This window comes from Phoenix dactylifera, chromosome 2 (assembly GCF_051530095.1).
Source record: "Phoenix dactylifera cultivar Ajwa chromosome 2, Ajwa_hap1_PhDact_Kaust_v1.1, whole genome shotgun sequence".
NCBI lineage: Eukaryota > Viridiplantae > Streptophyta > Magnoliopsida > Arecales > Arecaceae > Phoenix > Phoenix dactylifera.
Window position 1 is genome coordinate 4,978,505 of NC_143191.1, and position 71,865 is coordinate 5,050,369.

General features: G+C 39.0%; 5 protein-coding genes across 12 annotated transcripts in view; 1 reads left to right on the top strand and 4 right to left on the bottom strand.

The window, feature by feature from the left end:
• Positions 1–3,955: 3,955 nt before the first annotated feature.
• LOC113461849 (UPF0481 protein At3g47200-like) lies at positions 3,956–9,347 on the bottom strand. 6 transcript variants are annotated; one of them, XM_089928691.1, is made up of 3 exons: positions 9,259–9,347; positions 7,047–7,130; positions 3,956–5,934 (listed from the first exon to the last, which is right to left on the bottom strand). In XM_089928691.1, the coding sequence occupies exon 3, from the start codon at positions 5,928–5,930 to the stop codon at positions 4,221–4,223; it is 1,710 nt and encodes a 569-aa protein (XP_089784817.1). In that variant the 5' UTR covers positions 5,931–5,934; positions 7,047–7,130; positions 9,259–9,347; the 3' UTR covers positions 3,956–4,220. The 6 variants fall into 6 exon arrangements, with proteins under 6 accessions (XP_089784817.1, XP_089784813.1, XP_089784814.1 ...); XM_089928687.1 differs by having other exon boundaries at positions 3,956–5,950; XM_089928688.1 differs by having other exon boundaries at positions 3,956–5,950; positions 9,185–9,343.
• Positions 9,348–25,073: 15,726 nt separating this feature from the next.
• Positions 25,074–36,358, bottom strand: LOC120112878 (UPF0481 protein At3g47200-like). Its single transcript, XM_089928682.1, has 6 exons — positions 36,216–36,358; positions 32,974–33,173; positions 32,012–32,146; positions 29,990–30,070; positions 27,948–28,076; positions 25,074–26,914 (listed from the first exon to the last, which is right to left on the bottom strand). The coding sequence occupies exons 2-6, from the start codon at positions 33,155–33,157 to the stop codon at positions 25,353–25,355; spliced, it is 2,091 nt and encodes a 696-aa protein (XP_089784808.1). The 5' UTR covers positions 33,158–33,173; positions 36,216–36,358; the 3' UTR covers positions 25,074–25,352.
• A 21,275-nt stretch (positions 36,359–57,633) lies between these two features.
• Positions 57,634–60,990, bottom strand: LOC103721809 (UPF0481 protein At3g47200-like). 3 transcript variants are annotated; one of them, XM_088715081.2, is made up of 3 exons: positions 60,950–60,990; positions 60,669–60,809; positions 57,634–59,530 (listed from the first exon to the last, which is right to left on the bottom strand). In XM_088715081.2, the coding sequence occupies exons 1-3, from the start codon at positions 60,951–60,953 to the stop codon at positions 57,921–57,923; spliced, it is 1,755 nt and encodes a 584-aa protein (XP_088571207.2). In that variant the 5' UTR covers positions 60,954–60,990; the 3' UTR covers positions 57,634–57,920. The 3 variants fall into 3 exon arrangements, with proteins under 3 accessions (XP_088571207.2, XP_088571206.2, XP_088571205.2); XM_088715080.2 differs by lacking the exon at positions 60,950–60,990 and having other exon boundaries at positions 57,634–59,512; positions 60,669–60,941; XM_088715079.2 differs by lacking the exon at positions 60,950–60,990 and having other exon boundaries at positions 60,669–60,941.
• A 7,097-nt stretch (positions 60,991–68,087) lies between these two features.
• LOC148714515 (chlorophyllide a oxygenase, chloroplastic-like) lies at positions 68,088–71,517 on the top strand. The gene is made up of 6 exons (XM_089929325.1): positions 68,088–68,096; positions 68,328–68,462; positions 68,569–68,631; positions 69,537–69,716; positions 69,922–70,034; positions 71,352–71,517. Exons 1-6 carry the CDS (start codon positions 68,088–68,090, stop codon positions 71,515–71,517), a joined length of 666 nt encoding a protein of 221 aa, XP_089785451.1.
• LOC113462447 (uncharacterized) overlaps positions 69,355–71,865 on the bottom strand; it is a 3,778-nt gene continuing 1,267 nt past the window's right edge. The window contains 4 exon segments of the mRNA XM_088715078.2: positions 69,355–69,693; positions 69,903–70,061; positions 70,498–70,592; positions 70,686–70,781. The gene's annotated coding sequence lies outside the window, so the exon portion shown is untranslated.

The window sequence follows — 71,865 nt, forward strand, 5'->3', positions numbered from 1 at the left end:
AATAAAGTTTTTTTTGATGAACAACATGAAAAGCTAGGTTGCCCTTGGTATCATTGTCACTTTTTTTTTTTAAAAAAAATCTATGAACAGAAATTCAATTTCTATTTTTTTTAGATTTCTAACAACAAAAACCATGTTTGGTTCTCTCTCTTTTTTTTTTTACAATGAGGGTCGGCAATTAGATAGATGGAGGGGGGATGGGGTTGGTAACATAGTCACGGATAAGGGAGAGCTTGACATTAGGTGGAGACGCAGTCGAGGGAGAGATAGAGGAAACGGAAGTGGTGATGGGGCCAACGATGTGACCAAGGATGAGGGATAACTTAGCATTAGGCGAAGAGTTGGCCGGCAAGATCCGAGAAGCTAGTGTGGTTGGGTGGGGCGACGGGGCTGAGGATGAGATTGTGTGGAAAAAAAGAGTGGTTGAGAGGAGAAGAGAGAAAACTCCCTTTAAAAAAAAAAATGCAGGTGAAAATTTTTCATTTTCACTTTTTGCAGAAATAATGAAAGTTGTTTTAAAAAATAAAAACGTAAAAACCAAATATATTTTCTATATTGATTTTATTTTTTTATTTTTTAAAAAGAAATAGAAAAAAATAGTACCAAATAGGGACAACTCGTTTAATATGTTGAACAAGGATAATAAATAGAGAAAAATAGTACAGATTGCCGGCTAAATGATCACTCAGATCTAGTCTCTTATATTTAGGACAATAATTGGCAGAGCAATGCAAAGAGTAAAGTGACACAACATATCCCAAATACCGCATATGCCTAGGAAAATAAAGAAACATAGAAAAATAGATCACTATGCATTTAGTCAGGACCAAATGGGGTCTAAAATTGGATCTAATCCAAGATAAAGAAAACCAGAAAAACTATTGGTCATTATAAATTAGAAAGTAAAGTAATAGTGACATGAATTATAATAGTATAGATTAATGATAGCATTAGTGTGAATATTATTGTATTTAGGAAAAAGGCGTAGAGTTATTTCGGTTTTTTGAAGAAAATATGACACCCAAAATTTGAGGTATCAAAATTAAGTCAATACATGTTAAGGATTTGGCATTCAAATAAGATGTTATAAGAAAAACAATCTTAGATTTATCATCATTTAGTGGAGCTAGGATTAAACATGAGGAAGGGTATAGGCAAGAATCTCATGAGGGTGGATACACAGCGAGAGAAGAGTACCGTAGAAAACTAATTAATTAGTTGGGATGTTGAGATAGAGACCTCATGGCATGCCACTTAGAAGTGGTACCAAGGAGAAAGAGATAAACCAAAACAGACCATAAAACTCACAGTTGCGTCCTAATCTAATGCAATGGTCACAGTTTTTTTTGGATACAATCAGCAAGTGTATTCTCTAATATCCATCTATCTTTTTCAAAACAGAGCATTGGTGTCGTTACAAAACTGAAAGAAATAGCTGCATTCTTCAGGTATTAGCAGAGTTGGGAGCTGTCCTCGCAGCAGGCTATTTTGAAATTAAATACATCTAAACAAAGCTTCAATCATTTTGATTTATTCCTGTAAGATAAATCCAAGAACCTGCATTCTTTCTCATGAACATTCAATTCTTGCACTAGGCAAAACATTTCAAAGATTTGCGGTCACAGAGCTTGATAAAGAAAAGGTTTATATGACATAAATTCGTAAGTAGGTCAACATTGCCGAGGAGTTTTTCAGCCTTGGTCTTGGAACACTTGCTTATTACTTTACTCAATGAAGTGCTCCTCCTTTCATTAATTATGTTGTGACAACCATGTCCAAAACTTGTTCAACACAATTTTTTAAAGGAAATGTAAAAATCCAACAATACTACAATTTCCAAAAACCTAAGTTTCTAAATATTAGAGGAAGAAATGAGGCAAAACCATAGGTGCTGTGCACAATGCCCATTAAACAAATATAGTATCAACAAGTGTTCTTGAGTAAAATGTGTTTAAAATATCTCGATGAAACTTAACTATATGCAGGGTAACCAAGAACAGAATTTAATTTCAATTCCATGCACTGAAACCTCGACACAACCTATAAGGGCCAATTTTAAAATGGGCTTGGGCCGGACTGGGAGTGGCATGGGCTGGCCATTTGGGCCACTCAATGTGTGCCCGGCATGCGAGTCAGGGGAGGAAGACTCCTGATGGGAGTCTTCTTCCTCCCCGAGTCCAGCAAGAAAATCGGGACTCGAATGGTGTTGGACTCCAATGAGGACTAGGAGATTTCATCTACAAAGGGGCTTTTTCTCCTCCGTTGAACCATCACAAATCCCTTGGAACAAGCCGTCGATCCCTTTTTTTTCGTCCAAGTTTCTCCTTTGATTTTCGCAGGGAAGAGTCGCCGGATCTTTGTCGGTTGAGGTGGGACCAAATCCATTCCTCTTCTCTTCTTTTTCAGTCTTTTATTCGTGATTCACTTCGATTTGAGCTGATGAATCGCCGAAAAATTGTCCGAAACGGGGGTGCCACCGGCCGCCGGGTTTGGCTAGGGTTGTGGCCACCTGTGGCTGCCGTCGAGTGGGGGCTGGGCCTCCATGGCCGTTACCCCCTTGGATCTACGGTAAGAAGGGGGGAAAGAAAAAAGAGAAGGGAAAGATGACTTCCCCATTCATGAAGAGAGAGAAGAGAGAGGTTTTAATCTTCTTCGCTCTTTCTCTCTCCTCTCTAGATTTCTCTCTCTAGTCTCTCTTTCTTCCTTCTTTCTCTTTTTCTCTCTCATGGTGTCTCTCTCTAGTTGACCCAGGTAAGTGGTAGTAGGGACTCGAGGGACCTCATGATGGACCCTTGGTGGATGTTAGCAGACAGTCTAGATTACTAGTTTCTTGTTTGATTTTTTTTTTGATAAATGAGTTTGAATCTGTAAAGAAAAAGTCATTTACACCAGAAGATTTTGATTGGGATACTACTGTACCCCAACTTGTAGATTGTTGTGTTTAGTCAATCAGAGGTAAGAAGTCTTGTACACAATCACCTTTATAAATAATATATATTTTGTAATACGTGTTGATGATTTTAAGATTTGCATTGTTTTTTGTATAACTGCTTAATGATTTTTGATATCCATATATTTTGTTAATATATGGAGATATCAAATATCAGTGATTATGACTGCTTAGATTATGGAATTGGTTGTTGGGATATGGTGCTAATTATTTTGAAATTTGGTCATGAAATATAATATAACATTATATTTTTCTTGGTATGGATGAAATTGAATATTTTGATTGATGAACAAAAGAATTTGGACTAGACATATTATGGATTGCCCATCAAGGGCCGAATCGTGATGCATTGGTTTGCTACTGCAGGCCCAAGTGTAGATATTCTGATTTGCCACTGCAAGCAAAGCACAGTTATCTTGGATTGCTATTGGGCCGAAGCGCGGAGTTTTGGTTTGCCAGTCATACGCCGAAACGTGACCTTGAGTAGTCCAAATCAAAAGGATAAGTTTAAAAAAAATCTAGATAAAAATAGAAGATTAAAAGTATAAAACCACTACATGATAATATCTTAACTGGTTTCTGGAACATGTTATATGTTTGACGTTCATTTATGGATGCAGATTTATATAAATTTTATTGAGCTATGTTGCATAATCGGTATAAGGCTTTATGATATTGTCTGCATTTTAATGAGATTTATAGTTGATATTTATTTTAAATTTACTATATTTATAATGGTGTGATTGTGTGAGATTTTTACTGAGCTGTAAAGCTCATACCACGTCTTTTCTTATTCTTTCAGAATTGCAGAATACATAGTTTGAGATGGGTTAGGCGTGGAGCCCGAGCATTAGAGTTATGAGTTATGAGTTAGTTTGTTTATTTTCTGGTACCAAAGAACATTTGAAGATTTTATAACTGAACCTGTTGGATCGCTCCAAGGCTCATGCGGGTGTGTTATGTGCTCAGACCTGGATGTTTGATTTGGGGCGTGACACAACCACATTAGATCCAATAGCTTACTTCGAAGAAAATTACAAACCAACCATGATACATCGCAGCAAATTATTTTTAGGAGATCAACAGCATAGCCAACCTTATTTATCTATACTACCTAACAACCACAGTCAACCGTCTAAATTCTATTCTCCCCCGATAAACGAAAAATTCTCCAGTATCCATGTTTGGAGGGATTCTTTCTTATCCACTCACCCTTCCATTATATCTATCTTCTGATCCCTGTTTGCATAGGCAAGCAGGTTAATAACACCTATGAAGGGTGAACATAGGACAATGCTGAAAATACTGCCTGCTCGACGGTTAGCAAGAGAAGAAAGACCGCTGCCAACACTGAAATTGTAGCCCATGGGTTGCCAAGATAGTCTCGCCTCAAAGCAGCAAGCCATTTGTGCCATTTGAAGTCATAAAACCTGTTTATTTCCTCAATCTGATTTGCAAGGTAGTTCTTTTCCCGGACATAGTGTATCTGACTGCCCAACTGATTGAAGAGGTCTGCCACTTCTTGATCATTGCTTAACTTATGTTCCAGTATGCCTCCCAATTGGAGCAACCGCACGTCCTCAGCCTGGTCGATGATGCAGTCCATAAACAGTGCATATATCGTAAAGTACATCTCAGTGTCGAAATAGCACTGTTCGAAGGCTATGAGGTTTCGGAAGAGAGAACCAGTATAGTCATGGATTTGCAGTGGTGGTATCTCCATCCGCCCACTTCTAAACATTAAATACAACTTCCAGAGGCATAGCAGTGGCGCGAGATTCATCTTCCTTTTCTGGAATTTTATGTTCAAGAAGCTGTCTGCCTGTTCCTTCCTCTCGAACTTCACCCCAGCCCTGTGGAGCTCCGTCGCACTAGGAATCCACTTGGGTGCAGATGTCGGAGACCCTTGTGAAGGAGCATCAACTTCTGCTTTCTTCCACTTGCACTTCATGGGTTCAGGAATACATCCTGATGCAGATGGAGACTCTGCTGGTATTTCTGAAGGGATTCGAGATGAATAAAATAGATGGAGCAGATGATGGTATTCTCCGGGGGCCTTCTTGAATGATTTGGATTTCTCGGGATGGATGCCCTTGAAAAGCTCGAGAGCAAGGTCAACAAGATCAATCGGCCCATCCTCGCATGGTTTGAGATGATCAAATAGCAATTGGATGATGAAGAAAGGAATTTGGTTCTCAAGCTTCAATAGATCATAAACCACTAAACTCAGAGTGAACAGCCCTCCCTCAGTTGGGCCCTCAAGCTGTTCATCCTTCTCCTCGATATTTAAAACAACCTCCTTGGTTGCCTCGGCTTCCAACTTTTCTACCTCTTCCTCCCCTATCTCCCTTGCAAACCCCTTTCCCTTTTTATCCTTCTCCTCAAACTTTAAAACAACCTCCTCTCCCCTCGTCTCAACAATACACTCTCTCCTCTTCTTGCCCTCATCCTCCTCAGTTGCCTCGCCTTCCAACTTTCCTTCCTTTTCCTCCTTTATCTCCTTTGCAATTCCCTTCTCCTTTTTTCTCTCCTTGATCAATGATTTCTTCCTAAGACACATTTTTAGCATGAGATAAATGATGAAGCACCCATCAAGCAACATGATCAATGCCATATCTTGGGCATCCAGTTCGGAGAATTCCTCAGAGTAGCAGCTTCGGACCTTCTCATCCTGTTTCTTCAACTCCAACAAGCACTCGTTCAACAATTGACTTGCATGCTCCCGACTTCGATGATGCGATAGAAGGTGCCGGACACACCGCCACTTGTGGTCCTTCATGGAGGAACTCCCCCAGTTGACGTGAAAAGGTCCAAGGAATGCAATGACTGGTCCGTAGGCATTCCAATTCGACTGTTTGATGTGCTCGGGGACCCTGAAGATGGTGCAAGGTCTCTTGGGATGGTCCGTAGGCTGTGCTAAATTTATATTATTCCTCACTTCATTGATCCACGCCTCGTCGGTTTTGCCGGGGGGGCGCATTCCTCTGTTTGTAGAAGGCGCTATAGAGTACGTGACCAAGTAAGTTACTATAACTTCTAAGAGAAATTATCTAACAGATATTTAGTTCAAAAATTAAAATAATTAATTTTCCATGCAAAAATTTCTCAGTTGTTGCGAGAAAGCTACTTTGATTATACAATATCATGAGCATGGGCCCAACAAATTTGGCAGGATGCCTTTTGTATTTAAATTATGCAAGTGACGGTATGCAAGTAATCTTTAGGATTTAATTATTTCTCATGCAAAAACAAGCAAAAATTTCAAAATTAAGGGATCTAGACATCTGCTAGGAATAAGGATTTCCTGTGGTTCGTTCAAAACTATATCGCATCCATGATCCAAGAACTCCAAGAGAAAGCAACCATTTAAAAACAAGAAAGTTGAAAATATTTGACCACAATTTGAAAGAGATAAATGACAGATAAATCCTGAAACCTAGAAAGTAAAATGAAATAAGTAAGAATAGAGAAATAAAATTTGAATTATCTCTCATGCAGAAAATAAAAATTAAATAGAACGTACAGAATTTACATCATATCATCAAGAGTGATAACTTCTAATTAGTAAAACACAATATTTAAGAATTACGTTGAGAATATGATAATATTTATGATAGTCATGAAATTATGATTATTTGAGGTTTCCTATTTTTTTAAATTTATGAGATCTTTATTTTATTGGAGAAACAAAAGGCCACCCAGCTTCACATGCCAATAAATTAAATATAAAACCGAAAGCTATGTGCCCCAAAAAGCACTTGTCAATTCGAGAAAAAATTCCAACCACAACAAATTTCAGTCATTGCTATGTATTTACATATATATATATATATATATATATATATATATATAGAGAGAGAGAGAGAGAGAGAGAGAGAGAGAGAGAGAGAGAGAGAAAGGGAGTTATAAAAGGATTCAAATAACGTATTTGATAGTTGTTGTTTATACCACATTTTAATCTATAGTGGAGGTCTAAATATGGATTAGATGAGAGATAATTCATCCTCGAAGATTTTATAATTGGTGGTTAATACGTTGGGGAAGATTTTTGCTTTCAGTGGCAGGAACCAGCCAACGGTGGGAGAGGTAGACGCACCAAAGCTTGGACCACTTTCCCGGAATGGTGCGGCTGTCTTAGCACACTCCATTGATGATGTGGGGCCAGGATCCCTGCGAGGACCTGATGTTGTACAGGGAGACATCGATAAAGAACGAGCAACATTGATATAACTTCTAGAAAAGAAATGATTTAGAAATAAAAGAGACATTTATAATTCAAAAATAAAATAACTTATTTGCAAGGATAATTTTTTTAGTTCCTGCAAGAAAGTTGCTTTTGTTATATTTCTTGAGTATGAGCCAAGCAAATTAACAAATACCTTAGAATATTTTGAAAAATATTTTTTATTAAAAAACGAGATCTAGAGCAAGCAAAGATTATCACCACTCTGAGGAATCTCTTTTCTAGTCTTGCCTCGTCACTTCCCATTCTCTTTATTTCTGATTCGAGATTTATCGGTAATATATATAAATATATCTTGGCACCTGTTTGGGCTTGACTTTTTGAATCTTTAAATCTCAGTTACATATATCTAGGGGCTCGCCTTTCACTAAATTAAGGCTTCAAATATTTAATATTTTTTAAAAAATAAGAATCTTAAGTTATAGGGTGGATTTGGATAAGTCAGAACAATTAGGGTCGGATACTCCTTCCATTTTGGAGAATCTCAAATGTGCTCAGCACTGGCATGAGACAAAAATTTAAGTTATTAATTATTATTTGGGCATTGGTTGGCACCTCATTCTAAGAGCTCGCCTTTTACTAAATTAAGGCTTCAAAAATTGAATATTTTTAAAAAAATAAGAATCTTAAGTTAAACTTGGATAAGTCAACACAATTAGAATCAGATTCCTCTTCCATACCGGAGAATCTCAAATGTAGCACTGACATGAGACAAAAATTTAAATTAGTAATTATCATTTGGGCATGAGGATATCAAATCAAGTCTAATCTTCTCTTATTTTTTCATTAGTAATCTGATTGGTTCCTAATATAAAAATTATGACCGACATAATCCAAATTTCAAAGAAACTTAACCAAATGATAGATGATGCCATATGTAAGAAGACTAGAGTGTCACAAAATTGTGATATGTTTTAAAAATTATTAAACTTTATATATATCTAGAATTGATTCTTATTTTATATTTAAAATTTATCATATCGCTCGACGACATGCTATCCAGGGATTCTTCGTTTATGTTACAACCTGGCTTATAAAGTGCTTGCCCGAGTAAATTACTATAACTTCTAAGAGAAATTACTATAATAATTATGTAGGCCAAGCATTTATATCAGGTATGATACTTTTTGCATTTCTATCAGGTATTTATATCATAGTGGATTTCACTAAAATATCCCATATAAATATTGATTTTGCGAGGAAAGTCATATATATATTTTTGGATAAAACCATATATATTCAGATGTTACTAGATGTTGCTATACCAAGTCTGGATTGGGCGCGCATGATGGGCCGAGCCAACCCTCGTTTTTCAAATTTGAATAAAAAAAAGGAGAAAACTCTCTTCTTATGTGCAGATTCAACAGGAATCTCTTTTCTTCATTCCACAGTTCAAAATACATAGAAAATGATTTGTTAAGAGATTTTCTATGCACAAAACGATTCACCATCATTGCTTTGGTGAAGCATGGCATTTGAGCGGTGAAAAGGTGTGATTCTACACACGACCAGCTGGCTTGGTGGTGATGAATTTACACACATTAAATGATCCGAAGGACTTGGATTATTTCTATTTTAGTCTCAATAAGATAAGTTTGTCTAACTTTATACTTATCGAATTTTTTGTTCTACAATAAATAACTTTTTTATGGATTGTGAGAGCGGGCAATAATCTAAGCAAATATATATTTTATATTCAAAATCTATATATATATATATATTGGACATTAAATAAATATTTATGGAGCATTCACTAATGTGTATTGCTTACTCCATACCTAGATCCACAAGTAAAAATATCAAGAAACCTTTTAAATATATATAAATATCATTATACAAAGAAGGTAAATCTAATTTTTACCGAAAATCAATAATTAAGTAAGTTTTTTTGTACGATTCAGAAGATCATAAATAAGAACTCAGCTGAAGTTGAAGAAAAGGAAAGAAAAGAATTTTGTAACACCAAACCTGATATTATATAAGAAACACACCTTTGAGCGACCCTGGTACATTTAATAGTCTAGCATCTCAAACGGACAAATTAATTAATGTGCGGGAAAGTTACCGTGCACAAAAGAATAGCAAATTTGAGCACGCGCGCGCCCACGCTCGCACACAAAATATTATTACTTCCGATCTTTTTTGTTTCTGAATTCTGATTCCGAGATCTATCCGTAATATATAGACGTGCCGTCGTGCCCGTCTAGGGATGAGTTTTCGCCAACAAGGCGTGGGGCCCCTCCACATTGACCGATGACTTGGGTGGTCTGGCAGTAGTCCTGATCTGCTCAAGACAATTAAGATCAGATTCTCCTTCCATTTGGAAGAATTTCAATTGTGCTCAGCAATAACACAAGATAAAAATCTCATTTATTATTATTTGGGCATGAGACTGTCAAATCTAGTCTAAGCTTTCCCTTTAAAGTTTATCTATCTCTTAAATTGATTCTCATTTTTTGTTTAATTTTTGATGATTAAAAATTTTATTTTCATCCCTGATATTTGATAAACTTTTTAATATTTTCCGAATAGAGATTTTGATGACCATTTTATATTTAGGCCTACGCCATCTAGACTCTCACGTACGTAGAAAATAGATATATAAAACATTACTAACTATTTAACAGATGATCTCTCAGTAAGACTAGACAAAGAGTGAACACAAAGTGCTAATTATGTAAAAGCTAAATGCAAAATAATAGTCAAACAAAAAGTAGAAATTTCAAGCTTCATTCGAAGGCTACATAGTCTGTGCATATCTTTAAGTGGACAATCTTTAAAATGCAGGGGATAAAAACAGAAGTTAAGTTGTGTCACCGAATTAAATTTGATATTTGTCGTATTTTTCATAACTATTTTGCCAAAATGGGTTATCCATAAGTACGCTGCGTTGCAAAGCTCGTCACGAATCAAGTTGTAGTGGTAGGTCTAAAGTCCTTTTCTGGTCTTCTCCTTTTTAAGGACATGGTGACCATAGTCGGCTCATCGGTTATTATCTAATAAGGTAAGAAATGCTAATCAAGTGAAGAGCACTATCTAACCATGAAATCGGTGTTAGAATAAGCATCATGAAACAAGTCAGGGCTCAACCATTTGCCAATAGTGGGATGGGGCCCATAAATTAGGATCCCATCATTGTCACGCTAAACTCATGTCTAGCTAATTTCACTCCATGTTTCTATAGCTCATAGCTGCAATTAGTTACAACTTAAACAAACTGATCACAAAGTGCCAGCTATGTATGGGTGCAAATGGGTCGGATCGAATCGAGTCATGAGCCAATCTGGTTCTTTGTTCAAGTCCTAATTTCAGACCAGACCTAACCAAATAAAAAATCGAATTTAGTCGGATCGGGTCTACGACTATAATTTTTGATCCAATGGGTTATTTGGGTCGGGTCGGGTCAGCTCGGATTTATGTATAATTCAGATCTAACTCCAAAAATGCGGACCTGGTTCAGATATGAGTTGGATCATTCCCCATCCAAAAATTATTGTTACGCTAATGAGTGATACCGCTTGACAGCTAGCCCTGCGGTCGCAATAAAGAAAGGCTTGGGCCTCGAAAGGGTCAAGGTCTCCGGATCTGGTTTAGGTATGAGTTGGATCATACCCCATCCAAAAATCATTGTTACGCTAAGTGATACCGCTCAACAGCTTGGCTCCGCGATAGCAATAAAGAAAGACTTGGGCCTCGAAAGGGTCAAGGTCTCCGGATCTAGTTAAGGTATGAGTTGGATCATACCCCATCCAAAAATCATTGTTACGCTGAGTCATACCGCTCGACAGCTGGGCCCCGCGGTAGCAATAAAGAAAGACTTGGGCCTCGAAAGGGTCAAGGACTCAAGGCCTCCGGATCTGGTTAAGGTATGAGTTGGATCATATCCCATCCAAAAATCATTGTTATGCTGAGTCATACCGCTCGACAGCTGGCCCCACGGTAGCAATAAAGAAAGGCTTGGGCCTCGAAAAGATCAAGATCTCCGAATCTGGTTAAGATATGAGTTGGATCATACCCCATCCAAAAATCATTGTTATGCTAAGTCATACCGCTCGATAGCTGGGCCCTGCGGTAGCACTAAAGAAAGACTTGAGCCTCGAAAGGGTTAAGATCTTCTTAAAATAATTATATAGGAGACAAACAAAGGAGACTGCATCTCCTGCGGTGACATCGCAAAAGCGGCAAGTTGGTGCTTTGGTGGTCTCAGCTCTCAGGCGGTAGCAAAAAAAAAAGCCTCGAGCCTCGAAAGGGTCAAGGTCTTCTTAAAATCACCCAGCCACCTTATATGAGAGAAACAAAGGGACCGCTTCAGCCCTTCCACCAAACTTTCCGCTCTCCTCCCTTGCAAGCCCTAGCTGGACATCCGCGCAACTCTACATCGTTTGTAAATATAGTCTCTATTAAGCTCCCTTTTGTATTTAAATTATGCAAGTAACGGTATGCAAGTAATCTCTAGAATTTAATTATTTTTCATTCAGAAACAAGCTAAAATTTCAAAATTAAGGAATCAGCCAAGCCAACGGTGGAAGAAGTAGGTGTACCACAGCTGGATAATGACATTGAAAGGCCAGAAAAGTCTGTATCGCCATGAAAGGCCGATGTGTGGCGAGCTGGCTTGCTGATATCCATGCCACGACCTGATGATGTACAGAATGACATTGATAATGAACAAGCAACATTGATATAATTTCTAGAAAAGAAATGATTTAGAAATAAAAGAGACATTTATAATTCAAAAATAAAATAACTGGTTTGCAAGGATAATTTTTTTAGTTCCTGCAAGAAAGTTGCTTTTGTTATATTTCTTGAGTATGAGCCAAGCAAATTAACAAATACCTTAGAATATTTTGAAAAATATTTTTTAATTAAAAAAATCAGATCTAGTGCAAGCAAAGATGATCACCACTCTGAGGAATCTCTTTTCCAGTCTTGCCTCGCCACTTCCCATTTTTCTTTGTTTCTGATTCGAGATTTATCGGTAATATATATAAATATATCTTGGCACCTGTTTGGGCTTGACCTTTTGAATCTTTAAATCTCAGTTACATTTATTGGTTGGCACCTCATCCTAGGGGCTCGTCTTTCGCTAAGTTAAGGCTTCAAATATTTAATATTTTTTTAAAAAATAAGAATATTAAGTTATAGGATGGATTTGGATAAGTCCGAATAATTAGGGTCGGATACTCCTTTCATTTTGGAGAATCTCAATTGTGCTCAGCACTGGCATGAGACAAAAATTTAAATTATTAATTATTATTTGGGCACTCAGTTTTTTTTATTGGTTGGCACCTCATCGTAGGAGCTCGCCTTTTACTAAATTAAGGCTTCAAAAATTGGATATTTTTTAAAAAATAAGAATCTTAAGTTAAATTTGGATCTCAGATTCTCCTTCCATTACGGAGAATCTCAAATGTGCCCAGCAGGGACATGAGACAAAAATCTAAATTAGTAATTATTATTTGGGCATATGCCCAAATAATAAAATTAAGTCTAATCTTCTCTTATTCTTTCATTATAATTTGATTGGTTCCAAACATAAAAATTATGACCGACATAATCCAAATTTCAAAGAAACTTAACCAAATGATGGATGATGCCATATGTAAGAAGACTAGAGTGTCTCAAAATTGTGATATGTTTTAAAAATTATTAAACTTTATATATATCTAGAATTGATTCTACTTTATATTTAAAATTTATCATATCTCTCGGTGACATGCCATCAAGGAATTCTCCATCTATGTTACAACCTGACTTATATAGCGCTTGACAGAGTAAATTACTATAATAATTATGTAGGCCAAGCATTTATATCATGTATAATACTTTTTGCATTTATATCCTAGTGGATTTCACTAAAATATTCCATATAAATATTGATTTTGCGAGAAAGTCACATAAATCTTTTTTTTATAAAATCATAGATATTTAGATGTTACTAGATGTTGGTATATCGAGTCTGGATTGGGCCGCATGATGGGCCGAGCCAACCCCCGATTTTCAAACTTGAAGGAAAAGAGGGAGGTACCTGCTGGGAGAAGCTAACATTCGGTTCCCACCCCTCCCTCTTCCCTCTCAAATTAATAAAAAAAATAGGAGAAAACTCTCTTCTTATGCACAGATTCAACAAGAGTCTCTTTTCTTCGTTCCACAGTTCAAAATACAAAGAAAATGATTTGTTAAGAGATTTTCTATGCACAAAACGATCCACCATCATTGTTTTGGTGAAGCATGGCATTTGATTCCGATCTTTTTGGTTTCTGATTCCGAGATCTATCCGTAATTTGGGGCTCGTTTGGTTCGCGGGAAGTATTTTCCCTCCTAGGAATATGATTCCTGGGAATCAGATTCCTAGGAAGAGGATACCTAGGAAAGTACTTTTGACATGTTTGGTTAACCATGGGAAAGTGACTAATTTCCAAAGTGTTTATGTTTGGTTAACCATCCACTTTCCTAGGAAAGTTATGTATAATTCCTATTATGCCCTTAATAAAAATTAGGTCTTTAATGCCTCTTTAATGCTTCTTTAATGCTGAAGGGTCTTTTTGGGAAAAAATAAAAAAGGAGTGATTCCCACCTCATGGGAAAGTAACTTTCCCATGTTTCTCATGGGAAAGACTTTCCCATGAAATGTGGGAATCATATTCCCATGGGAATACAACTTTCCCATCTCTCTCCTTTGAAAACTCCAACCAAACAAGAGGCATTTCATTACTTTTCCGTTGACCACACTTTCCCCCCTCCTTTTCCTGCGAACCAAACGAGCCCATATAGACATGCCGTCGTGCCCGTCTAGGCATGAGTTTTCGCCAACAAGGCGGTGGGGCCGCTCCACATTGACTGATAACTTGGGCAGTTTGGCACTAGTCTTCGGGCGGCGGTTTGGCTAGTCTTATCCACTCAAAACAATTAAGATTAGATTCTCCTACCATTTAGAAGAATTTCAAATGCGCTTAGCAACGATATAAGACAAAAATCTCAATTATTGTTATTTAGGCATGAGGATGTAAAATCTAGTTTAAGCTTTGTCTTTAAAGTTTATCTATCTCTTAAATTGATTCTCATTTTTTCGTTTAATTTTTGATGATTAAAAATTTTATTTGCATCCATGATATTTGATAACCTTTTTAATATTTTTCGAATAGAGATTTTGATGACCATTTTATATTTAGGCCCATACCATCTAGACTCTCACGCAATATTGCATGGAAAATAGATATATAAAACATTACTTACTATTTAACAGATGATCTCATAGCAAGACTAGACAAAGAGTGAACATAAAGTGCTAATTATGTAAAAGCTGAATGCAAAATAATAGTCAAATAAAGAGTAGAAATTTCAAACTTCATTCGAAAACTACAAGATCTGTGCATATCTTTAAGTGGACAACCTTTAAAATGCGGAGGATAAAAATAGAAGTTAAGTTGCGTCGCCGAATTAAATTTGGTATTTGTCGTATTTTTCATAACTATTTTGCCAAAATGGGTTATCTATAAGTACGTCGCGTTGCAAAGTTCGTCACGAATCAAGTTGTAGTGGTAGGTTTAAAGTCCTTTTCTAGCCTTCTTCTTTTTAAGGACATGGTGACCATAGTCGGCTCATCGGTCATCATCTACTAAGGTAAGAAATGCTAATCAAGTGAAGAGCACTATCTAACTATGAAATCGGTGTTAGAATAAGCATCATGAAACAAGTCAGGGCTCAACCAGTTGCCAATAGTGAGATGGGGCCCACAAATTAGGATCCCATCATTGTTATGCTAAACTCATGTCTAGCTAATTTCACTCCATGCTCCTATAGCTCATAGCTGCAATTAGTTACAACTTAATCAAATCGGTCACAAAGTGCTAGCTTTGTATGGGTGCAAATGGGTCGGGTCGAACCGAGTCATGAGCCAACCCGGTTTTTTGTTCAGGTTCTAATTTTAGACCAAACCTACCTCAATACAAATTTGGGTTTGGTCGGGTCGGATCCACGACTATAATTTTTGATCCAATGGGTTATTTAGGTTGGATCAGATCGAGTCAAATCTATATATAATTCGGATCTAACTCAAAAAAATTGGAATTGGTTCAGGTATGAGTCGGATCATACCCCATCCAAAAATCATTGTTATGCTAATGAGTGATACCGCTCGATAGCTGGCCCCGCGGTAGCAATAAAGAAAGACTTGGGCCTCGAAAGGGTCAAGGTCTTCTTAAAATAATTATATAAGAAACTAAGGGCTTGGAAAGGGCTGTCCAGATATGGAGGAGCGCCACAGCCCCCTGGGCCCACTGGCCCGACTGGCTGTCGACAGAGGACTTTGGGGAGGTCGGAAGTTGGAGACTTGGGGACCAGGGCTGCCTATCTGGTTACCATTGCTGGCTGGACAGGAATGCTCGGGTCTTCAAGGATAGGACGAAGCACCCAAGGTCGGTAGCAGATTGAGCTCTTTTCCACATGGTGGAAGTATCCTAAGCTGCCACGCTGTCGCCAATTGAGATGGCCGGGAAAATCTAGGACTCCCCTTTAGCTCCTGTAGTGCTCAGGACCGTTCTGGTCTCCTAGAAGCCTCCACCCTCTGGCTTTCTCAAAGTGAATTTCGATGGTAGCGTATATGAGGGAGGGAGCACTGGAGGTGTGGGCTTCGTCATCAGGGAATATGAGGCCAGATTGATTGCGGCTGGAGGCCGAAGGATAGGTCTAAAGTTCTTATCAAACCTTCTTCTTTTCAAGAACATGGGGACCATAGTCGGTCATCATCCAATTAGGTAAGAAATGCTATTCAAGTGAAGAGCACTATCTAACCATGGCATCAGTGTTAGAATAAGTATCATTGAACAAGTCAAGGCTAAACAAGTTGCCAATAGTGGGTTGGGATCCCATCATTGTCACGCTAAACTCATGTCTAGCTAATTCGACTTCATGCTTCTATAGCTTATAGCTGTAATTAGTTACAACTTAATCAAACCGGTCACAAAGTACCAGCTATGTAGAGATGCAAATGAGTCGGATCGGACCAAATCATGAATGACTCCAACTCAATCCGGTTTGTTGTTCGGATTCTAATTTTAGACCCAAATCCAACTCAATAGAAAATTGGTTTGATCGGATCGAGTCCACAGCTATAATTTTTGATCTAATAAATTATTTAAGTTAGATCGGATCAATGTATAATTTATATGCAACTTAAAAAATTTGGATTTGGTTCTGATCTTAGTCGGAACATACCCATCCAAAAATTATTATTGTGCTAACGAGTGGAACACTCGGCAGTAGAGATGGGCATCGGGCCGTACCGGGCCCGGCCTGGTCCAGGCCCACCGGGCCACAGACTAAACGGGCCGTGCCTGGCCCGGCCTGTTACTAAACGGGCCGTGCCAGGCACGGCCCGCTTAGCCTAAAGGCTAAGCCCGGCACGGCCCTCTTAGCCTAAAGGCTAAGCCCGGCACGACCCTAGGCCCGTGGGGTGGCGGGCCGTGCCGGGCCCTGGCACCAGACGGGCCGTGCCTGGCACGGCCCATCACGGGCCTGGAGACGGGCCGTGCCTGGCACGGCCAGTCTGGCAAAAAAAATAACTAGTCGTTACCCATAACGGCTAGTTGTGATTTTTACCCAAAATACCCCTCCCAACAGTCATAAAACGGCTATTTTGAGGGATATTTTGGGGGGAAAAAAATTTGGAGTCCTATAAATACCCCTTTCCTCCCTCATTCTAATCACACCAAACCAACTCTTCTCTCCTTCTCTACTACTACTATTGTATTCTGCTTTCTTATTGTATTCTGGAGGTCAGACCAAGGTCTAAACCTCCCTTCATGTACCATTTTGATTTAAATTAATAAACTGGTAGGGGTCTATGCCAAACCCCCCACCATTAAGATGGCTTTATATTAATAAATCTTTAGTTTCCAATATTTATTAATTTATTAAAAAGAATTATTTTCATTTATTTTAAGGGGGACAAGCCGTGCCTGGCCTGGTCCAAGCCCAGTTCTGGCCCTTATGGGCCGTTCCGGGCTAGCTCGCGGGCCGTGCCGTGCTTGGCCCACAAATCGTGCCAGCCCAAGCCCTAATGGGCCGTGCCGGGCTGTCTCGCGGGCCGTGCCGTGCTTGGTCCACGAATCGTGCCATCTCAGGCCCTTATGGGCCGTGCCGGGCTCGGCCTGCGAACCAGAAATTCTTAACCCAGCCCGGCTCTCTTTTATGGGTCGTGCCTAGTACGGCCCGTTACTGTAGCAAGCCGGGCCGTGCTGGGCCATGGACGGTCCAGCCCAATGCCCATCTCTACTCGGCAGCAGGGCCCCGCGGTAGCCACTAGCAACAAAGAAAGCCTCGTCTCCATAAATAGCCCACCCCGCCTTATGTAAGAGACAAAGAAGGCATGGCCCGTTTCGTACCGGGCCGTATCAAGCTATGGACGGTTCGGCTCAATGCCCATCTCTACTCGGCAGTAGGGCCCCGCGGTAACAACCAGCAACAAAGAAAGCCTCGTCTCCATAAATAGCCCACCTCGCCTTATGTAAGAGACAAAGAAGGGGAACTGCATCTCTTATGGCGACATCGCAAAACGTGCGGCACGTTGGTGGTGTCAGGCCCACGCGGTAGCATCAAAGAAAGCCTCGGGCCTCGAAAGGGTAAAGGTCTCCATAAATAACCCACCCCACTTTATATAAGAGACAAACAAAGAGGACGGCGTCTCCTGGTGACATCGCGAAACGTGCGGCACACTGGCAATCCAAAGAGAGACAAAAATCATATACTTTTTTCTGATTCTGTAGGCATTGCCCAACATGTGTGAGAAACCGATGTACCAAAAAAAAATAATTTGATATTTATCATATTTTTCATAACTATTTTGCCAAAATGGATTATCCATTAGTACGTCGCATTGCAAAGTTCGTCACGAATCAAGTTGTAGTGGTAGGTCTAAAGTCCTTTTCTGGGCTAACACATTGCATCTGAAAAATTACAGCTTGGTGAAGTTCCTAACACCTGCATCAGGTCTCCAAGGATACTGGGATCCTTACCCTATTGACATGGAGTTCCGACCCCCATGCATGGTCCTCTCTACAATTGGGATATCAAAGCCTGGAAAACTGGAGGGGCAGAATACTAGGGAATGCTCCTCACGTTTACATTAGCTTCATATGTGCTTGCCCTCCTCCAGACAGAAAACAAGGTTACTGTACAGAATGTCTCTGGATTTTGCCCCATTTCTTCAGCACATCCCCTTCGTGCATATATTGTGGAGGCACTTTGCAGAGAAGGTGAGCAGCATAGTGTAGTGAGAGTTTTCTTTCCTTAATTAGAGTTCAGCATGTCATATATCCATTAGCCTACACATAATTGAGTGTGAAGAAGCATCAGAACACAAAATAAATTTTGGACTGAAGCATGCCTAGTCTTATTTGATAATATGATCACAACATAACCTTGGTGTCTCCGCTGCTATCACTGGATCATATCACCATGAAAGATGTTACCATATGGTGCACTCACTTTTGTTTTCACACCATATCTAGCAACCACTTCAAGCCTGAAAACCAAATCAGTGCAAATTCTTGTATTTTGTTGCCTCCGTGTTGATAAAAGCTTCATAACGATATGAGTATTTAGCAATAAAAGCACATATATTAAAAAGGAGAGGAAAACACCCATTTTGTTTAGATCTGAGAAAGTATATCTATAATTCTGTAATTGCCAAAGCTGTACAAAGTGGCTCACGCAAACCAATCTTTGTGAGCAACTGAAGCTTTATTCAAATAAATAACCGATGAATCCCATGTACAAAAGGCATTTAGATAGTATTAGAGTTTCGATAACCTAGAGCTGCAGTATATTTTTCATCATGCTTGGGAAGTAACATGTGTATAATCCAATCTGTTATAAGACAATGTTGGAGTGCTGGAGTGAGATTTGGGAATATAACATAATTCATAGCAAAAACATATCTTCTCTCCTAAAAAAGTCAAAAAAGCATAGCAAGCATATCCTCGGTTGCCAAAGATGATCATATGGTGACTTTGTGAGCCTTCTTTGTGATCATGCTTGTTGCTATTTGTGCTTTCAATCTTACATTCTCCTTGTGTGGTGTTAACTCTTGTACCCAGGTGCTGAATGAGGACCTGCAGCTTGTCATCGGCCAGCAGGACCGGATGATCAATGGGGCCAATGTGTGGAACCTACCAGTATCATATGACAAACTTGGTGTACGGTACAGATTGTGGAGAGATGCAGTTGAGAGCGGAGCCAAGAGATTGCCATTCACCAAACAAGATAAATAGCCCATGTACAGCAAGCTCCTTAACATACTACTTCGGGTTCTTCCATCATCATTCTTTGCAATACGAATGTAATAAACCGTCTATCATATATGATGGAAGGTACAATGGCCTAAGAACCAATCACTGATTCACAGATGATCCATTGAGGAGGACTACAAGCAGTAGCTTCGGGAGCAGACAGAAGATAACTGGTTCATACCCTGTAAAAATAAATTGTACACTAGTTTGAATATGGAGGCATGCTAGTATGCCTTGATTGTTTTTTGTGTACAAAGATGATCCTAATTTTGGACTTCAATTGCTCCTCATTTTTCTTTATTTTTTCACATTCTTTACTGATTTATGTTATCTTAATTCCTGACTTTTTTTATTTTTGTTTATTACCCCTCTGGAAAATAGGAGGAGTCTTCTTTTTTCCATTGATCTCGGCAAAACCAACACACAAAGAAGTTACTCAGTATGATAGCTTTTTTCCATTCTATGTTTCAGCTTTTCTTTTTTAACCTCTCCCAATTAAATCCTAGACTTTTTCGGATTTGGGCCAGGCTTAGGCCGAAAGATTTTCTCAAACCTTATGGCTCAAGTCCGATCCGATCCTGGCCCAGACGGCTTGAAACCTAATCAGGCCGACTTGAATGTCTATTTGGGCCAACACAAGTTAGCTTAATTGGCTTGGTGTTTGGCTCGAGGAAAGGAAGGGGTGACGAGGAGTCGGTGTCCATGAATCCACCCTCCTCTCCTCCATCAAGAGGTCGAGATGAGAGAGAGTGAGAGAAAGGGAGGCCTGCCACCTCCACCCTTTGTTGTTGTCACGATGGTCCTCCTCTTGCCCTCCTCTCCTTCCTCGCCCCATCCCTCCTCAACTCCACCTCCCTCCCTTACACCCACCACCCCGCCCCAATCGCTATCATAGCTCCCTCTTATGGTATCTGTGAGCCAAGTCTTGGCTAAGCCTAGCTTGTCCATCGACACCGAGAGGGGAGAGAGGAATGGAGAGATCATGGAGAGAGAGAGAGGGGTATCGTACATGTGGTTCATTAGCACCGCTGTCAGCCGGTGAGAGGAGGGTCCACATTCGGCCATGTTTGGACTAGTGACGACGGGAGGGGCAATGTGAGAGGGCAACTAGATAAGGCTAGAGATGAGAGAGGAGAGGTGGAGTAAGGTTTGATGCCTTGAAGGGCAATTAAAGAATTAGATTAGGGATCGAGGGTTTAAGTCGTCAACCCTCACCCTTAGGCTGTAAATGGGTCGTGAGGCTTTAAGATGTGATAACTTCTTTGCTAGGTGTCGGTCTTCTACTTGTGCTCTTGGTTGCAATACGGAGGATCCTACCCTCCACCTCCTCCTTGAGCCTTGAAAATATGTCCCCCCGGCTACTGACGAGGTCTGTCCTGAGCAAGCGTGGACTGAGCATCTAACCATACTGCCTTGGGTGCCAGGTGAAAGAGTTCGTGGACCACATTCTGTTCTAGTGCGATCGAGCCATGAGGGTCTGGAGGCTTGTAGATATTCTGCCGGATGCTCAGTGCCAGTCCATCCCCTTCACCCAGGTGCTCAGACATTGGGCCACTACCTCTCAGACCCAATATATGGCCATTTGGGTTGTCTATATTGCTTACCATATTTGGTTGGCCAGAAATGTTTGAATTTTTATAGAGAGCAGTCCTGCACCAAAGTTTCCATGAAAAGGGCCCATGTGCAGGCTGCGGGAATCACCCATGCCGATCTATCAGGCAGGCCTTTGATAGCTCGGAGCATCTGGAGCTCTACATATTCTCCTGTAGCACCACGAACGAGGTTCCTCACCTAGGAGCCCCCATCCTCGAGTTTTTTCAAGGTCAACTTTGATGGATGTGTGTTGGATAGTGGCAGGAGGGGCGGCACAAGCTTTGAGATCAAAGGCTCGAACTCTAGGGTGATGGTGGCCGGTGGGTGCAAAATCTTTGACATTTCTATCCCTAGGACGGAGCTGAGGACAGCTTGGGCTGGTCTATGTTATGCTCGACGCATATTGCGGGCTAACGCAATCCTGCTTGAAGGTGACTCGGCTACGGTGATCGGTTGGAGTCAGGGATACACTGTTGACATGGGTGGTTGTTATCCATTGCTTCGAGACATTTGGGGCATGGTAGGTGGAGAAGTCGCCTTCCGAGCTAGATTGGGTGGCTTTATTTGTGGCAATCACTCTGGGGGAGTTTTCTGGACTGGTGAGGGAGTTGCCTAGAGAGCACTAAAACTTATTGCTTTATGATTTTTTTGGATGTATTCACATAGACTTGTATGAGCCATCGTTGTAGTTAAATAAAAAGCCCTCCTAGCATCTTTCTAGTTAATATGGGGCGCCAGCGAAGGTAGAAGTCTCGTTGGGGAAAGAAGGGCCGAGAAATGAGGAGAGGGAGGTGTTGAGGGCGAAGTCCTCAAAGTCGAATGGATGCCAGATGTCGAAGCCCGGTCAGATGTTGGGTCAGGTCAAGCCTCGGCCTAGGTTTGGGACTGCTTTTGAGCAATCTTCAGGCTTGATTTTGGTTTACGCTTTGGGCTGGGCCAGGCCAAGCACCCACCGAAACTCGCTCAAAATTCATTTGGGATTTAATTTTAGGCCCAATGTCGACCCAAGCTGCCTCAGGCCGAACCCACGACCTGACCTAATGTCGGGCTAGTCCAAGCCCACTTCTAGCCATAATTGGATTTCTTGAACTTTGGTGTCTTGGGTAGCAAGTTGAGAATTTAGGGCATGTCACAGGCCTAGTTTGAGGTTGGCTGTGCTAGGTTTGAACTCGGGCATCTGACCTAGCTTTGATAGACCTCAATTTGGACACTAGCATAGTGTATATCTATAACGGGCCTCAAAGCCTAAAGCTATGTTCCACTTTAATTAAAAATATTAAAAGTAAGCCTGCTTCTCTACTTTCACGACATTAGTTTTTCCGATCTCTCATATGATGAGATGAGAAAGAAGAATAAAAGAACCGCAAAACCTACCTTGCAGCAGGCTATTTTGAAATTAAATACATCTAAATGAAGCCTCAATCATTTTACTTTATTCCTGTAAGATAAATCTAGGACCCTGCATTCTTTCTCATGAACATTCAATCCTTGCACTAGGCAAAACATTTCAAAGATTTATGGTCACAAAACTTGAAAAAGAAAATGTTTATATGACATAAATCCGTAAATAAGTCGACACTTGTTGCCGAGGAGTTTTTAGGGCTTGGTCTTGGAACACTTAATGCTTACTTAATGAAGTGCTCCTAATTTCATTCATTATGTTGTGACAATTATGTCCAAAACTTGTTCGACACAATTTTTAAAGGAAATATAAAAAATCAACAATACTACAATTTCCAAAAAATTATGTTTCTAAACATTAGAGGGAGAAATGAGGCAAAATCATAGATGCTGTGCACAATGCCCATTAAACAAATATAGTATTAATAAGTGTTCTTGAGTAAAATGCATTTAAAATATCAAGATGAAACTTAACTAGATGCAGGGTAACCAAGAACAAAATTTAATTTTAATTCCATGCACTGAACCTTGACACAACTTGTAAGGGCCCGTTTTAAAATGGGCTTGGGCCGGCCTGGGAGTGGCCTGGGCTGGCCATTTGGGCCACTCAATGTACACCCGGCATGTGAGTCAGGGAAGGAAGATTCCCGATGGGAGTCTTCTTGCTCCCTGAGTCTGGCAAGGAAACCGGGACTTGAAGGGTGTTGGACTTCGACAAGGACTAGGGGATTTCATCTACAAAAGTGCTTCTCCTCCGTTGAACCATCTCAAATCCCCCGAAACAAGCCGTCGATACCAAGTTTTTTTTTCTTCCGAGTTTTCTCCTCCGATTTTCATCAGAAAGAGTCACTGGATCTTTGCTAGACTAAGGTAGGACCAAAGCCATTCTTCTTCTCTTCTTCTTCTTCCAATCTTCTAGTGGTGATTCACTTCGATTTGAGTCTGCGAATCGCCGGAAAATCGTCCGAAATAGGGGTGCCCTATTTCGGTCTTCTTCTTCGGCGATTCTGCTGCCACCGACCGCTGAGTTTGGCCGGGGTTGCGGCCACCTGTGGCCGCTGTCGAGTGCGGGCTACGTCACCATGGCCGCCACCCCTTTGGATCTGCGGGAGAAAGGGGGGTAAGGGAAAAGAGAAGGGGAAGATGACATCGCCGTTCATGAAGAGAGAGAACATAGAGAGATTTCTCCCTCTTCTTCCCTCTTCTCTCTTTTCTCTCTCTTTCTCCCTCCTCTCTCATTTATCTCTCTAGTTTCTCTCTCTTTCATCTTCCTCTTTTTCTCTCTCATGGTGTCTCTCTCTAGTTAACTCGGGTAAGTGGTAGCAGGGACTCGGTGGACCTCATAATAGACCTCTGGTGGATGCCGGTAGGCGGTCTAGATTACTAGTCCACTAATTGATTTTCTTTTGTAATGGACCTATGGTGGACGCCAGTAGGCGGTTTAGGTTACTAGTCCACTATTTGATTTTTGTTTTTTTTGATAATTGAATTTAAATCATTAGAGGGAGAGTCATCTGCGCCAATAAATTTTAATCGGGATACTACTCTACATCCCAGCTCGTTGGGTTTAGTCAGTATCGATAGAGGTAAGAAGTCATGTACACAATCACTTTATGGATAATATATATTTTGTATTATATGTTGATGATTTTAGGGTTTCCATCATTTCTTGTATGATTGCTTAATGATTTCTAACATATATATTTTGTTAATATATAGAGATATCAAATATCAGTGATTATGGCTACTTGAATTATGGTTTTGGTTGCTGGTATATGATGCTGATTATTTTAGAATTTGGGCGTAAAATATAATATAAAATTATATTTTTTCTAGTATGGATGAAATTGACTAATTTGATTAATGAACAAAAGAATTTGGACTAGACATGTTATGGATCGTCTGTCACGGGCTGAATCATGATACATTGGTTTGCCAATGCAAGCTAAAGCACGGATGTTTTGCTTTGCTAGTCATGGGCCGAAGCATGATTATGAATAGTCCAAATCAGAAAAATAATGATTGATGAAAAATCTGGATAAAAATAGAAGATTAAAAGTATAAAACCACTCCATGATAATATCTTACGTGTTTTCTGGAATGGGTTATATGTTTGACGACACACATTTATGGATGCATATTTTATACATTTTATTGAGCTATGTTGAATAATCGATATAAGGCTTTATGATTTTGTCTGCATTTTGATGAGGTTTGTAGTTAATCCTTATTTTAAATTTACTATATTTACATTGGTGTGAGTGTGTAAGATTCTTACTGGGCTGTAACGCTAAAAAAAAAAAAACTCGCACCACCTCTTCCCTTCTCCTTTCAGAGCGCAAGATGCACAGTTTTGGATGGGATTAGAGCTTTGAGTTAGTTTATTTTTTGATACCAAGAAACATTTGAAGATTTGGTAATTGAACCGGTTGGATTATTTGAATATGATGGATTTATTTTTTTTAGATTATCCGGCTATCCACTGTTGAGCTATTGTATATTTGTTCTCCTTAGATCTTGCATAATCTCTAGGACATCGCTCTAGGGCTCATGCGGCCATGCTACGTGCTCGGAGCCAGATGTTTGATTTGAGACATGGCACAACAACATTAGATCCCATAGCTAACTTCGAAGAAAATTACAAACCAACCATGATACATTGCAGCAAATTATGTTTTATGAGGTCAACAGCATAGCCAACCAAATTTATCTATACTACCTAACAACCACAGCAAACCGTCTAGTTTCTATTCTCCCCAAATAAATGAAAATTCTCCAGAATCCATCTTTGGAGGGAATCCTTTCTTATCCAGTCACCCTTCCATTATATTTGTCGCATGATCCGTGTTTGCACAGGCAAGCAGGTTAATGACACCTATGAAGAGTGAAAATAGGACAATACAGAAAATACTGTCTGCATGGCGGTCAGCAAGAGAAGAAAGACCGCTGCCAACACTGAAATTGTAGCCCATGGGTTGCCAAGATAGTCTCGCCTCAAAGCAGCAAGCCATTTGTGCCATTTGACTTCATAAAACCTGTTTACTTCCTCAATCTGATTTGCAAGGTAGTTCTTTTCCGGAACATAGTGTATCTGATTGCCCAACTTATTGAAGAGGTCCGCCACTTCTTGATCATTGCTAAGATTATGTTCCAGTATGCCTCCCAATTGGAGCAACCGCACGTCCTCAGCCTGGTCGATGATGCAATCCATAAAGAGTGCGTATATCGTAAAGTACATCTCAGTGTCGGAATAGCACTGTTCGAAAGCTATGAGGTTTTGGAAGAGAGGACCTGTATAGTCATAGATTTGCAGTGGTGGTATCTCCATCCTCCCACTCCGAAACATTAAATACAACTTCCGGAGGCATAGCAGTGGCGTGAGCTTCATCTTCCTTTTCTGGAATTTTATGTTCAAGAAACAGTCTTCCAGTTTCTTCCCCTCGAACTTCACCCCCGCCCTGTCGAGCTCCGTCGCTCTAGGAATCCACTTGGGTGCAGATCGTCGTGACGGATCAGCTTCTGCTTTCTTCCGCTTGCACTTCATGAATTCAGGAATACATCCAGATGCAGCTTCCCCTGGTGCCGATGTAGACTCTGCTGACTTTTTTGAAGGGATCCGAGATGAATAAAATAGATGGAGCAGATGATGGTATTCTCCGGAGGGCTTGAATGATTTGGATTCCTCAGGATGGATGTCCTTGAAAAGCCGGAGAGCAAGGTCAACAAGTCCATCCTCGCATGGTTTGAGATGATCAAATAGCAATTGGATGATGAAGAAAGGAATTTGGTTCTCAACCTTCAGCAGATCATAAACCACTAAACTCAGAGTGAACAGCCCTGCCACAGTTGGGCCCTCAAGCTGTTCATCCTTCTCCTCGATATTTAAAACAACCTCCCCTTCCCTCGTCTCAATCATACCCTCTGTCCTTTTCAATCCCTTTCGCCTTCTTTGTTTCCTTCTTGGTTTCAATGATTCCTTCCTGGGACACATTTTTAGCATGAGGTAAATGATGAAGCACCCATCAAGCAACATGATCAATGCCATATCTTGGGCACTCAGTTCAGAGAATTCCTCAGAGTAGCAGCTCCGGACGTCCTCATCATGTTCCTTCAACTCCAACAAGCAATCGTTCAACAATTGACTTGGATGCTCCCGACTTGGATGACGCGATAGAAGGTGCCGGACACACCGCCACTTGTGGTCTTTCATGGGGGAAGTCGCCCACCAGTTGTGGTGAAAAGGTCCGAGGGAAGCAGTCACTGGTTTGTAGGCTTCACGATTCAACCGTCGGATGTGCTTGGGGACCCTGAAGATGGTGCATGGTCCCTCGGGATGGTCCATAGGTTGTGCTGAATTTACTTCCTTCCTCACTTCATTGATCCACTCCTGATCGTCGGTGTTGTAGGGGGGGCGCATTCCTCTATTTTTACAAGGCGCTATAGAGTACGTGACCAAGTAAGTTACTATAACTTCTAAAAGAAATTATCTAACAGATATTTAGTTCAAAAATTAAAATAATTATTTTTTCACGCAAAAATTTCTCAGTTGCTGCTTTTATTAATATCATGAGCATGGGCCCAACAAATTTGACAGGATGCCTTTTGTATTTAAATTATGCAAGTGACGGTATGCAAGTAATATCTAGGATTTAATTATTTCTCATGCAAAAACAAGCAAAAATTTCAAAATTAAGAGATCTAGACGTCTGCTAGGAATAAGGATTTACTGTGGTTCGTTCAAAACTATATCGCATCCATGATCCAAGAACTCCAAGAGAAATTATTAGAAAGCAACCATTTAAAAACAAAAAATGTTGACAATATTTGCCCACAATTTGGATAAGATAAATGACAGATAAATCCTGAAACCTAGAAAGTAAAATGAAATAAGTAAGAATAGAGAAATGAAATTTGAATTATCTCTCATACAGAAAATAAAAGATAAATAGATTGTATAGAATTTACATCATATCATCAAGAGTGATAACTTCTAATTAGTAAAGCATAATATTTAAGAATTACGTTGAGAATAGGATAATATTTATGATAATCATGAAATTATGATTCTTTGAGGTTTCCTATTTCTTAAAATTTATGAGATCTTTATTTTATTGAAGAAACAAAAAGCCACCTAGCTTCACATGCTAATAAATTAAATATAAAAACGAAAGCTATGTGCCCCAAAAAGCACTCGCCGACTCGAGAAAAATTCCAACCACAACAAATTTCAGTCATTGCTATATATATATATATATAGAGAGAGAGAGAGAGAGAGAGTTATACAAGGATTCAAATAACGTATTTGATAGTTGTTGTTTATACCACATTTTAATCTATAGTGGAAGTCTAAATATGGATTAGATGAGAGATAATTCATCCTCGAAAATTTTATAATTGGTGGTTAATACGTTGGGGAAGATTTTTGCTTTCAGTGGCAGGAACCACCAAACGGTGGGAGAGGTAGACGTACCATTGTTTGGTCCACTTTCGCCGAATGGGAGAGCTGGCGGTGGCGTTGCTTCATCGGATGGGGTTGATGATGGGGGCGATGGTGTCGTTGGTCGATCAGATGTCGAGCCTTGAGGATCCCTGCGAGAACCTGATGTTGTACAGGGAGACATTGATAAAGAACGAGCAACATTGATATAACTTCTGGAAAAGAAATGATTTAGAAATAAAAGAGGCATATATAATTCAAAAATAAAATAACTGATTTGCAAGGATAAATTTCTTAGTTTCCGCAAGGAAGTTGCTTTTGTTATATTTCTTGAATATGAGCCAACCAAATTAACAAATACCTCAGAATATTTTGGAAAGTATTTTTTAATTAAAAAAACTAGATCTAGAGCAAACGAAGATTATCACCACTCTGACGAATCTCCTTCCTAGCCCTGCCTCGTCACTTCCAATTATCTTTGTTTCTAATTCAAGATTTATCGGTAAAATAAATAAATATAGCTTGGCACCTTCTCAGTTACATTTATCGGTTGGCACCTCACTCTGGGAGCTCCCCTTTCACAAAATTAAGGCTCCAGGTATTGAATATTTTTTTAAAAAATAAGAATCTTAAGTTATACGTTGGATTTGGATAAGTCAAAACAATTAGGATCGAATCTCAAATGTGCTCGGCACTGACACGAGACAAAAATCTAAATTATTAATTATTATTTGGGCATGAGGATATCAAATCAAGCCTAATCTCTTCTTAAGCTTTCACTAGTAGTTTAATTGGTTCCTAACATAAAAATTATGACCGACATGATCTAGTTTTTACTTTTGCCGGGACTTCACCAAATGATAGATGATGCCATATAAATAAGAAGACTGGAGTGTCACAAAATTATTTGATGATATATTTTAAATTAAAATTATTAAACTTTATATATATCTAGAATTGATTTTTATTTTATGTTTAAAATTTATCATATTGCTCCACGACATGCCATCTCGGGATTCTTCGTGAATGTTAAACCTGGCTTATAAAGTGCTTTACTAGGTAAATTACTATAACTTCTAAGAGAAATTATCTAATCAGACATTTAGTTCAAAAATTAAAATAATTGATTTTTCATGCAAAAATTCTCCAATTCCTGCGAGCATATACAATATCTTGAACATGGGCCCAACAAATTTGACACGATATGCCTTTTGTATTTAAATTATGCAAGTGATGGTATGCAAGTAATCTCTAGGATTTAATTATTTCTTATGCAGAAACAAGCAAAAATTTCAAAATTAAGGGATCTAGACATCTGCTAGGAATAAGAATTTTCTGTGGTTCAATCAAAACCATATGACAACTATGATCCAAGAACTCCAAGAGAAACTATTAGAAAGCAACCATTTAAAAACAAAAAAAGTTGACAATATTTGACCACAATTTGAAAAAGATAAATCATAAATAAATCCTAAAACATGGAAAGTAAAATGAAATAAGTAAGAAAAGGGAAAGAAGATTTGACTAATTATCTCTCATGCAGAAAATAAAAGATAAATAGAATGTACAGAATTTGCATTATATTATCAAGAGTGCTAACTTCTAATTCGTAAAACATAATATTTAAAAATTATGTTGAGAATATGATAATATATATGACAATCATGGAATTATGACTATTTGAGGTTTGCTATTTTTTTAAATTTATGAGATCTTTATTTTATTGGAGAAACAAAAAGCCACCTAGCTTCACATGCCAATAAATTAAATATAAAAACGAAAGCTATGTGCCCCAAAAAGCACTCATCGACTCTAGAAAAAATTCCAACCACAACAAATTTCAGTCATTGCTATGTATTTACATATATAGAGAGAGAGAAAGAGAGTTATAAAAGGATTCAAATAACGTATTTGATAGTTGTTGTTTATACCACATTTTAATCTTGGAGGTCTAAATATGGATTAGATGAGAGATAATTCATCCTCAAAGATTTTATAATTGGTTGTTAATACGTTGGGGAAGATTTTTGCTTTCAGTGGCAGGAACCAGCCAATGGTGGGAGAGGTAGACGTACCATTGTTTGGACCACTTTCCCCGGGGAAAAGTGCAACATTGATGGGCATAACCATCCTGCCTTGAGGATCCCTGCGAGGACCTGATGTTGTACAGGGAGATATTGATAAAGAACGAGCAACATTGATATAACTTCTAGAAAAGAAATGATTTAGAAATAAAAGAGGCATATATAATTCAAAAATAAAATAACCGATTTACAAGGATAAATTTCTTAGTTTCCGCAAGAAAGTTGCTTTTGTTATATTTCTTGAATATGAGCCAAGCAAATTAACAAATACCTTAGAATATGTTGGAAAGTATTTTTTAATTAAAAAAATAGATCTAGAGCAAACATAGATTATCACCCCTCTGCCGAATCTCCTTCCTAGCCCTGCCTCGTCACTTCCAATTATCTTTGTTTCTAATTCAAGATTTATCAGTAAAATATATAAATATAGCTTGGCACCTTCTCAGTTACATTTTTCGGTTGGCACCTCACTCTAGGAGCTCCCCTTTCACAAAATTAAGGCTCCAGGTATTGAATATTTTTTTAAAAAATAAGAATTAGGATTTGGATAAGTCAAAACAATTAGGATCCGATCTCAAATGTGCTCGGCACTGACACGAGACAAAAATCTAAATTATTAATTATTATTTGGGCATGAGGATTTCAAATCAAGCCTAATCTCTTCTTAAGCTTTCACTAGTAGTTTAATTGGTTCCTAACATAAAAATTATGACCGACATGATCCAGTTCTTACTTTTCTTGGGACTTCACCAAATGATAGATGATGCCATATAAATAAGAAGACTGGAGTGTCACAAAATTATTTGATGATATATTTTAAATTAAAATTATTAAACTTTATATATATATCTAGAATTGATTTTTATTTTATGTTTAAAATTTATCATATTGCTCCGCGACATGCCATCTAGGGATTCTTCGTGAATGTTAAACCTGGCTTATAAAGTGCTTGACCGGGTAAATTACTATAACTTCTAAGAGAAATTATCTAATCAGACATTTAGTTCAAAAATTAAAATAATTGATTTTTCATGCAAAAATTCTCCAGTTCCTGCGAGCAAGTTGCTTTTAATATACAATATCTTGAACATGGGCCCAGCAAATTTGACACGATATGCCTTTTGTATTTAAATTATGCAACTGACGGTATGCAAGTAATCTCTAGAATTTAATTATTTCTCATGCAGAAACAAGCAAAAATTTCAAAATTAAGGGATCTAGACATCTGCTAGGAATAAGAATTTTCTGTGGTTCGATCAAAACCATATGACAACTATGATCCAAGAACTCCAAGAGAAACTATTAGAAAGCAACCATTTAAAAACAAAAAAGGTTGACAATATTTGACCACAATTTGAAAAAGGTAAATAATAAATAAATCCTAAAACCTGGAAAGTAAAATGAAATAAGTAAGAATAAAGAAAGAAAATTTGACTAATTATCTCTCATGCAGAAAATAAAAGATAAATAGAATGTACAGAATTTGCATTATATCATCAAGAGTGCTAACTTCTAATTAGTAAAACATAATATTTAAAAATTATGTTGAGAATATGATAATATATATGACAATCATGGAATTATGACTATTTGAGGTTTTCTATTTTTTTAAATTTATGAGATCTTTATTTTATTAGAGAAACAAAAAACCACCTAGCTTCACATGCCAATAAATTAAATATAAAAACGAAAGCTATGTGCCCAAAAAGCACTCATCGACTCGAGAAAAAAATTCCAACCACAACAAATTTCAATCATTGCTATGTATTTACATATATATATATATATAGAGAGAGAGAGAGAGAGAGAGAGAAAGAGAGTTATACAAGGATTCAAATAACGTATTTGATAGTTGTTGTTTATACCACATTTTAATCTATAGTGGAGGTCTAAATATGGATTAGATGAGAGATAATTCATCCTCGAAAATTTTATAATTGGTGGTTAATAGGTTGGGGAAGATTTTTGCTTTCAATGGCAGGAACCAGGCAACGGTGGGAGAGGTAGACGCACCAAAGATTGGACCACTTTCCCAGAATGGGAAAAGTGCCGGTTCCATTGGTCGCGATGGTGAAACAAATGTCCTTGATGATGTGGGGCCAGGGCATGCTTCATCCACTGTCCTGCCTTGAGGATCCCTGCGAGGACCTGATGTTGTACAGGGAGACATTGATAAAGAACGAGTAACATTGATATAACTTCTAGAAAAGAAATGATTTAGAAAGAAAAGAGGCATATATAATTCAAAAATAAAATAACAAATTTGCAAGGATAAATTTCTTAGTTTCCGCAAGAAGTTGCTTATGTCATATTTCTTGAATATGAGCCAAGCAAATTAACAAATACCCTAGAATATTTTGGAAAGTATTTTTTAATTAAAAAAATAGATCTAGAGCAAACGAAGATTATCACCACTCTGACGAATCTCCTTCCTAGCCCTGCCTCGTCACTTCCAATTATCTTTGTTTCTAATTCAAGATTTATCAGTAAAATATATAAATATAGCTTGGCACCTTCTCAGTTACATTTATCGGTTGGCACCTCACTCTAGGAGCTCCCCTTTCACAAAATTAAGGCTCCAGGTATTGAATATTTTTTTAAAATATAAGAATCTTAAGTTATACGTTGGATTTGGATAAGTCAAAACAATTAGGATCGGATCTCAAATGTGCTCGGCACTGACACGCGACAAAAATCTAAATTATTAATTATTATTTGGGCATGAGGATATCAAATCAAGCCTAATCTCTTCTTAAGCTTTCACTAGTAGTTTAATTGGTTCCTAATATAAAAATTATGACCGACATGATCCAGTTTTTACTTTTGTCGGGGCTTCACCAAATGATAGATGATGCCATATAAATAAATGAGAGATAATTCATCCTTTAAGATTTTGTAATTAGTGGTTAATATGTTGGTAAAGAGTTTTGCTTTTCGTGGCGGAAACTAGCCAACGGTGGAAGAGGCAGATGTACCAGAGCTTGGTGACGTCCTATGGGTTGGCGGACAGCTTAGTGCCCGTTCCAGTGACGCTTTCGGTTTCGGTGCCGCCCTCGTTGGTTCTGGCCTCGCTGAGGCCTCATGGGATATTGTATCGCAATGAGTGGCCGATGTGGAGCCAGAACATACTTCATCCACTGTGCTGCTTTGGGGATCCATGCCACGACCTGATGATCTACAGAAAGACATTGATAATGAACAAGCAACATTGATATAATTTCTAGAAAAGAAATGATTTAGAAATAAAAGAGACATTTATAATTCAAAAATAAAATAACTGATTTGCAAGGATAATTTTTTTAGTTCCTGCAAGAAAGTTGCTTTTGTTATATTTCTTGAGTATGAGCCAAACAAATTAACAAATACCTTAGAATATTTTGAAAAATATTTTTTAATTAAAAAAATCAGATCTAGAGCAAGCAAAGATTATCACCACTCTGAGGAATCTCTTTTCTAGTCTTGCCTAGGGCTGGAAGTGGGCCGGGCCGGGTCGGGCCAAACCCCTACCCAAGCCCGGCCCGAATTTTTTTTTCGAACTTCGGGCCGGGCCGAGGCCCGAAAAATTTTTAAGGAACAAGGCCCGAGCCCGGCCCGAGCCCATTTGGGCCGGCCCAGTTGGGCCCTAACCTACGAATAATCCAGAATGCAATATCATAAAACACGACATGAGAGAGCAGCCGCCGCTGGGGGGGGGGGGCGAGTTGAAAGAGAGCTCTGCTGATATCTTGTAGAAGAATCATAATAAACTGCTAAGAAATAAATTTTAAATATTCACCGAATAACTACGAAGAATCACAATTATTTCAAAAAATATATAAAAAATCCTGAGATTTCCACAAAATCATACAAAAATGAATGAAAAGAATAAATTTTTAGTGATTCTTTTTAAAAAGGAAAAATTTTGCACACGACAAATAAAGAGAAATTCATGTACAATTTTACATCATTTCCAAATTCTGGGATCACTATCCCTAGTTTTCGTGGACCAACATACTGAAATGATCCTTTTTCGGAAAAAAAATGAAAGATTTATGTACCCAAAAAAAATGAAGGATTTCGGGAGGAAATGAACGTATTTTACAAGATCAACAGATTTTCAGAGTAATCCCTCAAACTATTCACAGATCTTGTTCCAAACTCAACTAAACAAATTAAACCCTACCATTTCCTCCCATGAATCAAATCACCGGCAAACAAACCCCTACCGAGTCCAAAATAATCCTCAAAATCGCCCAAATCCAACTCACCAGAGCCTCGGATCTGGTCAGGAAGCAGGCCAAGCTCGCCCGGAAGAACGCCGACCGCCTCCCCGGCCCCCGGCGCGACCACGACCGGCGACCCACGGCGCAGATCCGATCACGCGGCAGACACAACGGCTCAGATTCCAGCGCTCCCTCGAATCACCCACCCCCTCCACCGGTTCCTCGCCTCTCTCTTGCTCCCCCTCGCGCACGCTTTCTCTTTCTCTCGCCCGCTCTCTTCGAATCTTCTCCCCCTTTTAACTCCGCCCTCGCATTGGGCCCGGGCTCGGGCTGGGCCCGGGCCGGGCCAATGGAAAACCCGAGCCCGGCCTGAAATAGAATTGGGCTTAAGATTTCAGCCCGAGCCCGGCCCGAAATAGAATTGGGCTTAAGTTTTTAACCCATAGCCCGGCCCGCAGGCAGCTCGGCCCGATGGGCTTCGGGCCGGCCCGAGCCCACTTCCAGCCCTAGTCTTGCCTCGTCACTTCCAATTCTCTTTGTTTCTGATTCGAGATTTATCAGTAATATATATAAATATATCTTGGCGCCTGTTTGGGCTTGACTTTTTGAACCTTTAAATCTCAGTTACGTTTATTGGTTTGCACCTCATTCTAGGGGCTCGCCTTTCACTAAAGTAAGGCTTCAAATATTTAATATTTTTTTAAAAATAAGAATCTTAAGTTATAGGGTGGATTTGGATAAGTCAGAACAATTAGGGTCGGTTAGTCCTTCAATTTTGGAGAATCTCAAATATGCTCAGCACTGACATGAGACAAAAATTTAAATTATTAATTATTATTTGGGCACTGAGTGATATTTATTGGTTGACACCTCATTCTAAGAGCTCGCCTTTTATTAAATTAAGGCTTCAAATATTGAATATTTTAAAAAAAATAAGAATCTTAAGTTAAACTTGGATAAGGCAAAACAATTAGAATCAGATTCTCCTTTCATGCTCCAGAATCTCAAATGTGCCCAGCACTAACATGAGACAAAAATCTAAATTAGTAATTATTATTTGGGCACATGCCCAAATAATAAAATCTAGTCTAATCTTCTCTTATTCTTTCATTAGTAATCTGATTGGCTCCTAACATAAAAATTATGACCGACATAATTCAAATTTCAAAGAAACTTAACCAAATGATAGATGATGCCATATGTAAGAAGACTAGAGTGTCACAAAATTGTGATATGTTTTAAAAATTATTAACTTTATATATATCTAGAATTGATTCTCATTTTATATTTAAAATTTATCATATCGCTCGGCGACATGCTATTAAGGGATTCTTCGTTTATGTTACAACCTGACTTATAAAGTGCTCGACCGAGTAAATTACTATAATTTCTAAGAGAAATTCTTATAAAGTGCTCGGCGACATGCTATTAAGGGATTCTACATACGACCAGCTGGCTTGGTTGTGATGAATTTACACACATTAAATGATCCGAAGGACTTGGATTATTTCTATTTTAGTCTCAATAAGATAAGTTTGTCTAACTTTATACTCATCAAATTTTTTGTTCTACAATAAATAACTTTTTTATGGATTGTGAGAGCGGGCAATAATCTAAACAAATATATATTTTATATTCAAAATCTATATATATATATATATATATATATATTGGACATTAAATAAATATTTATGGAGCATTCACTAATGTGTATTGCTTACTCCATACCTAGATCCACAAGTAAAAATATCAAGAAACCTTTTAAATATATATAAATATCATTATACAAAGAAGGTAAATCTAATTTTTACCGAAAATCAATAATTAAGTAAGTTTTTTTGTACGATTCAGAAGATCATAAATAAGAACTCAGCTGAAGTTGAAGAAAAGGAAAGAAAAGAATTTTGTAACACCAAACCTGATATTATATAAGAAACACACCTTTGAGCGACCCTGGTACATTTAATAGTCTAGCATCTCAAACGGACAAATTAATTAATGTGCGGGAAAGTTACCGTGCACAAAAGAACAACAAATTTGAGCACGCGCGCGCCCACGCTCGCACACAAAATATTATTACTTCCGATCTTTTTTGTCTCTGATTCCGAGATCCATCTGTAATATATAGACGTGCCGTCGTGCCCGTCTGGGGATGAGTTTTCGCCAACAAGGCGTGGGGCCGCTCCACATTGACCCCGATGACTTGTGTGGTTTCGCAGTAGTCTTCGGCATCGGTCTGGCAGTAGTCCTGATCTGCTCAAGACAATTAAGATCAGATTCTCCTTCCATTTGGAAGAATTTCAATTGTGCTCAGCAATAACACAAGACAAAAATCTCATTTATTGTTATTTGGGCATGAGAATGTCAAATCTAGTTTAAGCTTTCCCTTTAAAGTTTATCTATCTCTTAAATTGATTCTCATTTTTTGTTTAATTTTTGATGATTAAAAATTTTATTTTCATCCCTGATATTTGATAACCTTTTTAATATTTTCCGAATAGAGATTTTGATGACCATTTTATATTTAGGCCTATGCCATCTAGACTCTCACATGCATAGAAAATAGATATATAAAACATTACTAACTATTTAACGGATGATCTCTCAGAAAGACTAGGCAAAGAGTGAACACAAAGTGCTAATTATGTAAAAGCTAAATGCAAAATAATAGTCAAACAAAGAGTAGAAATTTCAAGCTTCATTCGAAGGCTATATAGTCTGTGCATATCTTTAAGTGGACAACCTTTAAAATGCAGGGGATAAAAACAGAAGTTAAGTTGCGTCACCGAATTAAATTTGGTAGTTGTCGTATTTTTCATAACTATTTTGCCAAAATGGGTTATCCATAAGTACACTACATTGCAAAGTTCGTCACGAATCAAGTTGTAGTGGTAGGTCTAAAGTCCTTTTCTGGCCTTCTCCTTTTTAAGAACATGTGACCATAGCCGGCTCATCGGTCATCATCTAGTAAGGTAAGAAATGCTAATCAAGTGAAGAGCACTATCTAATCATGAAATCGGTGTTAGAATAAACATCATGAAACAAGTCAGGGCTCAACCAGTTGCCAATAGTGGGATGGGGCATCCCATCATTGTCATGCTAAACTCATGTCTAGCTAATTTCACTCCATGCTCCTATAGCTCATAGCTGCAATTAGTTACAGCTTAATCATACCGGTCACAAAGTGCCAGCTATATATCGGTGCAAATGGGTCGGGTCGAACCAAGTCATAAGCCAACCTGATTTTTGTTCGGGTCCTAATTTTAGACCAGACCTACCTCAATAAAAATTTGGGTTTGGTCGGGTCGGGTCCATGGCTATAATTTTTGATCCAATGGGTCATTTGGGTTGGATCGAATCGGGGCAAATCTATGTATAATTCGGACCTAACTTAAAAAAATTGGAATTGGCTCAGGTATGAGTCAGATCATACCCCATCCAAAAATCATTGTAATGCTAGTGAGTGATACCGCTCGACAGTTGGCCCCGCGGTAGCAATAAAGAAAGACTTGGGCCTCGAAAGGGTCAAGGTCTTCTTAAAATAATTATATAAGAGACAAACAAAGGAGACTGCATCTCCCGCGGTGACCCACCCCACCTTGCATAGGAGACAAACAAAGGAGACCGCGTAAGCCCCCACCAAACTTTCCGCTCTCCTCCCTTGCGAGGCCCAGATGGACATCCATGCAACTCTACATTGTTTGCAAATATAGTCTCTAGTAGATAATGGCAACCCACTTTCATTTTATTAAGTATAAACTTTTCTTTTCCTTAAGAAATATGCGGCCCTGTCGCAGTCGTTGGCTGCTATCAAGAGCTTCTCGTGAAATTTACAGGCTGTTTAATCGTTCGGGAAGGACTCTCCTTTGGCCCTTCCATTACTTTGAATAATGTAAATTATTCGGATTCAGATCGAGTCATTGGATAAATGATCCAAAAACAACAGATCGGCTCGGCTCGAGATTCGGTAAACCCAGACTCGGCTCGGCTTGGCAATAGTCTTGATATTTTGTTAAGTCAAGACAATTAGGATTAGGTTCTCCTTCCATTTAGAGGGATCTCAAATGTGCTCAACCACTACTCGTTACATCCAATCTTCTTTATTTCTGATTCGGGATCTTTTCGTAATATGTAAACACGACTTCACGCTTCGCCAACCAAGAAGTGGGGCCGCTCGATATTGATAGATAACTTGGGTGGTTTGGCTGTAGTCTTGATACTTTGGTGAGTCAAGACAATTAGGATTAGATTTTCCTTCCATTTAGAAGAATCTCAAATGTGCTCAACAACGACATGAGACAAGAATCTCAATTATTGTTGTTTCGGCATGAGGATGTCAAATCTAGTCTAAACTTTCTCTTTAAAATTTATTTAGCTCCTGAATTGATACTCATTGTATGTTTAATTTTTGATAATTAAAAATTTTATTTCCATCCTTGATATTTGATGTCTTTTTTTATATTTTCTAAATAGAGATTTTGATGACCATTTTACATTTAGTCCCATGCCATCAGGACTTTCACGCAATATTGTGTGGAAAATAGATATATAAAACATTACAAACTATTTGGCGGATGATCGGTGAGTAAGACTAGACAAAGACTGAACATAAAATGGTAATTATGTTAGAGCTGAATGCAAAATAATAGTCAAACAAAGAATAGAAAGTTCAAGCTTCATTTGAAGGCTATATGGTCTGTGCATATCTTTCAGTGGACAACCTTTAAAATGCAAGGGATAAAAAAAGAAGTTAAGTTGCATCGTCAAATTAAATTTGGTATTTGACGTAGTTTTCATAACTATTTTGCCAAAATAGGCTGTCGATAAGTACATTGCGTTGCAAAGTTCGTTGTGAATCAAGTTGTAGCGGTAGGTCTAAAGTCCTTTTCTGGCCTTCTCCTTTTTAAGAATATGGTGACCATAGCCGGCTCATCGGTCATCATCTAGTAAGGTAAGAAATGCTAATCAAGTGAAGAGCACTATCTAATCATGAAATCGGTGTTAGAATAAACATCATGAAACAAGTCAGGGCTCAACCAGTTGCCAATAGTGGGATGGGGCCCACAAATTAGGATCCCATCATTGTCATGCTAAACTCATGTCTAGCTAATTTCACTCCATGCTCCTATAGCTCATAGCTGCAATTAGTTACAGCTTAATCAAATCGGTCACAAAGTGCCAGCTACATATGGGTGCAAATGGGTCGGGTCGAACTAAGTCATAAGCCAACCTGGTTTTTGTTCGGGTCCTAATTCTAGACTAGACCTACCTCAATAAAAATTTGGGTTTGGTCGGGTCGGATCCATGACTATAATTTTTGATCCAATGGGTCATTTGGGTCGGATCGAATCGGGGCAAATCTATGTATAATTCGGACCTAACTCAAAAAAATTGGAATTGGCTCAGGTATGAGTCGGATCATACGCCATCCAAAAATCATTATAATGCTAGTGAGTGATACCGCTCGACAGTTGGCCCCGCGGTAGCAATAAAGAAAGACTTGGGCCTCGAAAGGGTCAAGGTCTTCTTAAAATAATTATATAAGAGACAAACAAAGGAGACTGCATCTCCCGCGGTGACCCACCCCACCTTGCATAAGAGACAAACAAAGGAGACCGCGTCAGCCCCCACCAAACTTTTCGCTCTCCTCCCTTGTGAGGCCCAGCTGGACATCCATGCAACTCTACATTGTTTGCAAATATAGTCTCTAGTAGATAATGGCAACCCACTTTCATTTTATTAAGTATAAGCTTTTCTTTTCGTTAGGAAATAAGCGGTCCTGTCGCAGTCGTTGGCTGCTATCAAGGGCTCCTCATGAAATTTACAGGCTGTTTAATCATTCGGAAAGGACTCTCCTTTGGCCATTCCATTACTTTGAATAATGTAAATTATTCGGATTCAGATCGAGTCATTGGATAAATGATCCAAAAACAACAGATCGGCTCGGCTCGAGATTCGGTAAACCCAGACTCGGCTCGGCTTGGCAATAGTCTTGATATTTTGTTAAGTCAAGACAATTAGGATTAGGTTCTCCTTCCATTTAGAGGGATCTCAAATGTGCTCAACCACTGCTCGTTACTTCCAATCTTCTTTATTTCTGATTCGGGATCTTTTCGTAATATGTAAACACGACTTCGCACTTTGCCAACCAAGAAGTGGGGCCGCTTGATATTGATAGATAACTTGGGTGGTTTGGCTGTAGTCTTGATACTTTGCTGAGTCAAGACAATTAGGATTAGATTTTCCTTCCATTTAGAAGAATCTCAAATGTGCTCAACAACGACATGAGACAAGAATCTCAATTATTGTTGTTTGGGCATGAGGATGTCAAATCTAGTCTAAACTTCCTCTTTAAAATTTATCTAGCTCCCGAATTGATACTCATTGTATGTTTAATTTTTGATAATTAAAAATTTTATTTCCATCCTTGATATTTGATGTCTTTTTTTATATTTTCTAAATAGAGATTTCGATGACCATTTTACATTTAGTCCCATGCCATCAGGACTTTCACGCAATATTGTGTGGAAAATAGATATATAAAACATTACAAACTATTTGGCGGATGATCGGTGAGTAAGACTAGACAAAGACTGAACATAAAATGGTAATTATGTTAGAGCTGAATGCAAAATAATAGTCAAACAAAGAATAGAAAGTTCAAGCTTCATTTGAAGGCTATATGGTCTGTGCATATCTTTCAGTGGACAACCTTTAAAATGCAAGGGATAAAAAAAGAAGTTAAGTTGCGTCGTCAAATTAAATTTGGTATTTGACGTAGTTTTCATAACTATTTTGCCAAAATGGGCTATCGATAAGTACATTGCGTTGCAAAGTTCGTCGTGAATCAAGTTGTAGCGGTAGGTCTAAAGTCCTTTTCTGGCCTTCTCCTTTTTAAGAACATGGTGACCATAGCCGGCTCATCGGTCATCATCTAGTAAGGTAAGAAATGCTAATCAAGTGAAGAGCACTATCTAATCATGAAATCAGTGTTAGAATAAACATCATGAAACAAGTCAGGGCTCAACCAGTTGCCAATAGTGGGATGGGGCCCACAAATTAGGATCCCATCATTGTCATGCTAAACTCATGTCTAGCTAATTTCACTCCATGCTCCTATAGCTCATTGCTGCAATTGGTTACAGTTTAATCAAATCGGTCACAAAGTGCCAGCTACATATGGGTGCAAATGGGTCGGGTCGAACCAAGTCATAAGCCAACCTGGTTTTTGTTCGGGTCCTAATTCTAGATTAGACCTACCTCAATAAAAATTTGGGTTTGGTCGGATCGGATCCATGACTATAATTTTTGATCCAATGGGTCATTTGGGTCGGATCGAATCGGGGCAAATCTATGTATAATTCGGACCTAACTCAAAAAAATTGGAATTGGCTCAGGTATGAGTCGGATCATACCCCATCCAAAAATCATTGTAATGCTAGTGAGTGATACCGCTCGACAGTTGGCCCCGCGGTAGCAATAAAGAAAGACTTGGGCCTCGAAAGGGTCAAGGTCTTCTTAAAATAATTATAAAAGAGACAAACAAAGGAGACTGCATCTCCCGCGGTGACCCACCCCACCTTGCATAGGAGACAAACAAAGGAGACCGCGTCAGCCCCCACCAAACTTTCCGCTCTCCTCCCTTGCGAGGCCCAGCTGGACATCCGTGCAACTCTACATTGTTTGCAAATATAATCTCTAGTAGAGTAACGGCAACCCACTTTCATTTTATTAAGTATAAGCTTTTCTTTTCCTTAAGAAATACGCGGCCCTGTCGCAGTCATTGGCTGCTGTCAAGAGCTTCTCGTGAAATTTACAAGCTGTTTAATCGTTTGAGAAAGACTCTCCTTTGGCCCTTCCATTATTTTGAATAATGTAAATTATTCGAATTCAGATCGAGTCATTGGATAAATGATCCAAAAACAACAGATCGGCTCGGCTCGAGATTCGGTAAACCCAGACTCGGCTCGGCTCGGCGATAGTCTTGATATTTTGTTAAGTCAAGACAATTAGGATTAGGTTCTCCTTCCATTTAGAAGGATCTCAAATGTGCTCAACAACTGCTCGTTACTTCCAATCTTCTTTATTTCTGATTCGGGATCTTTCCGTAATATGTAAACACGACTTCGCGCTTCGCCAACCAAGCGGTGGGGCTGCTCGATATTGATAGATAACTTGGGTGGTTTGGCTGCAGTCTTGATACTTTGGTGAGTCAAGACAATTAGGATTAGATTTTCCTTCCATTTAGAAGAATCTCAAATGTGCTCAACAACGACATGAGACAAGAATCTCAATTATTGTTGTTTGGGCATGAGGATGTCAAATCTAGTCTAAGCTTCCTCGTTAAGGTTTATCTATCTCCCGAATTGATTCTCATTGTATGTTTAATTTTTGATACTTAAAAGTTTTATTTCCATCCTTGATATTTGATGTCTTTTTTTATATTTTCTAAATAGAGATTTTGATGACCATTTTATATTTAGTCCCATGCCATCTTGACTTTCATGCAATATTGTGTGGAAAATAGATATATAAAACATTACAAACTATTTGGCGGATGATCGGTGAGTAAGACTAGACAAAGAATGAACATAAAATGGTAATTATGTTAGAGCTGAATGCAAAATAATAGTTAAACAAAGAATAGAAAGTTCAAGCTTCATTTGAAGGCTATATGGTCTGTGCGTATCTTTCAGTGGACAACCTTTAAAATGCAAGGGATAAAAAAGAAGTTAAGTTGCGTCGTCAAATTAAATTTGGTATTTGAAGTAGTTTTCATAACTATTTTGCCAAAATGGGCTATCGATAAGTACGTTGCGTTGCGAAGTTCGTCGTGAATCAAGTTGTAGCGGTAGGTCTAAAGTCCTTTTCTGGCCTTCTCCTTTTTAAGAACATGGTGACCATAGCCGGCTCATCGGTCATCATCTAGTAAGGTAAGAAATGCTAATCAAGTGAAGAGCACTATCTAATCATGAAATTGGTGTTAGAATAAACATCATGAAACAAGTCAGGGCTCAACCAATTGCCAATAGTGGGATGGGCCCTACAAATTAGGATCCCATCTTTGTCATGCTAAACTCATGTCTAGCTAATTTCACTGCATGCTCCTATAGCTCATAGCTGCAATTAGTTACAGCTTAATCAAATCGGTCACAAAGTGCCAGCTACATATGGGTGCAAATGGGTTTGGTCGAACCAAGTCATAAGCCAACCTGGTTTTTGTTCGGGTCCTAATTTTAGACCAGACCTACCTCAATAAAAATTTGGGTTTGGTCGGGTCAGATCCATGACTATAATTTTTGATCCAATGGGTCATTTGGGTCGGATCGAATCGGGGCAAATCTATGTATAATTCGGACCTAACTCAAAAAAATTGGAATTGGCTCAGGTATGAGTCGGATCATACTCCATCCAAAAATCATTGTAATGCTAGTGAGTGATACCGCTCGACAGTTGGCCCCGCGGTAGCAATAAAGAAAGACTTGGGCCTCGAAAGGGTCAAGGTCTTCTTAAAATAATTATAAAAGAGACAAACAAAGGAGACTGCATCTCCCGCGGTGACCCACCCCACCTTGCATAGGAGACAAACAAAGGAGACCGCGTCAGCCCCCACCAAACTTTCCGCTCTCCTCCCTTGTGAGGCCCAGCTGAACATCCGTGCAACTCTACATTGCTTGCAAATATAGTCTCTAGTAGAGTAATGGCAACCCACTTTCATTTTATTAAGTATAAGCTTTTCTTTTCCTTAGGAAATATGCGGCCTTGTCACAGTCGTTGGCTGCTGTCAAGAGCTTCTCATGAAATTTACAGGCTGTTTAATCATTCGGGAAGGACTCTCCTTTAGCCCTTCCATTATTTTGAATAATGTAAATTATTCGGATTTAGTTCGAGTCATTGGATAAATGATCTAAAAACAACAGATCGACTTGGCTCAAGATTCGGTAAACCCAGACTCGGCTCGGCTCAGCAGTAGTCTTGATATTTTGTTCAGTCAAGACAATTAGGATTAGGTCCTCAAACGTGCTCAACAACTGCTCGTTACTTCCAATCTTCTTTATTTCTGATTCAGGATCTTTCCGTAATATGTAAACACGACTTCGCGCTTCGCCAACCAAGCAGTGGGGCCGCTCGATTTTGATAGATAACTTGGGTGGTTTGGTTGTAGTCTTGATATTTTGGTGAGTCAAGACAATTAGGATAAGATTTTCCTTCCATTTAGAAGAATCTCAAATATGCTCAACAACGACATGAGACAAAAATCTCAATTATTGTTGTTTGGGCTTGAGGATGTCAAATCTAGTCTAAGCTTCCTCTTTAAAGTTTATCTATCTCCTGAATTGATTCTCATTGTATGTTTAATTTTTGATAATTAAAAATTTTATTTCCATCCTTGATATTTGATGACTTTTTTTATATTTTCTAAATAGAGTTTTTGATGACCATTTTATATTTAGTCCCATGCCATCTAGGCTCTCACACAATATTGTGTGGAAAATAGATATATAAAACATTACAAACTATTTAACAGATGATCAGTGAGTAATACTGGACAAAGATTGAACATAAAATGCTAATTATGTAAGAGCTGAATGCAAAATAATAGTCAAACAAAGAATAGAAAGTTCAAGCTTCATTCGAAGGCTACATGGTCTGTGCATATCTTTCAGTGGACAATTTTAAAAATGCAAGGGATAAAAAAAAGAAGTTAAGTTGTGTCGTCAAATTAAATTTGGTATTTGACGTAGTTTTCATAACTATTTTGCCAAAATGGGCTATCGATAAGTACGTTGCATTGCAAAGTTCGTCGTGAATCAAGTTGCAGTGGTAGGTCTAAAGTCCTTATCTAACCTTCTTCTTTTCAAGGACATGGGGACCATAGTCGATCATCATCCAATTAAGTAAGAAATGCTATTCAAGTGAAGAGCACTATCTAACCATGGCATCAATGTTAGAATAAGGATCATTGAACAAGTCAAGGCTAAACAAGTTGCCAATAGTGGGATGGGGCCTACAAATTGAGATCTCATGTCTTCCACACCGTTTAGAAGGGCGTAGCTTCCCAAGATCAGTTCGCTTATTGATAATATCTTCAGCTAGTTATGATCTAAAATGGCTCCAATTATCATCGGGATCCCATCATTGTCATGCTGAACTCATGTCTAGCTAATTCGACTCCATCCTTCTATAGCTTATAGCTGTAATTAGTTACAACTTAATCAAACCGGTCAAAAAATAGTCTCCATTGCGAGCCCCAGCTGGACATCCGCTCCCCTCCGTTGCGAGCCCCAGCTGGACATCCATGCATCTCTACATTGTTTGCAAATATAGTCTCTAGTAGAGTAATGGCAATCCACTTTCATTTTATTAATTATAAGCTTTTCTTTTCCTTTGGAAATATGCGGCCCTGACGCAGTCGTTGGCTGCTGTTAGAGTTTCTCGTGAAATTTACAGGCTGTTTAATCATTCGGGAAGAACTCTCCTTTGGCCTTTCCATTATTTTGAATAATGTAAACTATTTGCAAATAGATATATTTATGTAACAATGATTGTACCCTGCGCCCAAAATGAATTAGGTTCTCTTTCTATTAAGAAGAATCTCAAACAGAGAAAAATCTCAATTATTGTTGTTTGGGCAGAAGGATATCAAATCTAGTCTAATCTTCCTCTTGTTTTTTCACAAGTAGTGTTTGGTTCTAAGTGACATGATCCAGACTTCACTTCTTTCGAGACGTAACCAAATGCTAGATGATGCCATATGTAAGAAGAGTGGAGTGCCACAAAATTATGATATATTTTAAAAATCATTAAAGTTTAACTATCTTTGAAATTAATTCTCAATTTATGTTTAATTTCTGATGATTAAAAATTTTATTTCCGTCCCGATTTTTTAATTACCTTCTCTTCTTTGCTGAGCAGAGATTTTGATGACCATTTTATATTTAGTCCCATGCCATGTATACTTATGCATTATTATGTGGAATATATATATATATATATATATATATATATATATATATAGAGAGAGAGAGAGAGAGAGAGAGAGAGAGAGACGCGCACCTGCACACACATTATTAACTATTAAACGGTTGATGTGTCGGTAAGACTAGATACAAAATGCTATATTACGTCAAAACTGAATGCGGAATAATAGTCAAACAAAGAACAGGATGTTTAAGCTTCATTCCAAGGCTACATGGTTTGTGCATATCTTTCAATGGACATCCATTAAAATGCAAGGGATAAAAAAAAAGTTAAGTTGTATCACTAAATTAAATTTGGTATTTAACATTTTCTCTGTAACCATTTAGCCAAATTGGGGCATCCATAAGTAATTTTGTGTTGCAAAGTTTATCGTGAATCACGTTGCATGGGCCAATCTAACATCCATATCTGGACTTCTCTTTTTCAAGAAAATTGCGCGCAGAGTCACCTTATTAGTCATCGTCCAATAAGGTAGGACATAATGAGATGGGGCTTACAAATTGAGATCCCCTACCTCTCATAGGGCGTAGGTTTCCAAGATTAGTTTGCTCATTGATAATATCTTCAACTAGTTGTGATCTAAATCAGTTCCAATAATCATTAGGATCTTACCATTATCATTCTGAATTTATGTCGAGCTAATTCTATTACATGTTTAAAAAGTATGAACCCTAAAATTGCAAAACATCCTGACCCCCAAACCATATTCCATAAACTATTTTGACATAATGATTTTACAAATTAATAACTGCTCAACTGATGGATCATATATGATCTACCAATCAAGTCATCCCTAAGGTTGATACATCATATTCATAGCTTTTAAAATATACAAATTAACTAGTAGCCCTTGCTGACATAGTAAGATATTTAGACATTAAATGCTGATTTTTGTCTGGCAGTTACTAATTTGGTATGAAGGCTCCCTTGAGTCAGAGAAATGATAAGAGTACTAATTTTTCCAAGACCAACAAAAAAACAACAAAAGCTGCAATAGCTTAATGGATCTGCTTAGTAACTAGACCCAAACCAAAAATGTAACTCAAGCATAAACTTCCATTCCAACCCAACCTAGTTAGTTTTTTTAGACAATCCAGCTTAGCGGAACTTGACCTGAATTATATCCAATTAATATTCTTGATTAGAGTAAGGCTTACTGGCTATTGTTATGGTCTCATGGAAAGTTACAGTTAAGGTCGGTAATAGAGCTAGCCAGCTTGGTTCTAGCCATTGTGACATTCAATGAATGGGTTTGGGCTCAACAAATTTGAGGTTTGAACTTGGCCACCTATGCACCAACCTTGGTCCCCGTTCTAATCTTAAATTACCGACAACATACCATGGTATGCTATTACATTACAGAGTTTTGCTTTGACAATTCTCTCATTTTTTCAGTTGTTTTGAGGTTTAATTGTAGCCCATATTGATTTGCTAAAAGGTAGAATAGTAACTTTCAAGTTTGATTGGGTCAGTCGGCTAGTGAATCCATGTGAGACCAAGGAAAAATACTTCTGTGTATTCTATATTGTGCTTCCTCCTGTGAGCTCAGGGAACAAACAAAGGCACCTCTCCCAAACAGAGTGGAAAGAGAAGAACAAGGGAATTTGGGCAAGCTTGTTAGAGCACTAGATGTAGCTCCCCTTTTATCTCGCTTACCTATTCTGTCCCTTTTTATCCCACCTTCACCGAATCAGACTTCGCTATGCCTCTTAAACTCATCCACATTCGGCCATCCAATTGCTGAATGTGAAATTTTGGCAGATCATATTGAAACATGACAAAGATGTGCTAAGATCATATTGAGTCGTGTTGTACTTGCTTTTCAGCCGACTGTATGCTAAGATGTTGTACATTGCACACTTTTATAGTTGACCTTGCAGCAATATGTGCTAAATATACCAAGTCTGTTTTTACTTATTATTGTTCTTGACTGAATTCCTTCTGCTTTGTATGCAACAACAATGAATATAAATATAGATTTTTTGCATGAAGATCTATTTCAACAACAATGCTCTGCTTGTCTGGTTAATTGCAGTTCATGAAAGACTTCTCCGGACCAGTGATGACTTTGTTTGGCCCATTGATTCTACTTTTCATGGGCGTTTCATAATCGATGTAGAGTTTCTGGACCTGAAGATATCCCCGTTAAATGTAAGGATTTCTTCAGGTTAATGTTTTAGGCCTTTTAACATGTAGCTGTTGTGTTCTTGTCATTCCTAATATAAGAAGAAAATTGACCAATGTTTTCTAAGTGATATAGTAAATGTGAAATGAGGATAAGAGCTGCAGCGGTGCTCACACGATATTTGTGACAACTTGGTTGTAGGTTGGCAAAAGAAAAAAAAAATTTAATCTTTTTCTTAATTCATATCCTTTTTCTTGTTTCATTTTTTTTTTATTTTCTAGTCTAGTTTTTCTTCTTTTTTTTGAAGAGAGGGGGGGGGGGGGGGGGGGGGGGGGGGGGGTATGAAGTATTTTATTCCCCGGAGATTTTTTACTTTTTATTGTTAGTTTTTAGTAGAAGACCGGAGTAAAGAAATATGTTGAGCAAGAATTCTGGAAGTGAATTCAGACTTTCAAATAAGTGTAATTTCGTATTTCATATGGAAATGCAGGGAGGTGACCCATAATTTTGTATTTCGTATTTTTCTTCTTCGATTCTTAAAAACAAAAAACAATGTCAAACAATCCCTATGATAATGATTTTGAAATTTTCAAAGAAAATAATGATTTTTTAAAGTTTAAAATATCTAAACAAAGCCATAATTATTTAGATCTACTTCTAAAAGATAAATCCAAGAACCTACATTCTTTCTACAAGAGATGGAGTCCTTATACCACATAAAATATTTCATATATATATATATATATATATATATATATATATATATATGCCAACACATACTGCTTACTGCTAAAAGGTTTAGCGCTTGGTCCTAGAATACCTAGACAATGAGTTGAGCATCTTAGTTAAAAACTGGAGATAGCTGAAGTAATAGATCATGATGATGGAACCGTTGGTTGCTTGGAATGGAGGAATGGGTTTAGAATCAAAGAAAATCATCTTCATGTACTATTAAAGCAAAAAGAAATACCTTGAGGAAAGACGAGAACAGGTGGATGAAGAACAAAGAGCACAAAGCATCTCATAACTAGCATAAAGACGAGGGATCATATTCAAAGGTTTTTTTGGATATGGATTGGGTTTTTTGGGATAAGGAAAAGTTAAATACAAGGCATTAATTTATACCTATATAAACAAGTTTAAACCTTATTTTTCTTTTGGATAAAAATGTAGTCTATCAAGTAATGATTGTACTTATACTCGTTGTGTGTTTGGATATTGATGGGGATAAGAAATGATGTTTCGATGTCACTTTGGAATATGTGGATAAAAAGATGAATTTTTAAGACATTGGGCAAGTTTGTCCTTGTAATCCGCGGCATTGGATAAAAAATGTGTTTGGATTTTTTTAATGAGGAATGAAATATTCTTATAGTGATATAATTAAAATTTATAGTTTATCTTATTATATTATTATTCTTTTACTATTATGTATACTGTTATGGTTCAAATTTGGCCCGAGGGTGACCACGCCGGTGGAGTCGAGGGAGCCGCTGGTTGGTGGAAGAAGAAGACGGAAGCCACCTTCGGCGCGACGGCGGCGGCGGTCCTGCACAAAGCCTCACCGGTGTTTCCGGTGAGAGCCCTCCGACAATCAAGTTAGAGTGGGGTAAATTTGGTCTAGCCAAGAGTCCCTTAGAAGTTACCTGTCCGGGCTATTTATAGTCCCGGTGGAGAGGTCTAGGTGGCAGAGGCACTGTCCACCCTCATCATGATCAGGGGGCGTGGCTCTGAGCTGAATGGCGCGCAGCTAAGGCTGGCTGGTGGCGTGTGGTGCTGTCTGTTCTCGAGAACGGTAAGGCGTTGACAGTCACAGTAGGGTATGGCTGGAGTAGTCATGGCGTCGTCCTTTGGCTGTCGAAGGCCAACTATCGAAGCGTGGCAAGGTGGTGTTGTAATGTACGACCACGTAGGAGGGCGTAGGCGCGCACATAGGTGCGGTTCTTGGCGAGGCCGAGCTCGTTCAGAGATTGCATCATGCGTTTAGCGAGGTCGGCCAGACGGGTGCTGCGAGTAGCTCGGCTCTTCGGTTCCCGTGGTGTGCTCGGTGGAGCACCTCGAGCTAGAGGGTCGGGGCGTGCTATTGAAGTAGGCGCCCTGAGCTTGATCGAGGCGGGTCGGCGAGTATTGGAGGCGTCCCGAGCTTGCTCGGGGGAGTTGGTGAAGGTCTGAAGTCGGCAGGGCTTTTGGTGGAGTTCGAAGTCGAGCTGATTCTGGGCCGAAGTGAGGATTCAGCCGGCCGGCATTGGTGTTTATTGGGCCGAAACTGGGCGGCCCTTTAGCTGTGGGCTGGACGATCCATTTTGCCCCTCATCATATATCATATATTTTTGTTGTATATTGTAATATCATAACCTATACCAAAATAAAATATTGTAATATATAAGATAGTTAGCTATAATGTTATATATCACATTATTCTGTTAGTATAGCATCATATTATTTCACCATTCTTTGATTAATAATTAATTGTGTAGTACTATATATATAGTTTTACGAAATTAATTACTATAAAATACTATATAGTGGGATAGTATAATATAGGTATTACACATTGCAATAATGTAATTATTGTAAAATATGACATAATTGAATATAATATAGTATTTTATAAATGCTGCAGTAGTCATATAATTACCACAATATTGTTTTTCTTAGTTATTATTACGGTGTATGGAGCTTGTGCACAGTATCTATGAAATTTCATTTTGACGTCGAGCATGAAGAATTAGCCAAGTCCCATAGGAAAATTGGCACTTGAGTCATGGCATGATATACAAACCACAACATCACAAAATAATATTGAAGTATAATGCTTGAACATCATAGTAGTATTGAAGATAAGTATTATAATAATTTTGATAATTTATAATACTATTGATACTTTAGATAATTGCTTTATGCATGATCCATATTACACTTGCGCATGGGGATTAATAGTTATGCAAAGACAGAATGAGTTTGAGCATGTTTAATGTTGGCTGTGGACGAACTTGGCCAAGTTTATGGTTCCAATTAGAAATTGAGGCAAACCTATATTTTGCATGTGGCTTGCCGCTTTCTATAGTGATACAAAACTCTAAAATAGGTTATGTCCTCCTAGTTTTATAGGTATCGGGTCAGTCTCTAGATGATGCACATTATTGATACGAAAATTGTTAATTATCCAAATAAACTTAGAGCACATTGATGAGTGGACTGCGGTGGCTTTACTTGGGTTGGCTAGGCATATCTGGGACTCCCACTCAGCTTATGCAGCGACCAGAATTGCTTTTGTCTCTTGGGAGCCCCCACCTGCTAGCTCTCTTAAGGCTAACTTTGGTTGCAGTATTTTTGAGGATGGAGGCAGACTCGTTGTAGCCGAGGGTCGATGAATCTTCGACGAGATTGTCATCGGAGCAGAGCTGAGAGCGGCATGGGAGGGAATCACCTATGCGATGCTGGTTTTGGATGCGGACAGCATCCACTTTGAAGTAGACTCAACTACGGTGATCAAGTAGATTAAGGCCAGCACGGCAACGATGACCGGCACCCGCTGCTTTGGGACATACGCAAGCTTGCGGGAGAGTTCGACGCTTTTCGGGCTATCATGTTTATCGAAAGGAGAACATTGCTACTGACTGGGACGTCGCCTCCTATGCTGCACATCATTTAGGAGAGATCCTTTGAAAGAATCATGAGTATGCTCCTCCCCCTCTCTGTCAACTTCTCTTTTCTGACTTTATTGGTTGTACCTGGGTTGCCTTGATTGTTTTTGGTGTACAGAGATGATCCTAATTTTGGACTTCAATTGCTCCTAATTTTTTTTGTTTTTGCACATTCTTTACTGATTTATGTTATCTTAATTCCTGACTTTTTTTATTTTTGTTTATTACCCCTCTGGAAAATAGGAGTCTTCTTTTTTTCATTGATCTCAGCAAAACCAACACACAAAGAAGTTACTCAGTATGATAGCTTTTTTCCATTCTATGTTTCAGCTTTTCTTTTTTAACCTCTCCCAATTAAATCCCATACTTTTTCGGATTTGGGCCAGGCTTAGGCCAGAAGATATTCTCAAACCTTATGGCTCAAGGCTGATCTGATCCTGGGCCCAGACGGCTTGAAACCTAATCAAGTCGACTTGAATGTCTATTTGGGCCACAATACTGGGCCAACCCAAGTTAGTTTAATGGACTTGGTGTTTGGCTTGATGGAAGGAAAGGGTGACGAGGAGTCGGTGTCCATGGATCCACCCTCCTCTCCTCCATCAAGAGGTCGAGATGAGAGTGAGCGAGAGAAAGGGAGGCCTGCCACCTCCACCCTTTGTTGTTGCCACGATGGTCCTCCTCTTGCCCTCTCTCGCCCCATCCCTCCTCAACTCCACCTCCCTCCCTTACGGCCACCACCCCGCCCAACTGCTATCATAGCTCCCTCTTACGGCATCTGTGAGCCAAGTCTTGGCCAAGCCTAGCTCGTCCATCGACACTGAGAGGGGAGAGAGGAATGGAGAGATCATGGAGAGAGAGAGGTATCGTACATGTGGTTCACTAGCACCGTTGTTGGCCGGTGAGAGGAGGGTCCACATTCAGCCATGTTTGGATTAGTGACGACGGGAGGGGCGATGTGAGAGGGCAACTAGATAAGGCTAGAGATGAGAGGGGAGAGGTGAAGTTAGGTTTGATGCCTTGAAGGGAAATTAAAGAATTAGATTAGGGATTGAGCGTTTAAGTCGTCAACCCTCACCCTTAGGCTGTAAATGGGCCGTGAGGCTTTAAGATGTGTTAACTTCTTTGCTAGGTGTCAATCTTCCCCTTATACTCTCGGTTGCAATACGGAGGATCCTACCCTCCACCTCCTCCTTCTTGAGCCTTGAAAATATGTCTCCCCGGCTACCAACGAGGTTCGTCCTGAGCAGGTGTGGACTGAGCATCTAACCGTACTGCCTTGAGTGCCAGGTGAAAGAGTTTGTGGACCATATTCTGTTCCAGTGCGATCGAGCCATAGGGATCTGAAGGCTTGTTGATATCCTACCGGACGCTCAGTGCCAGTCCGTCCCCTTCACCTTGGTGCTCAGACGTTGGGCCACTACCTCTCAGACCCCATATATGGCCATTAGGGCCACCTATATTGCTTACCATATTTGGCTGGCCAGGAATGCCTGAATTTTTGGAGAGAACAGTCCTACACAAAAGTTCGTCGCGAAAAAGGCCCGTGTGCAGGCTGCGGGGATCACCCATGTAGATCCATCGGGCAAGCATTTGACGGCTCGAAGCATCTGGAGCTCTACATCTGCTCCTGTAGCGTCACGAACGGGGTTCCTCACCTGGGAGCCCCCACCCTCGAGTTTTCTCAAGGTCAACTTCCACATATGTGTGTTGGATGATGGCAGGAGGGGCGGTACGAGCTTTGTGATCAGAGGCTTGAACTCTAGGGTGGTGGCGGCCCGTGGGTGCCAAACCTTTGACATTTCTATCCATGGGACGGAGCTGAGGACAGTTTGGGTTGGTCTATGTTATGCTCGACACATACTGTGGGCTAACGCAATCCTGCTTGAAGGTGACTCGGCTACGGTATTCGGCTGGATTCAGGGGTACACTGTTGACATGGGTGACTGCCATCCACTGCTTCCAGAAATTTGGGGCATGGTAGGCGGAGAAATCGCCTTCCGAGCCGGATTAGGTGGCTTTATTTGTGGCAAATCACTCTGGGGGAGTTTTCTGGACTGATGAGAGGGAGCTACCTAGAGCGCTTTGAGACTTATTACTTTCTGATTTTTTTGGATATATTCACACTAGACTTATATGAGTCATTGTTGTAGTAAAAAGAAAAAAAGGCCTCCTAATATCTTTCTAGTTAATGTGGGGTGCCAGCAAAGGCAGAAGTCTTGTTGGGGAAAGAAGGGCCGAGAAACGAGGAGAGGGAGGTGTTGAGGGTGAAGTCCTCGAAGTCGAATGGATACCAGATGTCGAAGCCCGATCAGATGTTGGGTTAGGTCAAGCCTCGGCCTAGGTTTGGGGCTACTTTCGATCAATCTTTAGGCTTGATTTTGGTTTACATTTTGGGCTGGGCCAGGCCAAGCACCCACCGAAACTAGCTCCAAATTTCTTTGGGATTTAATTTTAGGCCCAATGTCGTCCCAGGCTGCCTCAGGCCGAACCCATGGCCTGACCCAATGTCGGGCTAGTCCAAGCCCACTTCCAGCCTTAATTAGATTTCTTGAACCTTGGTGTTTTGGGTAACAAGTTGAGAATTTAGGGCATGTCACAGGCCTAGTTTGAGGTTGGCTGCGCTAGGTTTGAACTTGGGCATCAGACCGATCTTAAAATAAATCGGGCATGATAAGACCTCGATTTGGATGCTAACATAGTGTATATCTATAACGAGCCTCAAAGCCTAAAGCTATGTTCATCTTTAATTAAAAATATTAAAAGTAAGCCTGCTTCTCTACTTTCACGACATTAGTTTTTCCGATCTCTTATATGATGAGATGAGAAAGAAGAATAAAAGAACCGCAAAACCTGCCTTGTAGCAGGCTATTTTGAAATTAAATACATCTAAACGAAGCCTCAATCATTTTGATTTATTCCTATAAGATAAATCCAAAACCCTGCATTCTTTCTCATGAACATTCAATCCTTGCACTAGGCAAAACATTTCAAAGATTTACAGTCACAGAGCTTGAAAAAGAAAATGTTTATATGACATAAATCCGTAAATAAGTCAACACTTGTTGCCGAGGAGTTTTTAGGGCTTGGTCTTGGAACACTTAATGCTTACTTAATGAAGTGCTCCTAATTTCATTCATTATGTTGTGACAGCTATGTCCAAAACTTGTTCGACACAATTTTTAAAGGAAATGTAAAAAATCAACAGTATTACAATTTCCCAAAAACTATGTTTCCAAACATTAGAGGGAGAAATGAGGCAAAATCATAGATGTTGTGCACAATGCCCATTAAACAAATATAGTATCAATAAGTGTTCTCGAGTAAAATGCGTTTAAAATATCAAGATGAAACTTAACTAGATGCAGGGTAACCAAGAACAAAATTTAATTTCAATTCGATGCTCTGGAACCTTGACACAACTTGTAAGGGGCCGTTTTAAAATGGTCTTGGGCTGGCCAGGGAGTGGCCTGGGCTGGCCATTTGGGCCACTCAACATGCGCTCGGCACGTGAGTCAAGGGAGGAAGACTCTCGATGGGAGCCTTCTTTCTCCCGTAGTCCAGCAAGGAAACCAGGACTCAAAGGGTGTTGGACTTCGACGAGGACTAGGAGATTTCATCTACAAAAGGGCTTCTTCTCCTCCGTTGAACCATCTCAAATCCCTCGAAACAGGCCGCCGATACCAAGTTTTTTTTTTCTCCATCTCAAATCCCTCGAAAAGTCACCGGTTCTTCGCCGGACTGAGGTTGGAACAAAGCCATTCTTCTTCTCTTCTTCTTCCAATCTTCTAGTTGTGATTGACTTCGATTTGAGGCGGCGAATCGCCGAAAAATCATCCGAAATAGGGGTGCCCTATGTCGGTCTTCTTCTTCCGCGATTCCACTGCCACCGACTGCCGAGTTTGGCTGGGGCTGTAGCTACCTGTGGCCGCCGTCGAGTGGGGGCTAGGCCACCATGGCCACCACCCCTCCTTGGATCTGCGGGAGGAAGGGGGGTAAGGGAAAAGAGAAGGGGAAGATGACTTCGCCGTTCATGAAGAGAGAGAATAGAGAGGTTTCTCTCTCTTCTTCCCTCTTCTCTCTTTTCTCTCTCGTTCTCTCTCCTCTCTCTATTCGCTCTCTAGTTTTTCTCTCTACCATCTTTCTCTTTTTCTCTCTCATGGTGTCTCTCTCTCTCTAGTTAACCCGGGTAAGTGGTAGCAGGACTCGGTGGACCTCGTAATGGACCCCTGGTAGACACCAGTAGGCAGTGTAGGTTATTAGTGCACTATTTGATTTTCTTTTGTAATGGACCTTTGGTGGACGCCAGTAGGTAGTCTAGGTTACTAATTCACTGTATGCTTTTTTTTTGATAATTGAGTTTAAATCATTAGAGGGAGAGTCATCTGTGCTGGTAAATTCTGATTGGGATACTACTCTGCATCCCAACTCGTTGGGTTTAGTCAGTCATCGATAGAGGTATGAAGCAATGTACACAATCACCTTTATGGATAATATATATTTTGTAATATATGTTGATGATTTTAGGGTTTCCATCATTTTCTGTATGATTGGTTAATGATTTCTGACATATGTATTTTATTAATATGGAGATATCAAATATCGATGATTATGGCTACTTGGATTATGGTTTTGGTTGCTGGCATATGATGCTGATTATTTTAAAATTTGGGCATGAAATATAATATAAAATTATATTTTTTCTGGTATGGATGAAATTTAATAATTTGATTAATGAACAAAAGGATCTGGACTAGACATGTTATGGATCGCCTGTCACGGACCGAATCGTAGCACATTGGTTTGCCATTGTAGGCCGAAGCACAGTTATTTTGGATTGCCACTGCAGGCCAAGGCGCAGTTATTTTGGTTCGCCACTGCGGACCGAAGCGTGGATATTCTGGTTTGCCACTACGGGCCGAAGCGCAGTTATCTTCGATTGCCACTGCGGGCCGAAGTGCAATTGTCTTAGTTTGCCACCGCGGGCCAAAGCACTGATATTTTGGTTCGGCAACGCAAGCTGAAGCGTAGATGTTTTGGTTTGCCAGTCATGGGCCGAAGCGTGACCATGAATAGTCCAAATCAGAAAAATGATGATTGATGGAAAATCTGGATAAAAATAGAAGATTAAAAGTATAAAACCACTGCATGATAATATCTTACGTGTTTTCTGGAACGGGTTATATGTTTGACGACATACATTTATGGATGCATATTTATATACATTTTATTGAGCTATATTGAATAATCGGTATAAGGCTTTATGATTTTGTCTGCATTTTGATAAGGTTTGTAGTTAATCCTTATTTTAAATTTACTATATTTACATTGGCGTGAGTGTGTGGGATTCTTATTGGGCTGTAAAGTTCACACCACCTCTTTCCTTCTTCTTTCAGAGCGCAAAATGCGCAGTTTTGGATGAGTTGGGCATGAAGTCCGAACATTAGAGTTTTGAGTTAGTTAATTAGTTTATTTTTGGATACCGAAGAACATTTGAAGATTTTCTAACTGAATATGTTGAATTATTTGAATGTGATGGATTTATTTTTTGGATTATTCAGCTATTCACTGTTGAGTTATTAGATATTTGTTCACCTTAGGCCTTGCATAATCTCTAGAGCATCGCTCTAGGGCTCATGCGGCCATGCTATGTGCTTGGAGCTAGAAGTTTGATTCAGGGTGTGACACAATAACATTAGATCCAATAGCTAACTTCGAAGAAAATTACAAACCAACCAACCATGATACATCGCAGCAAATTATTTTTTATGAGGTCAACAACATAGCCAACCGCATTTATCTATGCTACCTAACAACCACAGTTAACTGTCTAGTTTCTATTCTCCCCAGATAAACGAAAAATTCTCTAGTATCCATGTTTGAAGGGAATCCTTTCTTATCCACTCATCCTTCCATTATATCTGTCGCCTGATCCCTGTTTGCACAGGCAAGCTGCAGGTTAATGACACCTATGAAGAGTGAACATAGGACAATGCAGAAAATACTGCCTGCTCGATGGTCAGCAAGAGAAGGAAGAGTGCTGCCAACACTGAAATTGTAGCCCATGGGCTGCCACAATAGTCTCGCCTCAAAGCAGCAAGCCTTTTGTGCCATTTGACTTCATAAAACCTGTTTACTTCCCTAATCTGATTTGCAAGGTAGTTCTTTTCCGGAAAATAATGTATCTGACTGCCCAAATGATTGAAGAGGTTTGCCACTGCTTGATCATTGCTTTGCTTATGTTCCAGTATGCCTTTCAAGTGGAGCAACCGCACGTCCTCAGCCTGGTCGATGATGCAGTCCATAAAGAGTGCGTATATCGTAATATACATCTCAGCTTTCAAATAGCACTGTTCGAAAGCTATGAGGTTTCGGAAGAGAGGACCGGTATAGTCATAGATTTGCAGTGGTGGTATCTCCATCCGCCCACTCCTAAACATTAAATACAAATTCCGGAGGCATAGCCATGGCGTGAGCTTCATCTTCCTTCTCTGGAATTGTATGTTCAAGAAACTGTCTGCCTGTTCCTTCTTCTTGAACTTCACCCCAGCCCTGAGGAGCTCCGTCGCGCTAGGAATCCACTTGGGTGTAGATCCTCGTGGAGGATCAACTTCTGCTTTCTTACACTTAAACTTCATGAGTTTAGGAATACATCCTGATGCAGATGTCGAAGTCGGTGCAGATGTCGAAGCCCCTTGTGAAGGAGCAGCTTCTCCTGGTGCAGATGTAAACTCTGCTGGCTTTTCTGAAGGGATCCGAGATGAATAAAATAGATGGAGCAGATGATGGTATTCTCCGGGGGACTTCTTCTTGAATGATTTGGATTCCTCGGGTTGGATGCCCTTGAAAAGCCCGAGAGCAAGGTCAACAAGATTAATCTGTCCATCCTCGCATGGTATGAGACGATCAAGTAGCAATTGGATGATGAAGAAAGGAATTTGGTTCTCAAGCTTCAGCAGATCATAAATCACTACATCAATAGTGAACAACCCTGCCACAGTTGGGCCCTCAAGCTGTTCATCCTTCTCGTCGATATTTAAAACAACCTCCCGTTCCCTCGTCTCCACCATACACTCTAGTCTCCTTGGATTCCATGATTCCTTCCTGGAACACATGAGATAAATGATGAAGCACCCATCAAGCAACATGATCAATGCCATATCTTGGGCATTCAGTTTGGAGAATTCCTCAGAGTAGCAGCTCCGGACCGTCTCATCGTGTTTCTTCAACTCCAACAAGCACTCCTTCAGCAATTGACTTCGATGATGGGATAGAAGGTGCCGGACACACCGCCACTTGTGGTACTTCATGAAGGCACTCTCGCGGCTGTTGTGGTGAAAAGGTCCGACGGAAGCAATCACTGGTTCGTAGGCTTCAATATCCAACGGTCGGATGTGCTCGGGGACCTTGAAGATGGTGCATGGTCTCTTGGGATGGCCCATGGGTTGGGCTAAATCTACCTTTTTCCTCACTTCATCGATCCACGCCTCGTCGGTTCTGCAGCTAGCGGTAGATGCGTCGGTGGAAGGCTTTCCTCTGCTTGCGTAAGACGGTATCGGACCTGGCAGGTCAGGGGATTCTTCGTCGATTTATAGAGTACGTGAGCAATTAAGTTACTATAACTTCTAAGAGAAATTATCTAACAGACATTTAGTTCAAAAATTATAATAATTGATTTTCCATGCAAAAATTCCCCAGTTGCTGCGAGCAAGCTATTTTTATTATACAATACCTTGAACATGGGTCCAACAAATTTGACAGGATGCCTTTTGTATTAAATTATGCAAGTGACGGTATGCAAGTAATCTCTAAGATTTAATTATTTCTCATACAGAAACAAGCAAAAGTTTCAAAATTAAGAGATCTAGACATCTACTAGGAATAAGGATTTTCTATGGTTCGTTTAAAACCATATCACATCCATGATCCAAGAACTCCAAGAGAAATTATTAGAAAGCAACCATTTAAAAACAAAAAAGTTGACAATATTGACCACAATCTGAAAAAGATAAATGACAGATAAATCCTGAAACCTAGAAAGTAAAATGAAATAAGTAAAAATAAAGAAATGAAATTGAAATTATCTCTCATATAGAAAATAAAAGATAAATAAAATATAAAGAATTTACATCATATCATCATAAGTGCTAACTTCCTAATTAATAAAAAATAACATTTAAGAATTATGTTGAGAATATGATGGTATGTATGATAATCATAAAATTATTATTTTTGAGGGCTGTCTATTTTTTAAAAAATTTATGAGAACTTTATTTTATTGGAGAATCTCAAAGCCACCTCTTCCCGCTTCACATGCGAACAAATTAAATATAAAAATAAAAACTATGTGCCCCAAAAAAAGCTGTGCCCCTCGTCCGACTTGAGAAAAAATTCCAACCACAACAAATTTCAATCATTGCTATATATATATATATATATATATATATATATATATATATATATATATATATATATATATATATATATATATATATAGTTATAAAAAATTTAAAAAACAACATATTTGATAGTTATTGTTTACACCACATCTTAATCTATAGTGGAGTTCTAAATATGGATTAAATGAGAGATAATTCATGGCAAGAACCCATTCTCGAGGACCAGCCAATGGATTTTGTAATTAGTGGTTAATACGTTGGTGATGATCTTTGTTTTTCATGGCAAGAACCTTTCAATGGTGGAAGAGGTAGACGTACTAAAGCTTGGAGAAACTGCTAAACCATTCTCGGGCCCATCGGGTGTTGAGAACCTGCTCAAAAATCTTGTAATGGGAGCCAAGATCGATTTGGTGATACCGCCTCTTTTCGGTCTACGATATTGGGGATCCATGCCACGACCTGATGATGTACAAGGAGACATTGATAAGGAACAAGCAACATTGATATAACTTCCAAAAAAGAAATAATGTAGAAATAAAAGAAACATTTATAATTCAAAAATAAAACAACTGATCATTTGCAAGCTCAATGGGGACAACCCATGCCAAAAGATTTAGAGCTTGGTCCTAGAATACCTAGAGGATGAGTTGAGCATCTTAGTTAGAAACTGGAGATAGCTGAATATATAGATCATGATGATGGAACCATTGTTTGCTTGGAATGGTGGAATGGGTTGCTTAGAAGCAAGGAAAATCATCTTCATGTACTATTAAAGCAAAAAGAAATACCTTGAGGAAAGACCAGAACAGGTGGATGAAGAACAAAGAAAAGACGAGGGATCATATTCAAAGGTTTTTTTGGACATGGATTGGTTTTTTTGGGATAAGGAAAAGCTAAATACAAGGCATTAATTTATAACTGTATAAACAAGTATAAACCTTATTTTTCTTTTGGATAAAAATGTAGTTTACCAAGTAATGGTTGTATCATACTCATTATGTGTTTGGATATTGATGGGGATAAGAAATGATGTTTAGATATCACTTTGGAATATGTGGATAAAAAGATGAAATTTTAAGAAATTGGACAAGTTTGTCCTTTCAATCCACACTATTATATATTCATTCAATAAAAAATGTGTTTGGATTTTTTTATGAGGAATGAAATATTCTCATTGCGATATAATTAAAATTTATTGTTTATCTTATTGTATTATTATTCTTTTACTATTATGCATATCATATATTTTTGTTGTATATCGTAATATTATAAACTATACGAAAATAAAATATTGTAATTATAAGATATCTAGCTATAATGTTATATAACGCATTATTCTGTTAGTATAGCGTCATATTATTTCATCATTCCTTGGTTGTTAATACATTGTGTAGTATAATATATATAGTTTTACGATATTAATTACTATAAATCATACTATATAGTGGGTGCAACAATCCAAGACCTCACCCAAAATGGCTAACCGGAATGTATTATTTGGGTTTCTTGATCCTGTACAAGTATCCAAGATCTACCCAACGAATAACCTATGTGGGACTAAACATACGCCCACATTGGTCCTCACATACTCCTTCCATTTAAGTCTTGATGCCCTCGTCGGGCTAAAGGTTCAAATCCATTCAAATCTAATCACAAGCACCACAATCAGTCCGTAGTTAGTCCCAATAAATCTGTGCTGCAGTGTCCCCTAGTCCACATAGGTTGTGGGCCAGGTCTGCTCTGATACCATTTGTAACAACCTAGGACCTCACCCAAAATGGCTAGTCGGAAGATATTATTTGGATTCCTTGATTCTGTATAAGTACCCAAGGTCTACCCAACGAATAACTGATGTGGGACTAAACACACGCCCGCACAGCTCCTCACAGTGGAATAGTATAATACATGTATTATACATTGCAATAATGTAGATTATCGTAAAATATGATATAATTGAATATAATATAGTATTTTTTAAATGCTACGATAGTCATATAATTAACACAATATTGTTTTTTTTGGTTATTATTACAGTGTATGGAGCTTGTGTGCAGTATCTATGAAATTTCATTTTGATGTCAAGTATGAAGAATTAGCCAAGTCCCATGGAAAATTGGCACTTGAGTCATGGCATGACATACAAAGCACAACATCACAAAATAATATAATGCTTGAACATCATAGTGGTATCGAAGATAAGTATAATAATATTTTTGATAATTTCTAATACTATTGATACTTTAGATAATTGATTTACGCACGATACAAATACACTTGTGCATGGGGATTCATAGAAATATTATGAAAAGGCAGAATGAGTTTGAGCATGTTAAATGTTGTTTGTGAACAAACATGGCCAAGTGTAGGGCTCCAATTAGAAATTGAGGCAAACCGTATATGTTGCATGTGGCTTGACGCTTTCTGTAGTAATACAAAACTCTAAAGTTGGTTATGCCCTCCTAGTTCTATAGGTATCGAGTCAGTCTCCAGATGATACACATTATCGAGACAAGAGGAATGGAAAATTATTAATTGTCCAAACAAACTTCGAGCACGTTGAAGAGTGGAAGAGAAAAGAAATCCATATTTCATTAGGTAAAATGTTGAAGTTTGTATGCTAGTTTTAACTTGCAAACTCTCCAAGATTTTTGTGTACATTAGTGTTGGAAGATAAGAACAAAGTCGTGAGTATATTGTTTGTTTGTTTGCGCTCAAGGGTTAAAAAGATTTGGCTAGTCCTAGAAGCAAAATTTTCCTATTAGAGATTCGAAACGAATAGTTGATGGACTAATATAATTTGAGACATGAACATTTGCATTGTATGCCAGCAAATTGCCTACATATACCATGTCAGGCATAAAATGTCATTTCCATAAGCTTACAAAGTATGGCCAGAGGAGCAATGAAATGCCTACCCAAGTAATTGCTACGGGAAAAAAAAAAGAAGGATCAAGGAGTACAAAGCGAGGTGGAGCTTGAGGGCTTTACTTTCCCACTTAGGTTGAAGCCTTGATGTGCACTTTCAACTCCAGGCCGCAGCCGTATAGTTCTCAATGGCAGATGATAATACGGTAGTATCCGTCATTTCTCCCATTTAGAGTTGGGCACTGGGCCGGGCCGCCCACGGCCCGGCACAGCCCGGCACGAAGCGGGCCGTGCCTGGCACGGCCCATTTGAGAGGGCCGTGCTGGGTCACAGGGTACTGGCCCGCGGGCCGAGCCCGGTACGGCCCGCTTCGGGCCTGGGCCGGCACGGCCCGGTCTAGGCCCGCGGGCCAAGCACGGCACGGCCCGCGGGCCAGCCCGGCACGGCCCATAAGGGCCTGGGCCGGGCTGGCCCGCGGGCCTGGCACGGTCCGGGCCTGGGCCCGGCCCGGCCCGATAAAAATTAATGCTTCATAAATTTTTTTAATAAATTAATAAATATTGAAAACTAAGGATTTATGAATATAAAGCCACCATTGGTGGGGGGTTTGGCATAGACCCCTACCAGTTTATTAATTTAAATCAAAATGGTACATGAAGGGAGGTTTGGACCTTGGTCTGACCTCCAGAATACAATAAGAAAGGGCCGAGGTTTGGACCTTGGTCTGACCTCCAGAATACAATAAAAATGTATAATTATAAAAAATTAAAAAATCTTACTAATCATCAGTGATTCAGTGAATCAGTATTCACTCTTCAGTCTTCAGTCTTCAGTCTTCAGTAGTGTTTGTATCATCATCATCAGAGGATGTTGTATTATGTCCACCTTTATCTTGAAGTCTTGCCTCAGCATCCAACCAATCTTTGAAGCAGAGAAGCATCTCCACCGTTTCGCCCGTCATCCTACTTCTCTTTTCGTCAAGAACATGCCGACCTGCACTAAAAGCGGATTCCGATGCTACCGTGGACATCGGCACAGCTAAAATATCGCGTGCAATTGCAGACATAACAGGATATTGATTTCTAACACTCTTCCACCAAGATAATACATCTAGATTCTCTATTTGATTTTCATCATATGCAGAATGAAGATCATTTCGTAAATAAAATTCTAGTTCACTACTTAAAGATGAAGAAGATGAAGAGGAACTTGAAGCATGTGTGTGTCTTCTCTGTGCAATGAATGAAAAAATAGATGACGAACGAGAACTACTAGAAGAAGAAATAGAGGTTTGTATTTGTGTTCTAGATCCACGAATTTTTTCATCATATATAGCATAAATATCATAAAGAAGTTGTTTTACCTCATCTTTAGCAGATTCAGAATCTTGATTCATATTTTCAGAGTATGCATCAAGTAAAATTAGCACGCCATTTAATTTAACTCTAGGATCAAATACAGCAGCTAAGTTATGCATAGGACATATCTTGTCCCAATACTCATTCCATTTAGATTCCATTAGGTCAATAATAGGCATTAAAACATCATCATATCTATGTTCTGCAAATTTTTGACTAATTATATATGCTTGTTGTAAAAATGAACATGAAGTTGGATAATAAATACCAGAAAGAACATTGGTAGCATTATAAAAACTAAGCAAAAAATCTTCCAAAATTTTTCCTTTATTCCAATCAGTTTCAGACAATGTAAAGCCTAATCCACGATTATTAATATATGCACTTAATAAGTTTTTATATGGGTATGCATCATGTATCATGCTATATGTGGAGTTCCAACGAGTAATTATATCAAGTTTAAATTTTTTAAAACGTTTACCATGATTTATGCATAATTCCTTAAATTCTTGAAGTCTTGATCTTGAAGCATGAATAAAAGAAACTGCATTTCTAATTTTTGAAATCACATCTTGAATCATGCCCATGCCAGCTTGAACAGAAAGATTTAAGATATGACATGCACATCTAATATGCAATAAATTTCCATCTAACATGGGATGCAATGAGTCTTTTAATAATGCAACAGCAGAATTATTATTAGATGCATTATCAAAAGTAATAGACATAATTTTATCATTAATATTATATGAACATGCAGTTTGATAAATGATATTTGAAATTTGTTGCCCAGAATGTGGAAAATCAAAAGCACGAAAAGCAAGAATACGTTTATTTAATTGCCAATCATTATCAATATAATGAGCAGTAATGGCAATAAAACAATTACTACCTACAGATGCTGACCAAATATCAGAAGTTAATGAAATTTTTACATTTAAAGTAGAAAGTGTTTCAATTAAATTTTGTTTCATTGCTAAAAAGTTAGTCATAGCTACTCTTCTAAATGTACGCCTACTAGTTCTTTTGTAAGCAGGTTGTAGGCTTAATTGAACATATTCTTCAAAATTAAAAGATTCACATAAACTAAAAGGTAATTCATCCTTAACTATCCATTTTACAAGTGCTTTTCTTTGATTTTCATGATTATATACAAAATTACCTACAAGTAATCCCCCTTGTATATTAAGGGTACTTTGAGTTTGAGCATGAGAATCATGCATCCTATGACTCTCTTGATGTCTTTTTAAATGCCCTGTTCCCCCACTACTACTACAACTATAAAGTTTGGCACATTTTTTACATCTAGCTTTCCAGACTCCATCAACCATAACTCTATCAAATTCATTCCATACAGCACTAGTCCTCTTACGAGAAGAGATTTGATCTTCACTCGGTTCACCAGTTCTAGAGGAACTAGGAACATGGGGTTGGGGATTAGTTTCTTCTCCCTCAAAAACAGGAGGAATGCCAAACTGACTTTCCTCAAAAGATGACATATCTATGATTAATTCAAAAAATAAAAACTAACCGCAAGGAGGAATTGAGTAGAGGGTCGGAGGGCAGAGGCAGAGCCGAGATTCCGAGCTTCCTCTTGTGCTCTCAACAGAAGCGACCTTCTCTTCTCAACAGGAACCTCCTCTTGTGTAGCACTTGAACAAACTAAAAATTAAATTGCTAGAAGAGCACTTTAGAAGAGAGAAATAATAGCAGTAGAGAAGGAGAGAATAGTTGGTTTGGTGTGGTGAGAATGAGGGAGGAATGGGCTATTTATAGAAGCCCAAAAAATTTTTTTCCCCAAAATACCCCTCAATTCAGCCGTTATTGGACTGTTGGGAGGGGTAAAAGGGTCTTTTTCCCGAAAATAGCCGTTGGAAACGGCTATTTTCCTCCCCCCTCTCCAGACGGGCCGTGCTGGCACAGCCCGTCTGGAGCCGTTGCGGGCCGTGCCTGGCACGGCCCGTTTGGAGCCGTTGCGGGCCGTGCCTGGCACAGCCCGTTTGCGCCCGTTACGGGCCGTGCCTGGCACAGCCCGTGGCGTGCCGTGCCCGGCCCGGCCTGCCAATAGACGGGCCTGGGGCCGGGCCGGGCTGGCATTCCGTGCTGGACGGGCCGTGCCCGGCACGGCCCGCTTCATAAGCGGGCCGGGCCAGGCACGGCCCGTTTATTCCTTGGGCCCGGCACGGCCCGTTGCCCAACACTACTCCCATTTAATGCAGGGATAAGAGGATGGCCAAAAATCCGGTTATACCCGAGTTTAAAGTCAGACCAAGGTCCCCCGGTTCCAAACGGATACCAACTAAATGGATTTAGGCTGCGTCGTCCGGATAAAAGGCTAACTTATCCCGGCCGATAGCTCAACTTGTTTGCCTAGGATAAATGGGGATAAACCCTACATATCTTCGATCCAAATGCTGTCTAACGGTGATTCTTTCGGGACCGCAGTCAGAGACCGCTACTGGGCACCAACTTTTTCACTGAGGAAAAAAAATGAAAATAATTACCATGATATTGATGAACATACATAGAGCCCTAAAAATAGTAAAGGAGGAAAGTAATAATATCATAGAATTAAAATTAGAAAGGAGAGAGGATCCAAGACTGAAAAATCATTAATTAGGCATGTATTTTAGTAAAATCATCATCTAGAAAATAAGTCAGTTCGAGTTTGTCATTCATTAATGAGTGCATCAGATAGTTGGGCTCTTCCAATATCAACATCAAAAATATGGGAAAAATGCAGTGATAACATTCCGAGACTTGTCAACCAGATATTATAGCTAGGAAACCTGCATGCTGTGCATTTTTTCATAGAGGGAAAACAACTCGATGATAAGGCATAGCTACTAGCCAACTGCTCTATTGGGTGGAAGGCCCTATTATTCTCCATACTTATCCACCGTCGAGCAAAAGAAATGAGGAAGGTAGCCTGGAGAAGAAGAGCACTTGGGGAGCAATATTTAATGTTGAAGATCCAAGGCCTAGAGTACCACTATCTGAGGGAAAGTTCTTGGATGTGAACCAAGCTCTAGAGTTGGCCAGGTTTGATATACAGTATTGTGACTTGAGGGCTCGTCAAGACCTTCTGAGCATTATGCTTCTTCGTGACAAGGTACTAATAATCTTCATATTGCCATGATATATGCATTAGAGGACATCTGTGTGTTTGCTATTTGTTATTGTAGATTAACAGTTTTAACTCTATTGGAGATTAAGTGGTCTTGATGAAAAATCTTTTTATGGTCCATGAGATCTTACGGAGGATATTTGTGAATAATTTCTTATTGTGTGAATGTCCTCACTTCTAAAAAAATTTAAAATGGATTACTTTCCAAGGAAGATCTCATGATGACTGGTCCAAGCCAGCTAGCTACCTTCTCTGAATGAAAATTGATCAATCAGCAACTAAGTTACATAGCCTACAGTTAACTGGATTTTTGAGTACTAAAGAATGGAAAATGTCATCAAAGAATGGAACTAGTCAATTGTTCGCTAATATAGGTTATGAATTGCTATGAGCAAGGTTGGTTTTAATTGAAAGAACCTGTGTTCATTCAAAAAGTGTTGAGAAATAGTTGAATATTTTCTCAGCATAACTGTAAGAGGAAATAAACACCTGTTCTTTGTAATGTACATGACTTTTTTACCTGTGTTGGAGATCTTCCATTAAATGGGACTACGCATTAAGGATTAAGTTCAGAAGCCAGGTTTGTGAACTTTAAGTCTGAAAATACTTGACATTGACAATTTCCAGTTCGCTAGCTTATCAAAGTTATTTGTGCAGGTGGTAGAGGTCCTCAACCCTTTAGCTCGTGAGTACAAGTCAATAGGGATCGTGAAGAAAGAGCTTGCAGAGCTGGAGGAGGAACTTGCACAGGTTCACAGACAGGTTTATAAATATTGCAACTGACATAAGCCATCTCATATATTTTAATCATGGATTAGTCTCCGTTTTAATGCACATTTGCAGAACCCTGCTATAAAAATTTTATCAGATTCATTTATCAGAAGCCAGGGTAGCTGCAGCACTAGATAAGCTAGCATACATGGAAACATTGGTGAATGATAACTACACGAAAGAAACTAAACTGAATCCAGTTCCGACTGCACAGCACTTACTCCAAGCACTTCCTCAGCATCTACCGAAGCCTTAAAAGCTTTAAAAGCCAAGCCACATCGAAGAGGTTTAAATGTTTCAGGTCCTGTTCAATCCTACCACCCCAACCTAAAGAACTTTTGGTATCCAGTGGCATTCTCTAGCGATCTGAGGAACGATAGCATGGTAAGTAAGCCCTGCTCCTCCTTAAAGAGGGAAAGTTTATTAAAGATTGTTTTCGTTGTTCGCTCTGTGACCTGTTCCCATTTTTTTCCGGATACCAATAGATTGTTTTGAGGAACCATGGGTCTTATTTCGTTGGAAAGATGAAAAACCAGGCTGTGTCCAGAATGCATGTGCTTATTAGAGCGTGCCCACTTCACCTTGGATGACTGAGGGCCGCATCCAATGCCCTTACCACGGTAATTTATCTGCAAAATTTAACTTATTTGCAGGAACCAATAAACTTGGTGGTTGTTTTTTGAAAGTAGTTATTCCATGAGTGAGATCCTTAAAATAGTTAAGACATAATAACAGCCTATGCAGACTGTGCATTTAGGATATCATGCATTGTAAATTGACCCTGTACTGGACTTTCTTGGATATAGTTTCTTGTACGGAAGTTGACATTATTATGTATATATTTACTTTGATAACAAGAGAATATACTGTTAAAACAAAGTGATTGCAAGAACTGTAGAAGATCTAGATTGGAGATTTGATGTTGTCATCCATTTGAATACAATACAACAGTGCAAACTGCCAAAGCACTGTTATTGATGTCTTACATACGGTCCTCGTATCTGCTCAAAAAGAGAACAGAAAAAGATTCATGCAAGTAATTTTCTTGGTGGTCATATATTTCAGGTGGGGAGTACTCAACTGATGGAAAATATGAAAAGATCTACTAGAATGCTGAATGTGTGGATAGGATCATTGCCCTGTTTTGAACAAGAAGGAATGGTCTGGATTTGGCCAGGTGACGCACCCCCTATGGCTACTATTCCTTTCTTGCAACATCCTCCTGGATTTAAAGTTCGTGCAGAGGTAAAATTGTGCAGACTGATATCACATGATAATAAAATACCAAATATAAAATATCCTAATAATTTCTACCACAATTTTCACTGAAAAACATCATAAATATCCCAATAATTGAAGCTGTTTAGAGTTATTTTCTTGTATCAATCATGCAGCATTCACCTAGTGGGTTGTATCGTATGCAGATCTCACCATGTTTTCATGTCAACAGACTGTGATGGAGCTGCCAATTGAGCATGGGCTTCTTTTGGATGATCTTCTAGACCTTGCTCATGCTCCAATTACTCACACCTCCACTTTTGCCAAGGGATGGAGTGTTCCGAGGTACTTCCCTCTCACCCAAAGACCATACTATGAAAAGGACAATATCAGTTTTTCTTCGTAAACACCTTACAAAATATTGAAATATGCAAAAGAAATCCTCCATAAAATTGGCAATGAAAAATGACAAAAGAGGATTTGTGACTTTTTCACCACAATTAATTATAATTTCCTTTTCGGACTAAAACTACATTGCTATAATGATTTTCGACTGCTAGTTCATTTGCAGTTATACATCTTGCTGAACATTCTCACTTGTAAACTGATGTGGAACAGAATTTCTACACAAAGAAATAAAAGCCTAGTGTGAATAAATTGCTTCAGTGTTATATTTTGATGAAAATTTGTTTTTTGTCGATAGATGCCTCCAGTTTCAATCCCCCACCCCCCCACCCCCCCTTTTTTTCTGAGAAAAACAATTGTTCTTATCTCTTTGATGCTTCTTAGAAACATAAGGAAATAGCACCTCCTTTCATGCTAATCTTGGGCTAACACATTGCATCTGAAAAATTACAGCTTGGTGAAGTTCCAAACACCAGCATCTGTCATATATCCATTAACCTACACATAATTGAGTGTGAAAAAGCATCAGAACACAAAATAAATTTTGGACTGAAGCATGCCTCTTATTTGATAATATGATCACAACATAACCTTGGTGTCTCCACTTCTATCACTGGATCATATCACCACGAAAGATGTTACCATATGGTGCACTCACTTTTGTTTTCACACCATATCTAACAAACACTTCAAGCCCGAAAACCAAATCAGTGCAAATTCTTGTACTTAGTTGCCTCCATGTAGATTAAAAAGCTTCATAACGATATTGAGTATTTAGCAACAAAAACATATAGATTAAAAAGGAGAGGAAAACACCCATTTTGTTCAGATCTGAGAAGGTATGTCTATACGAAGCTAGTGCACAATTCTGTAGTTGTCAAAACTATACAAAGTGGCTCATGCAAACCAATCTTTGTGAGCAACTGAAGCTTTATTCAAATAAATAACCGATGAATCACATGCACAAAAGGCATTTATATAGGATTAGAGTTTCGATAACCTAGAGCTGCAGTATATTACGATGATTAATGAGAAGGCTATCTTTCATCATGCTTGGGAAGTAACATGTGTATAACCCAATCTGTTATAAGACAATTTTGGAGTGCTGGAGTGAGATTTGGGAATATAAAATAATTCATAGCAAAAACATATCTTCTCTCCTAGAAAAGTCAAAAAATCATACCAAGCATATCCTCGGTTGCCAGAAATCATAAGGTGACCGTGAGCCTTCTTTGTAATCATGCTTGTTGCTATTAGTGCTTTCAATATTACATTCTCCTTGTGTGGTGTTAACTCTCATACCCAGGTGCTGAATGAGGACCTGCGGTTTGTCATCGGCCAGCAGGACCGGATGATCAACGGGGCCAATGTATGGACCCTGCCAGTATCATATGACAAACTTGGGGTACGGTACAGATTGTGAAGGTATGCAGTTGAGAACGGAGCCAAGAGATTGCCATTCACCAAACAACATAAATAGCCCATGAGTACAGCAAGCTCCTTAACATACTACTTCGGGTTCTTCTATCATCATTCTTTGCAATACGAATGTAATAAACCGTCTATCATATATGATGGAAGGTACAGATGCATTCACAGATGATCCATTGAGGAGGACTACAAGTAGTAGCTCCGGGAGCAAACAGAATATGGTGGCATGCTAGTATGCTGATTGTTTTTTGTGTACAGAGATGATCCTAATTTTGGACTTCAATTGCTCCTCATTTTTCTTTGTTTTTGCACATTCTTTATTGATTTATGTTATCTTGAT

Excerpts from the sequence above, each read along its gene's own strand:
- LOC113461849 (XM_089928686.1), bottom strand. The coding sequence starts at position 7,218 with ATGTCTCTTTTATTTCTAAATCATTTCTTTTCTAGAAGTTATATCAAT. Across the intron at positions 5,951-7,046 it reads GGAAAGTGGTCCAAGCTTTG|CGCCTTCTACAAACAGAGGA; the intron begins GTGCGTCTACCT and ends CGTACTCTATAG.
- LOC120112878 (XM_089928682.1), bottom strand. The coding sequence starts at position 33,157 with ATGGATCCCCAAAGCAGCACAGTGGATGAAGTATGTTCTGGCTCCACA. Across the intron at positions 30,071-32,011 it reads GGAAAGTGGTCCAATCTTTG|GTCCTCGCAGGGATCCTCAA; the intron begins GTGCGTCTACCT and ends GTACAACATCAG. Across the intron at positions 28,077-29,989 it reads GGAAAGTGGTCCAAACAATG|GTTCTCGCAGGGATCCTCAA; the intron begins GTACGTCTACCT and ends GTACAACATCAG.
- LOC103721809 (XM_088715079.2), bottom strand. The coding sequence starts at position 60,897 with ATGTTTCTTTTATTTCTACATTATTTCTTTTTTGGAAGTTATATCAAT. Across the intron at positions 59,531-60,668 it reads AGCAGTTTCTCCAAGCTTTA|AATCCCCTGACCTGCCAGGT; the intron begins GTACGTCTACCT and ends AAATCGACGAAG.
- LOC148714515 (XM_089929325.1), top strand. Across the intron at positions 68,632-69,536 it reads TAGCATACATGGAAACATTG|GTGGGGAGTACTCAACTGAT; the intron begins GTGAATGATAAC and ends CATATATTTCAG. Across the intron at positions 70,035-71,351 it reads AAGGGATGGAGTGTTCCGAG|TGCTTTCAATATTACATTCT; the intron begins GTACTTCCCTCT and ends TGTTGCTATTAG.